Here is a 60,948-nt window from a genome sequence, read left to right as displayed (position 1 = left end):
TTTTGTTTTAGTTTTTGTTCTTAGAAACCTTCAGGAAGTTCCTTTTGGCTGTAGATCCTAAGAGGTTTTGCTGTATCTGGGGAACTGAAAGTCTGGGGCCAAGTTTAGGGTGGATGGGAGTGAGCACTGGGAGGCTGAGAGTGGGTTCTGACTTGCCTATGACCATGCTGAATGCCACCAGCCAAAGCCCACCTGTAGTTAAAGCAAGTTAAATTTGTTGGCACTTGTTACTGCTGTATAGATTCCGCACACCATAGGGGGTTGGGAGGTGGGGTGTGTTTCAGTGAGAGGGTGTGGGAGGAGCTTATTATAGGATACTGGCTTGTGTTGGGTGGTGCGGGGGAGGTTCAAAGAAGGAAGGGCTCACTCTGGATGAATGCTGTCAGAAACTGGAGGATTGTTGTATGATGGCTTATTCCAATAACTTTTATTAGAAAGTGGAGGAACGGAGTGGGCTAAAAGTGTAATTGGTAAAGAAGCAGCAGTTCCTTCAGTTAGCCAAGAGAGGGAGATGTATGGTCATTTTTATGGTTTGCACGGTATTCTTGGTTTTTTGTCTGAGCTCTGACAGGATTATAGCTGGATTTGTTTTTGTCTCATTCCATCACAATCACTGAACAGCCTTGTCTGTTGTTGGGGTTCTGTGAAATTGCTAAAGTAGAGAGCTCTCTAGCAGATGTCACGCCTGCTTTGTTTCTTTTTGAATCAGAGCCCACATTTTCCTTCAGATCTAAAGATATTTGGGGTTTTATAACCTTTAGAATCCCTTCCAATTTTGAAAAACCTAGAGTCATATTTCTAGATGACTTCTGACTGGAAGTCACCCTAAAGGGTATGGAATCTAAGCACATGTCTAAGGTTTCAATCCCACAAGGCACAAACACCCCTGACAAGTAGCCTGACAGAGTGTAACTTACCAGAAATCAAACTCATCTTTCTTCTCTCTGTCCACCCCTTCCCGCCATTTCATTTCCAAAATAAAAATATTGCTCAAATGGGAAGTCTGAGGCATGCTGCAACCACTGAGCAGAGAATCAGTCTTAGAGGTAAGGGAGCTGAAACAAAATGCCCCAGAAAAGTTTGATGATGGAAGGTAGCAGAATATGCCACCCCAAGATATGCCACTTTGGCATAAAAATTATTTTGAACTGAAAGCAACTAAGAACCAGCATTTCTTATCAGCCCAGGGAGGCACCAGAGGAATCTGCAAACAGTCTTTACTCCATTAGTTTCCTCCCACATGTTTACCTGCCCACAATTTGCTGCCCTTGGAAGACTAAAACTACTTTCCTTTGTCCTGTCATTTCTCTGCAAATCTATTGTTCTTTGTTGAAGATGCTACATAAGCTGCAGTTGTAAGCTGCTGCTTTGAGTTATTCTTCATTTAAAGTTTCTCCTGCATGATGTGCATTGCACCTCTTAGCAAACTTTGTTTTTCTCTTGTTAACCAGTCTTTTTGTTAGAGTCTCAGCTGAAAACCTAAAATGGGAAGAGGTAAAGTTTTGCCTCTCTTACAATGAGAAACTCATTGAGAAAGTGTTTTGTAAACTATTTTTTTAAAGTCACAAAAATTCATTTAAAAATTGCTCACCAGGGTTTGGCCCGGTGGCCTAACGGTTAAGTGTGCACGCACCGCTTTGGCAGCCTGGGGTTTGCAGGTTTGGATCCTGGGTGTGGACCTACACACTGCTTGTCCAGCCATGCTGTGGTGGCGTCCCACATACGAAAAGTGGAGGAAGACTGGCACTGATGTTAGCTCAGGGACAATCTTCCTCACACACACACACACAAAAATTGCTCACCAGAATGAAGTAACAACACGTGTAGGGGAGGAAAAATTCTCCTCTACTCTCTTTGGGTCTCTGGCTGACTCTAAGAATTAAACTGACATAAGACAGATTAACAGGAGAAAAGCATACAAATGTTATTGAACTTTTACATGTTCATGTGAGCTTTCACAAGAGAATGAAGAACTGAAGAAGTGACCAGAGCAGGCAGATTTATACCTTTTAGATAAAGAAACAATAAATTTATGAAGAATTGACAAGACAGAGGGGTTTGGGCTATGAGAAGTAAATGGTGAAGAATAACAAGGTTTGTTTATACAGCCTTCTGGACTCTAAATTCCCTATTTCTGGTGATAAGGATGTTCCCCTTCCTCCTGGTATAGGGAGTGTAACTTTCATATGGGAGATTTATCTCCTGCTTTCAGGGAAAACATGCAAGAGGAGGGAAGTTAGAGTGACGTTCTTGCTTCTGAAGTTTACTCAAACTCCTTCAGCTTAAGATATTCAATATGCCAAGGCGCCATATTTTGGGGTAACGTGTCCTGAACCCCATCACCAGCTTCTAGAGGCTACCTGTGTCCCTTGGCTTGTAACACATTTCTCTAACTTCAAGGCCAGTAGCATAGCATCTTCAAATCTTTCTACCTCTGACCTCTGCTTCTGTTATTATGTCTCCTTCTCTATCTCTGACCCTCCTGCTTCTCACCTATAAAGCACCTTGTGATTTCACTGGGTCTACCTGGATAATAGAGGATAATCTCTCCATCTCAGTGTCCTTAGCTAGATCACATCTACAAAGTCCTTTTTGCCATGTAAGATAACATATTCATAGGTTTAAGGAGTAAGGTTGTTGACTTTTTAGGGGAATTATTAGCCTGTCTACCACAGATGCCAAAACTCATATGTGAAAATTTGAGAAGTAACAGGATATTTACATAACTTCAAAGTATCTCCCCACAAGAAACTTACTAATTGCAAAGAGTAAAACAGTAAGTTTATGGTGAAGTATGGTAGATACCATCTTAACCAAGTGATCAAAGTCATAATGGCCAGTAGTGGGATTAATCAACAGCATGTAAGCATGTATCTCTTTATATGATGCACTGAGAAGAACATCATTTCTGAGGCATTCCTGCCAAAAATGAATAATCTGGAAGTAATCATGAGGAAACATCAGATAAACTCAAACTGAGGGACAATCAATAAAATAAGTGGCCTGTACCCTTCAAAAATGTCAATGTGAAATATAAAGAAAGATTTAGGAGTCTTTATATAATATAATAAAAGATACCAAACCCACTTTCAGATGAAAGATAACTAAAGAAAAATGATAGCTGAAACAATGCATGACCTTGGGTATTCTTTTGATATGAAGGATATTATTGGAACAATTCGCAGAATTTGAATAAGGTATATAGATTAGGTAATCATATAATCACATATTTCAAACTCTGTCCACTTCACCCCACCTCCATTAACATTACCATTAAGTCCAAACCTGTATTTTCACCTGAACTTCTGAAATAGTTTCCTAAGTGATCTCCCTTCTTCTACTCTTGCCCTTGTCAAGGCAAACAACCAATAACCATTCTATAGATAGAAGAGACAAGGTGAATTTTACTTGAGCCAGGCTGAGGACTAAAATCCAGGAAGGCGGTCTCCATAAAGGAAGAAAGGATTCTGGAGAAGCATGGGAGGCCCCAGATGGCCTGCTTTCTGCTGGAGTCTCCTGCCTGTCCCATTCTCAGTCTTTGCTCTGAGTGCAGGGGCCTCTTCCAGTCCCTTCAATTAGTTAGTTTATTTCTGCTTTGGGGCTCCTGTGTTCACTATTCCTACTGCTCAGCACCTCTTCCCCCAGCACTCACAGGGCTGTTTCTTTCTTAGTCCTCAAGTCTCAGAAAAACAATCACTTCCTCCAGGAGGCCCTCCCTAACTTTGCCAGCTAAAGTAGTCCCTGCCCACCCTCCCCATTTCTTTCTATAGTATCACCCTATTTATTTCCTATGGCACCACACATTGAACATGCTTGACAAATTAAAGGTGGTAAATTTATTGAGAGTGAATGAATAAGTAAAGATACGAATGCAAGACTGAATAAAAGAAGTAGGGGCCAAGTTTTACACTATTTTAATGCTCCCATAGTGGCTAACACAGGATTGGGTTCATGACTAGTTTCAATAAATACTTAAAATATTTGAATTTTGGAATATTGAGAAGGCACCTTAAAGGTGAGGCATGATTTACGAAAAAAGTATGAATGAAAACTCTATTTTCCTTGAACAAAAAATATCACTTTATCACTGTGATAGACCTCACAATATCATTGTGAAATAGGAGTAAGTATATTTGCTGTGAGAATGCAAGGATACAGCATAAGTGGAAGTGTTTTTTAAACTGTAATAAAAGATATCAAACTCATTGAAAGCTTTATCTTGCAGAATACTGAAACCTTGAGAATCTGTAATTTGCTTAAGATGAATAGAGCCCATTATCAGCAGCACCTGTTCCCAACCCACAGTCTGGTGCTTTTAGTTAAAACTGTTCAAATAATATTATAATAACAGCACCACAAATAAAAACAACACATACACATACACAGTAATAACCCAGTCTTTCACCTTAACAAATCAGCAATTTCAATGTTCCTGATTCTTTCCAGAATGTGTCCACTTTTAACTGCAGTAATAAAATTCGAACGCTTGAAATACTTTTTTCTTCATCCCAGTTTTACAATTGGGTACTGAATTATGTTAAGTCCAATATACTACCCTTTAAGGCATCACTTTAGATGCCTGACCCAGTTCCAGGATCCTCCATCCTGGCTCTCAGAATATGTTTTGCAGATTTCTGGGGGGCTGTATTACACTTTCAAGGAGTCCACATGTTAATACTATTTCCATTGTCATCCTCATCCTCCTCATCATCATAAAACATGATTTCTGGTGTTTGCTCTCATTATCCCACTAGTGCCCAGTGAAGTTTCCTAGAGCCTGCATGACCTGTGATATCCCAACACTAAATACAGAAGGAGATATGAGGATCTAGACATCTTCTACTAAGCCAGACATTAGATTTTTGCATTAAAGAATATCATACTTCTCAATAAAGCTTACTTGGCTTTGTAAACAATACTTATTTTTCATAAAATGTTTTTATATTAACCTATAATTGGTTTATTATTGCTATTATAATGTAAATTAATAAATATATTTTTTGATTTCTCAGTTTCAATCTTCAATGCCATAAGCATTGAGAGATATAACCCGAACAAACAAAAGCTCTTTGAGGTCCTCAATAATTTTCAGCATCTAAAGGCAGCCTGAGGCCAAAAAGCTGGAAACCGTTTCTCTCCCCACTGAACCCGAACCTTGTGGTCCATTTGGTCCAGTATCCACCTGCTCAGCAGGGACCTGAAACCTTAGTCCACACTCAATAACTGAGTACTGACTCCTCGTTTATTGCAGGAACACCCGAGCCAGGCCAGATCCAGATGTATCTTCATCCTTCATCCTTCTTCATCTCAGTTCTAGGCCTGGGGAGCTTTCTGCGTGGTCTGGAAATCTTGGGGGTTGGTTGGAAATGGACCATCAGCTCCTGGGGTCCCTCAGCTGTAACCGTGGGGCTTAACCCTGCCACAGCCTGGTCCCCCTCCCACCTCTCTGGTCCTGCTTCTTCTGTTTCTGACCTCCATTTGTGGTTTTCCCCTCCTCTCTTACATCCTAGTGTATCCTGTTGTCCTCACCCTGAGTCCACAGCGTCTGATGTCAACTCTAGTATCAGGCTGAAGGTGTCTCTCTGATGTTAAAGAGGCATGTTTTCTGCCTGTTACTTTCTCACATTTTCTTCTTGGTTGGGAGCCATGTGGTAGCAATAGTTTCCCTGAGACTCGACCATGCCCCAATGGTTACAAGCAAATGAGTTACTAAAGCAACAGCCTAATGAGGGAGAGATGGTACTGGGGCCTGAAGAGGGTGTCAAGGGGGCTCTGGAGGAGTTTTTCTTATGTGACCAGAGGGAAGGAGGGCCCATTTCTTTCCACGGGGTGCTGTGCTGTGGTAGTCGAGATGGCCACGGCTTCTCTACTCGGCTCTGAGACCAGGGAATTGGTCCTGGTAGGTGTGCTGGGTCGCTGTCCTGTGAAGGATCAGGCCACCCTCAGGCACTGTGACCCCCTGGGCCCCTGTGAATGCTGGGCAAAGGAAGAGGGGGCTGTCATCAGACCCCAGCCTGAAGAAGGGTCTCAGGGGCCCAGAGAAGGGCGAACGGGGACATGTGTAGATGTGCGATCTGTCCCTCATGTTATAGAAGGAAACATCTCCAGCTTCACAGTCCAGGAAGATGCCCACCCGGTAAAGGTTCTCTGTCAGGGGGAGAATCTTATCGGGAGAGGACAGAGCCCGGTACTGGTTTCCAAACATCTCCAAGGTCCAGAAGCCATTCTGAGGAATCAGTAGGGCCTCCCCTTTCCTCTCAACGCTGTCTCTACAAACCCCCACAGCCCACACCATCACGTTTTTGACCTCCACCTCCCAGTAATGTCTCCCTGAGAGGAAGCTCTCCAAGCCCAGGACACAAGGCCGACAGTCAAATCTCTCTGGGTTGTCAGGCACACTCTGCCTGTAGGGGCCCCGTCTCACGCTTCTCTGGTCCTCTGACAGGAAGAGCTCAGGATGAGCAGTGTCCGGGTCCAGGACCACGTCAGCTGCAGAGGAAGTCTCAGGTTAGGCCTGGGGTCTCAGGAGATTGTGCAATTCCTGCTCCCCAGAGAGGTCCCAGAAAGCTGATGGGAGATCCCCCACGTGGCAGCCTTTTCCATGAAGGCCCCTTGATCCCAGATCCCAGGCAGCTCAGAGACTGAGAATTACTGAGTCTGATCTTGTATCTCTTAAGTGACAGGCACTTTGCCTCAGGTAGAGGATAATTGGGGCTCTAAGAAATGCAGAAAGTTTAGCAAATGAGGTGAAATTAATGGCTCCCACTTTCCCTCAACATTCTCAGATCTGCCCCCTTTTCTATTCAAGACATATGATCTCTGAGATTCTCTGTAGTTAGAAACTTTCCCATTAGTCTTAAATGAGCAAAGAGGTCCTAGCCGTCTCCCAAGGAAGCAATTAAGTCTAATTTCTCCCTAAACAGGTTGCTGGGCAGTAAAGGGTCCCTTCATTGGTCCTCTGTGTTCCACCAGTTTAACCAGATGACAACTGATTTAAATGACTAACAAGGGCTCCCTTCACAGGGTAAAAAAGGAGGACAATGTCCCCCAACCTGCTGCCTGAGAGGTGTGTATGGCAAAGGGTAGGGGGAACTATTTCCATCCAGTTTTGCTTTAACAGCATGGGTCTGAAGTCTGCAGCTCTGACCTCTCTGGATGTAGGAAATGCTTCAGACCCTGACATTCTGCAGACTCTCCCATCTACAGTTATTGTTACTTAGTCAATCTACATTGCTATTGTGTAATAATGACTTTCTCCTTTCCCCAAGTTGATATATCTGACTGTGACAATTTTGAAATTCAAAAGAGGAAGGAGGAAAGGTCCGAATGCCATAATAACTAGTAAAGCCTGGATTCTTCAGTGCTTTTAAGCAGAAGGTGACAAATCATAAGATGCAAAGTGCTCATTAGGACCAGGCAAGTGGATTCCCTGCTCTCCCACTTGCCCATCTCCCCTCCCCTCAAAGGCTACACACAAAATATCAGTGTTCTCTTGGAGCAGGAAGGCATTTCTGGCACCAGTCTGTGCACCTCTGAGACAGGCTGGGAGAAGCTTATTGCCTTTCCCACACATAGCTCTTCAACTGTGCAGTCTACACCATCTCCCAGGTTATAAATAGCTAAGCCAGTACTGTCTTCTTTCAAATTAATCCAGGATCCACAGAACAATAGCTACTACAATGTATCCTTTGGGGAGGTCCACTATGAATGGGAGACCTCTATAATTATGGATTAAATTATTCTGAAAAACAAAGTTTGGTGGGAACTAAGCCATAGAATTGATTGAGAGCTGTGGGGATTCCCTGACAGAAGAGCTGGGATCCCGCATTGGGTGGGATACCGCTAGTGAACAAGCCCAGCCCCCTCCTATGCCCAACCAGTTGTGGGCTCCCTTGTTTATATCCTCTAATGTGTCTTGTTGGCTAGAAGTGCGGAGAAACCTCAGGATCTGGGGAAATGTCAGAGGTGCTCACCAGCATGTAAGAGGGTTCTTCTCCATCCTGCAAAGGGACAGAGAGAGAGGTGAGCTTCACGAGATAATGGCTAACCAAGCAGAAGACAAATTGTGCCTGGAGTAGTTCAGGAAATGCTAAACTTACGCAATTCCTCTTCAAGTTGCTCTGAAAAAAATAAACAGAAACAAATGAATGTCCACAATTGAGGAAGTAAGAGAATCTGAGTTTGTATTAAATGATGAAGGACTGGCCCTTTCTATGAACACCACCATCCCCTCTCCCCCCTGCCCAGGGAATTGTCAAGTTACCGGAAATGATATATGATCAGGTGGATGGAGATTATCAGTACTGACTTAGGTTTGCTTTTGTCCAACAATATAGTGCTCCACATAGCCAGGTGAATGGATGCAACATTTGCAGAGTGGAAGCAAGCAAGCTCTGAGGATTCATTCCTAGGATCTGAGAGTTCCAAGCCCTTCCTCTGCCTCTATTCATGTCCTCTCTCTGTTTCCAAGGCCTCTAGCTGTCAGAGCTGTGTCCTTTGTGTGACAGTGAACTCTCCTCCTACTCTTTTACCTTTTATGTGATGTTCTTTCTCTTTTTCACATGTTCTTTCCCCAGTTCCTTACGTGCAATTTCTTTCTCTTCATTTTCAACCTCTTTTTCCCCTGAGAGAATCTCTTTTTCCCTGTGGAGTTTCTTAGAAAGACAGATGATCCCAGCGATGAGGAGGAGCAGAGTAGGCATGATGACAGCCAGGACCACCATCCAGGGAGATGTGCTGGGAGTAAAGGATTCTGAAAAGGGAGCCAGAAAAGTCCCATTTAGTAAGAAAAAGGAGACCCAAAATGAGATCACCCCTCAGGACTCATATCTAAAGAGCTCCCTTAGGTCCCTGCTCTGTTGGCTTCTCTCTCAGAAACCCAGATAGAGAAAGAGTCACCCACAGTGATTGCCAGGGCTGGGGTCCCAGGAGACAAAAAAGCAGAAACACCTGGAGTCACCATGAGAAGGACTAGGGTGAATAAAATCTAACCAGCCGTGCTGGATGACCACGACCATCATCCTGGAACAAGCCACCATCACTTCTTGCCTGGAATATTGCAACGTCCTCCTCCTGCTTCTGCCCACACTCTCTACAGTCTATCCTCAGCACAGCAGCCTAAGTGAGATCGTGTTATTTCTTTTTCTTTTTCTTTTTTTTTTTGTGAGGAAGATCAGCCTTGAGCTAACATCCGTGCTAATCCTCCTCTTTTTGCTGAGGAAGACCCGCTCTGAGCTAACATCTATCGCCAATCCTCCTCCTTTTTTTCCCCAAAGCCCCAGTAGATAGTTGTATGTCATAGTTGCAAATCCTTCTAGTTGCTGTATGTTGGACACGGCCTCAGCATGGCCGGAGAAGCAGTGCGTCAGTGCGCGCCCGGGATCCGAACCCGGGCCGCCAGCAGCAGAGCGCGCGCACTTAACCTCTAAGCCACGGGGCCGGCCCTGTGGTGTTATTTCTTTGCTAAAAACCCTGCAATGTTTCCTATCCCATTCAAACTAAAAGCCAAAGTCCATTTGTGGCCTATATTGACCCATATGATCTGGACGTATTGCTTCTCTGAATTCATCTCCTTCAACACTCCCTGCACTCGATCCATTCAAGCCACACCTGCCTCTTGGGGTTCCTTGAAACTGCCAGACATACTCCTGCCTCAGGCCCTTGGCGTATGCTGTTCCTGCTACCTGGCTTCCTCGGTCCTCAAATATCTGCATGGTTCATTCCTCACTTGCCCAATTGCCATGTTTTACGTGAAGCCTTACCTGACCATCCTGTTTATAATTACAACTCCCCCATAGCACTCTCTATCCTCTCCCTGATTAATTTTTTCTACAGTACTTATCACCATCTGATATAATCCACAGTTTAATTAATGATTTCACTTCTTGTTTAATTACTTCATTTATTGCTTTCTGCCACTCTATAATGTGAGCCCCATGAGGGCAGGGATTATCGAGTATTTTGTCCCATGATTTATCTTCCATTTCCAGAACAGAGCCTTGAACATATATAATGCTTTGTTAAGTATTTGTTGAACGAATTGATGAATGTCTATAGATAGAGAACTTCCCTGCTCTGTCACTTGGGAAATCCCATGGGTAGGAAGGGAGGGATTCAGCAGGCAGCACCTCTGGGTGTAGATAGACACCCACCCACACCACTCTCTGTGGTTTATGATTCTTCTAAATGTTTAAAAATTGCTGCAGGATAAGGACCATAACACAGAAATAATGATCAGATTTACCCTCAGAAGAAAGGCTCTTACCCATGTGTTTTGAGACTATTTGATTTTCCTCTTGTGACAAGGGAAGAGGCCTCAACTCAGCTGCAGCCTCCAGCCCTTCAGAGCCTAGGACACTTCCACCCTATGCCCTTCCCTCCCCAACCCCACTCTAGGCTCCAATCTGTCTGCTGAGGATCCTGCCTCCACACAATGGGCTCCAGAGGGCAGGGAACTCACCTGGAATTAAAATCACAGTTTCCTTCTCCTGGCCAAGCAGGGTGTTGTTGATGGAGCAGGACACGTTCCTCACAGAGAGGTCCCTGATAATCACAGCCACGGTGACCATGAAGAGGCTGTCTGCGTCCACAGTGTAAGCCTCCTCCAGGGCAGGCAAGATCTCACCATAAGGGTCCCTCCAAAACACTTGGGGCTCTGGGTACCACCCTACAGATGTGCACTCCAGCCGGATGCCCCCGTTCTCATGGCCTTTCATTTCAATGAGGGGCTTAGAGCCCAGGCCTGAGGAGAGAGACCAGGGCTCAGATAACAATGCAATGGTGTCTTAGCCAAAGTGTCTTAGAAGAACAGCTCTTAATGGTGAAAGCCAAGGGAAGGGGGGAGAGAGCAAGGGTCCAGCACCCAGAGAAATTTATTACCCATATTCCATGCATTCCTGCAGTACCTCTTCTGTGAAGGGAGGAAGGAAGGAAAGAAAGGAGGGAGGGACAGAGGAAGGAAGGAAGAAGGGAAAGAAGAAAACCTTGATGTTGGAGAACACCAGGAGACCAATATGCCAAATAAATTATGAGATCTCTAAGGAGAAAGGATTACATTGCACTTTTCTTTGTGCTCCTCCTACAGACCACATCACAGTAGCAAGCACCTGCCTCCCAATAAATGTTTGTTGATTCATTCAGCTAGAGGTTTTAATGTTCTCACTTCTGTGAGGGTGTGTCCACTCTGACCTGAAAGAAGCAGGTTCAGGATCACTTTTGGCCCTGGGAGGACTTTTCAGAAGCCTTGGCTTCCTGAAGCTCTAGGTTAATATGGTAAGGACAGAAATCTGCAAGGCTCACAGAATCTTAAGAAACTTTTTCACCTCAAGACCATCACCTTAGGAAACTAACATGAGTGACGAATAGGCAGTGTCTTATTTGTTGATATGAGTAGTGGTTATATGGACTATAATTTGTAATAAGTCAGTAACCTGTACATCAATGTTTTATGAATTTTTCTGTATGTGTATTGTAGTTCACAATAAAATGTTTAATTCTAAAACATGTTACTGAGGACGACCCTCAGAGATCTCCAGGAAGTAAACATAAGAATAATCTGTAGGGATTCAACATTCTCCCCTGTTCAAGGCTACAACTGAGTTCTGTGTGTGCTTCTCAAGAGGGGATGCCCACAGCTAAGCAGGGCAAATCCACTCATTTGGCCTATGGGCAGGAGGAAGCCACCCTCCCTGTGTGAAGGGGACTTTAAGCAAATATCGGCTGGTCTGCCATGGGCCCGAGGTTAGGAGAGAATCTTTCCCAAGAGTCACACTGTGAAAAAGCAATGGAACAAAATGAAACGACACACCTGCCACCATCAGGCGCATGATGGCCTCATCGTAGGATTTGCCTTCTTGGAAATAGCAGTGGTAGATGCCATTTTCATGGGCTGTGATGTTGTGGATGATCAGCCCCATGCTCCCCTTGCTGATCTCTTCCTTCATAAAGGTTGTTCTTCCTCGGTACTCCTCCATCTGCTCCTCTGTCCTCTCTCGCCCGCCCTTATACACAAGCACCGCGGGGGAGAACTGAGACCTGAACCACCGCACCTCCATGTCCTCAGCACTTTTCTCAGGTGACAGGTGGCAGCGTAATGTGCTGTTTCCTCCCACCATGGCCAGGATTGGATCAGCTGGCCCCACGACAGTAAATTGGTCTGTTCCACAAAGGGGTAGAATCAGACAGGGGCACCAGCATCACATATCTAAGACAGGAAAGGAAGTGCACATTCCAGGGCACAGACAAATTCCTTCTCTATTTCTAATTATTCTCTCAAACATATTCTTTCTAAGGCCACAGAGACTCCCTGGACTGAAGATTCTGGGGGCCAGTAGCTGTGGCTGGTCAGCAGCAATAGGTACCTAGTAGGAGTATCTACTGAGGCTGCTGATGTTTCCTGAACAAAACACTGAGAAGCATACACTGAGCACCCCCTACTGACCCTGTGCTCAGAGAGGTGTCCTTCCATTCCCCAATCTAGCACAGTGCTTGGAGTGGAGGATAAATTTGAGCTGTCCCATATGGTGGCAACTAGCTAGTCCCAATGGCAATGTGCTGTAAATGGAAAATACACACAATTTTGAAAATTTATAATAAAAATATTAAATATCTTACTGTTAACATTTTACAATAATTAAAATTTAAATAATAATTTTTGGTTTTGGGAGTTAAACAAAATATATTAAAATTTGTTTCATCAGTTTCTTTTTTACCTTTTTAAATATAACTAAAAATTTTAAAATTGTGTACGCAGCTGGGCTTTGTGGCTCTCATTGCATTTCCATGGGACGCGCTGGTATAAATTCAACGAGCATGTGCAGAAGGAAAGGTTGAGTAAACACAACTGCAGTACTTCTTCAGATTGCAGTGTTTTGCAGACTGAAGTGTTGCTATACTTTCTGAGAAGCTGATAGGAGCTAGTGGCATGGACCCTACCTGAGACCAGTGCAAACAAGCTGAGGAGGAGGAAGATGAGAAGGGAGCCTGGCAGAGAGAAAGGCAGGGAAGCAGCTGGCTCCATAAGCACCAGAGATGAGTCACTCAGGAGGGGCAGGGACCAGACACCTAGGGGCACAGAATGGAGCAATCAGCCAAGGAGACTTGGTACCACAGTTCTGATCGAGGTCAAACTTTCCTGTAATCTGTGTTGGTATCGTCAGCACCCCACTTCGGTCTTAGGCAGCCCCCTTCCTCTCCCGGTTCAGGTGTCTCCCGATAGATTGATTCAGTGAACATTCCATGGAATAAGCCAACAATACAGGGATCAGGAAGGCAGTTTTCCGCCCTCCTCAGCTCACTTCTCTGGCCAGAGTTGAGTTTCTTCAGTTGTCACTTCATACTCTTCCATACCCTCCCTCCCTTCCCTTCCTCCTCCCCGCAAATCAGGCTTTGTGACCTGAGGTAAACCCAGTCATGGAGAGCCTCCCCAAGAGGAAGCTTCCCCTCTCCCGCCTTTCTCCCATCAGGTTCCCTTCCTCTACTTACCGCCCCACCTGCACCGCAGAGCTGTGGCGCTTCCCCTCCCTTTCCTACCGTCTAGAATTAACTTCTTGGGTTTCTTTTCTCCTCTGACGCTTAAATGATGATTTTCCACGATCCCTCTTCTCTTTAACCCGCTCCTGGGCACAGTCACAACCGGAGAATACACTATCTGGAAAGCAGAGAAGAAAACTTTCTTACTTTCCCATTAGTTGCAGTGCGAGGGGCTGTGGGACCTGAGACCCGGTCCACTCTGTGACCGCTAAGTCCGAATATTTCCAGAGTGGTTTAGAGCTCAGGATTGGTCGGCTGTGGGTCAGCCAGCCAATAGTATCCCTGAGACTGCTGTCTCATCAGTTACTAAGCAAAATACACAGAAAGTTTGAGAATTAAAATCCCACAGCTGCGAATAGGCTTTTGAGATGATTTAGCCTTTTTATTTACTTTTTCTGTCTTCAGAAGCAAGATATTTTTCTTTATTTTTGCAAAACCTTGAGATTCCCCGCGCGTTTTGGCCGTTGCGGCTAACCAGGAGAGGCCTCTGAGTGTAGAAGTGTGTATGTAATAGAGGATGGGGTTGGGGGTGGGGGTGGGGATTAGGTAAACATAAACAACCTGCTTTCCAAAGCCTGAGAGATCTTGTTCAAGTTTTTCTGATTGTGGGGGCAGTGGAAAGATAAGGGGGGACACAGGGAGGGGTTGGAGGGGTAGAGAACGAAGCAAGACAGCAGCCGCAGTGGTAGACTGTAGACCGTGTTATTCATTCAAAAACCATTGAGGGCGAGATGCTGAGGATACTGAGAGGAAAAACCCCTTTCTCTCTCAGGGAGGTGGCATTCTAGTGGGGACAGGAAGATGGCAGCAAACAAAGACTTTCTAGTTGGGCTTCATCCTCTGCCAGTAGATGGACTGGTTGAATCCAACACCCCCCTACACCCACACAATGCTCCCCTCCCATGCCCCACAGACCCCAATCAGACCATTGTAAAGATTTCTTCTAGAATAATCTTCCTGAGACACATTTCTTCACATTTCCCTCAAGAGCCTAAATGTTTCCCCTGGAGGCCCTCAATTCCTTTCTCTGTTTTTAAATGTTTGAATTTTTAAAAATTATTTTATTGAGGTCATATTGGTTTACATCGTTGTGTGATTTCAGGTGTACATGATTATATATCTGTTTCTGTATAGACTGCATCGTGCTCACCACCAATAGTTTAGTTTTTATCCATCACCATACATATTTGCCCTTTTACCCTTTTCACCTACACTCCCTACCCTCTTCCTCTCTGGTAACTATTAATCTGTTCTCCTTATCCATGTGTTTGTTTATCTTCCACATATGAGTGAAATCATATGGTGTTTGTCTTTCTCTGTCTGGCTAATTTCGCTTAACATGATAGCCTCGAGGTCCCTCTATGTTATTGCAAGTGGGACAATTTTGTCTTTTTTATGGCTGAGTAGTATTCCATTGTGTATATACACCACATCTTCTTCATCCATTCATCGGTTGATGGGCACTTGAGTTGCTTCCACATCTTGGCTATTGTGAATAATGCTGCAATGAACATAGGGGTGCATAGATCTCTTTGTATTGTTGATTTCAAGTTCTTTGGATAAATACCCAGTAGTGGGATAGCTGGATTGTATGGTATTTCTATTTTTAATTTTTTGAGACATCTCCATAATGTTTTCCATAGTGGCTGCATCAGTTTGCATTCCCACCAGCAGTGAATGAGGGTTCCCTTTTCTCCACATCCTCTCCAAAACTTATTTCTTGTCTTGTTAATTACAGCCATTCTGACGGGTGTGTGGTGATATCTCATTGTAGTTTTGATTTGCATTTCCCCGGTAATTAGTGGTGTTGAACATCTTTTCATGTGCCCGTTGGCTGTCTGTATATCTTCTTTGGAGAAATGTCTATTCATATTCTCTGCCCATTTTTTGATCTGGTTGTTTGTTTTTTGGCTGTTGAGTTGTATGAATTCTTTATATATTTTGGAATTAACCTCTTGTTGGATATAAGATTTGCAAATATTTTTTCCCAGTTGGTAGGTTTTTTCATTTTGCTCATGGCTTCCTTTGCCTTGCAGCAGATTTTTAGTCTAATGTAGTCCCACTTGTTTTTTTTTTTTCTTTTATTTCTCTTGCCTGAGTAGATATGGTATTTGAAAAGATGCTGCTAACACCAATGTCAAAGAGTGTACTGCCTATATTTTCTTCTAGGAGTTTTATGGTTTTGGGTCTTACATTCAAGTCTTTAATCCATTTTGAGTTAATTTTTGTGTGTGGTGTAAGATAATGGTCTACTTTCATTCTTTTGCATGTGGCTGTCCAGTTTTTCCAATACCATTTATTGAAGAGACTTTTCTTTCTCCATTGTATGTTCTTGGCCGCTTTGTCAAAGATTAGCTGCCCACATATGTGTGGTTTTATTTCCGGGATCTCAATTCTGTTCCATTGATCTATGTGTCTGTTTCTGTGCTAGTACCATGCTGTTATGATTACTATAACTTTGTAGTATATTTTGAAGTTAGGAATAGTGATGCCTCCAGCTTTGTTCTTTTTTCTCAAGGTTGCTTTGGCTCTTTGGGGTCTTTTGTTGTTCCATATAACTTTTAGGATTGTTTGTTCTATTTCCATGAAGAATGTCTTTGGGATTCTGATTGGGATCACATTGACTCTTACATTGCTTTAGGTAATATGGATGTTTTAACTATATTTATTCTTCCAATACACGAGCATGGACTATCTTTCCATTTCTTTATGTCATCTTCGATTTCTTTCAATAATGTCTTATGGTTTTCCATGTATAGGTCTTTCACTTCCTTGGTTAAAGTTTATTCGTAGATATTTTCTTCTTTTTGTTGCTGTCGTAAGTGGGGTTGTACTCTTGACTTCTCTTTCTACTAATTCATTATTAGTGTATAGAAATGCAACTGATTTTTGCAAGTCGAATTTGTACCCCGAAACTTTGCTGTAGTTGTTGATTATTTCTAATACTTTTCTGGTGGATTCTTTAGGATTTCTATATGTAGAATCTTGTTGATGGCAAACAGCAAGAGTTTCACTTCTTCCTTTCCAGTTTGGATATCTTTTTTTTCTGGATAATTGCTCTGACCAAACCCTCCAGTAGTATGTTGAATAGGAGTGGTGAGAGTGGGCAACCTTGTCTTTTTCCTGTTCTCAGAGGGATGGCTTTCAGTTTTTCACCATTTAGTATGCTGTTGGCTGTGGGTTTGTTATATATGGCTTTTATTATGTTGAGGTACTTTCTTTCTATACCCATTTATTGTGAGTTTTTTTCATAAATGGATGTTGGATCTTCTCAAATGCTTTCTCTGCACTATTGAGATGATCATGTGATTTTTGTTCCTCATTTTGTTAATATGGTGTACCACATTGATTGATTTGCAGATGTTGAACCATCTCTGTGTCCCTGGTATAAATCCCACTTGATCATGGTGTATGATCCTTTTAATGTCTTGCTGTATTCTATTTGCCAATATTTTGTTGAGGCATTTTGCATCTATGTTCATCAGTGATATTGGCCTGTAGTTTTCCTTCTTTGTGTTGTCCTTGTCTGGTTTTGGTATTAGGGTAATGTTACTCTCATAGAATGAGTTAGGAAGCGTTCCATATTCTTCAATTTTTTGGAATAGTTTGAGAAGGATAGGTATTAAATCTTCTTTGAATGTTTGGTAGAATTCTCCAGAGAAGCCATCTGTCCTGGACTTTTGTTTTTTTGGAGGTTTTTGATTACTCTTTCAATCTCTTTACTTGTGATTGGTCTATTCAGATTCTCTGTTTCTTCTTGATTCAGTTTTGGGAGGTTGTATGTGTCTAAGAGTTTATCCATTTCTTCTAGATTGTCCAATTTGGTGGCACATAGTTTTTCATAGTACTCTCTCATAATCCTTTGTATTTCTGTGGTATCTGTTGTAATTTCTCCTCTTTCATTTTTAACTTTATTTATTTGAGGCTTCTCTCTTTTTTTCTTAGTAAGTCTGGCTAAGGGTTTGCCAATTTTGTTTATCTTCTCAAAGAACCAGCACTTAGTTTCATTAATCCTTTATATTGTTTTTTTTAGTCTCTATTTCTGCTCTAATTTTTATTATTTATCTCCTTCTACTGACTTTGGACTTTGTTCTTCTTTTTCTAGTTCTGTTAGGTGTAGTTTAAGATTACTTATTAGAGATTTTTCTTGTTTGTTGAGGTAGGCCTATATTGCTATAAATTTTCTCTCTTAACTCCGCATTTGCTGCATCCCATGAGAGTTGGTATATTGTGTTTTCATTTTGATCTGTCTCCAGGTATTTTTTTATTTCTCCTTTTATTTCTTCAAAGGAGCATGCCTGTTCAGTAGCATGTTGTTTAGTCTTCACATTTTTGTGACTTTCTCAGCCTTTTTCTTGTCATTGATTTCTAATTTCATAACATTGTGCTTGGAAAAGATGCTTGATGTGATTTCAATCTTTCTAAATTTATTGAGGCTTGACTTGTTTCCCAACATATGGTCTATCTTTGAGAATGTTCCATGTGCACTTGATAAGAATGTGTATTCTTCTGGTTTTGGTTGGAACGTTCTATATATATCTATTAAGTCTGCCTGGTCTAATGTTTCATTTAAGGCCACTATTTCCTTGTTGACTTTCTGTCTGGATTATCCATTGATGTAAGTGTGGTGCTGTGGTCCCCTACTATTATTGTGTTGCTGTCAATTTCTCCCTTTAGATCTGTTAATAGTTGGTTTATATACTTTGGTGCTCCTGTGTTAGGTGTATATATGTTCATAAGTGTTATTTCCTCTTGGCAGAATATCCTTTTTATCATTATATACTGCCCCTCTTCATTTCTCATTGTATTTTTTATCTTGAAGTCTGCTTTGTCTGATATAAGTAGGCCAACATCTGATTTCTTTTGCTTGCTGTTTGCTTGGAGTATCATCTTCCATCACTTCACTCTAAGCCTATGTTTATCTTTAGATCTGAGATGTGTTTCCTGGAGGCAGCAAATTGTTTCTTTTCCCTTGTATTTCTGACTGCCATTTCAGTTTGGAGGTTTTCTGTGATGGTTTTCTCATTTTTCTCTTTATTTATGATTTGTAGCTCTGCTCTGATTTTTTGTTTAGTGGTTACCATGAGGTTTGTATAAAAGATCTCATAGAAGAGATAGTCCATTTTTTGATTGCCTCTTATCTCCATTAGCCTAAGCAAGCTCCCTCCCCTTCCTCTTCCCCTTCTGAGTTATTGATGTCACAAATTGTTCTTTTCTGTGTTGTAAGCTTGTGACTAAATTGAAGTATTTATAGGTATTTTTGATGCTTTCTTTCCCTTTGTTTTTTATGTTATAATGAAGTGTTTACTGACCTATTCTGATATAGAGCTGCAATTTTCTGATTCTATTTATTTATCTCCTTGCTGAAGGTATTGTAAACCTTTGCTTTTTAGTTTCAGATGAAAAGGCTCCTTTCAACATTTATTGTAAGGTAGGCCTAGTGGTGATTAACTCCCTCAGCTTTTGTCTATCTGGGAAAGCTTTTATTTCTCCATCATATCTGAAGGATAGTTTCACTGGATAGAGTATTCTTGTCTGAAAGTTTTTGTCTTTCAGTATTTTGAATATATTATCCTATTCTCTCCTAGCCTGTAAGGTTTCCTCTGAGAAATCTGCTGAAAGCCTCATAATGGTTCCTTTTTTAGTTTATTTTCTTCTGCTTTCTTCTCTTAATACTTTTTCTTTTTATTGACTTTTTCCAGTTTTAATATTATACGCCTCAGAGAAAGTCTTTTTGTATTGATGTAATTAGGAGTTCTATTGGCTTCATGTACTTGTAAGTCCAGTTCCTTCCCCAGGTAGTTCTCAGCTATTATTTCTTTGAACAAGCTCTCTGCCCCGTCTCTCCCTCTTCTCCCTCTGGAATGGAATATCTATAATCCTTATGTTGCTTTTCTTAATTGAGTGAAATATTTCAGAAGAATTTCTTCATTTCTTAAAAATCTTACTTCTCTCTCCTCCTCCACCTGAAGCTTTTCTATATTTCTATCCTCTAAATCACTAATTCTCCTGCCTAATGCCAGCTCTATTAGTTATGGATTCTAGATTATTTTTTATCTCATTAATTGTGTTCTTCATATCCAGAATTTCTGTTTGATTTTTTTTTTTTTTTTTTAGAGTTTGAGTCTCTTTGGTGAAGTATTCCTTCTGCTTATCAGTTTTATTCCTGAGCTCATTGAACCGTCTTTCTGAGTTTTCTTTTAACTCATTGAGTTTCTTTCTGATAACTATTTTGAATTCTCTGTCATTTAGATTGTAAATTTCTGTCACTTCAGGATTGGTTTCTGGAGACTTGTCATTTTCGTTCTACTTTGAAGTGTCAATTTAGTTCTTCATGGTATTTGATGAATTGATCCTTTGCTGGTGCATTTGTGGTAGTATCAGCTCACAGATTCCACCTGCTAATGCTGGGGGGTGCAGGAGCTGTGTTTTGTGATCCTGCCCCTTCTGCTGGATGTTGTGCTGGTAGAGCTTCTCTGCGTTTGTGTGCTGGCTGCAAGTGCTTGGCAGGTCATGAACTCATGTGCAGCCAGAGCCTTTGTGCTCTGTGGCAGGTGGCTCTCATGTGGGACTGCCATGCTTGGCAGGGGACCATCTGAGCTGCTGTGCTAGGCCGGACGGGAGGGATGCTTACTTTTGCACACAGGCCAGCTCTGCACTTGTGGGCAGTTTGGCTGAGCTACTGTGCTTGGTGGTCTTTCACGGGGGCTGAGCCACACCACTGGGTGGGGAGGGTTGCCATGGGTGGGGCTGCTGAAGCATGGTCAGTGCTCCATGGGTGGGCTACCACTCCAAAAGCATTCGTGCACAGGTTGGGCTGCCCCCACCTCCTCTTACGCTGGCCACTAGACCCATGACTTAGATCACTCCTGCCAGGGAGAGGGTGGGGTCCACTCACTTAGTTTCACCACTTCCCAGGGATCCAGGCTCTCCACTTCAGATGTATGGCTGAGTGGATCTCTCAGACATCCTACTGTGCTGTGTAGGGAATCCTCTGTAAGTTAATGAATGTCTGTTTACTTGTAACTTAGAGAGGAAAGACAAAGGGAACAACACATTCTGCCATGATGCTGACATCACTCCCTCCAATTCCTTTCTGATTCAATTCAAAACTGTGCAATTAATACACTAACAATGGTTCCACAGTTTCCTCTGAGGACTGGGTTGCTCTTGGGAAGGAACAGGAGAGAGGGTTGTGAGAGTCTAAGAGCCTGTCCTACAGCCTCTGTCTGAAGAAAATAAGACCCAGGGTTTCTGGAGGAGTTTGTGCCAGAAGTATCCAGTGAAACTAGGCCTCAACCCCTGTGGTAGCTAGCCAGAGCCAGAGGGAAACACATGTGTTCTGAGCATGAAGAGGACCCATTTCCCACCAGGTAGGTTACCTGGAGACGATTTCCAACTGGAATGTCCCACTTAGTATCATGACACCCTGACCCAATCATTCTCTGTCCTGAGAGGAATAAATATAGAGGGTGTGTTCCTTCTGTAACCACGGGCCCTCTAGTACCAGTTGAACTGACCCAATCTTATAATAGAGGAAGTAAGATGTTTTTCAGGAACTGAGACCCTTCATCCAGTTCAGGCCAGTTGAGACCGCCAACCTGTCAACTGGGCCTGCACAAATGCCCAATAAATGAGTTTTTGATGTCAAAGGGCCGAAAACTCCATCCTCAGATTATGCTAACACCACTATTTTGTGAACATGTGTCCTATGAAGAGCCATGAAGCTTGACTACGCTTGCACAGACCATCAATCACCTCAATTTTCCTTACCTCCAATCACCTATGTCCACATTTCAGAATGACCTCCCCTTCATCTTGTAAATTTTTCCCCAAGCCCTGGATTGGGCAGACAGATCTGAGAGCATATTCCCCTGTCCTCTGCAGATCGATCTGGCAATGAAGCTTTTTTCTTTCCTGAAAAGCTGATGTCATATTAATTGTTTTTTTTATGCACATGGGTGGGAGAACTACAATTTTGTGTGGTAATTCTTCCTTTGAGTCACCCCCAACAGTGGATTCCTTCCAGGAGAAGCCAAGACATCTCGGCACACAAAAGACATTCTTACTGTGTTTTGTTCAAATTCCAAATTACTGCCTCATGGAATCAACGAGCATAGTAAAATGGTGGTGTGAAGTTGCTAATTTTCAGGACTGCAGCAATAGTAGCCAGTACATTTACCTCATCACAAGAGAACAAAATTTCCCAGAGCACACAGCGTGAATAACACTGGGCCCCCAAAGGCACTGGAACCAAGGATGTGAAAGTTGCCCAAACTCTCTCAATCTTGAACCCTTCTCTCTGCACATCTGCTTTTGTCTAATCTCTCTGCAGATCACCTTCCTTTTGCTTCTCTAGACAACACTGTGCATAGAAAATGCCTTCCCACAGCTCCCATGCATATCTGCCACTAATCAGGTATAACTGGTTACATGTCGCCAAGCCACTCGATCAAAATGTGCAAGGTATTCCCTCTGGCCTAGTCTGGGTCAGATGTCCATCCCAGGTCCAGTCTATGTCAGGAGGCTGTGGTGCCACACTTATATGGACATGTATTTGAGGGATAGGAAGTCATCTCTGCTAAATGGATGTGAGTGGGATGAGGGCAGGCAGGTCTTAACAGGCATTCACTATATTCTCAGAGGCAAAGACATAAAAAAATGCTGTTGACGCCCAACCCCATAGCCCGTTGGTCCACTTCAGGTAGACAGTTTCCTGCAAGGTAACAATTTCCCAGGTGCCTGCCTTTCTTCTTCTCCACTGAGAGCTTTCTCTAACACCAATGATACTTGGTACTTTGCATACACACAGCCCAACTTGGAAGTGTAAGAGAGTTAACACCCCAGGGGTAACCTTCAACCAATAGAGGATGGGAGTTGTGGAAGAATGGCCCAGGCTCCCCATCCCTGGTAGGTGGATTCTGAGGTATAGCCTACAATTTCACGTGGTTTCTCAATGTCCTGTATGAGACAGAGCCCAGGTGCCCACATGATAACCAAAATCAACGTACCCTCTACGCCATTTTTCACTTAGTTGGCTTTTGTCCTTTTATTTATTTCCAAACTTGGGTTTTCTAGGATGACTTCCCAAATAAACTAACTGAACACAAGTCCTTCACTCAGAGTCAGCCTTTGGGGAACCCAAACTAAGAGATGGGATTAGGTAGAAATTTCATCAAACATTGTATCCAACAGTGAGAATTATCTTTTTTGGAGAAGTACACTCTAACATATATACCTGAGTGTAGTAGGTGAACAAAGGACTACAGATGAAATTTCCAAAATTTCACAGGCATCTCTAATCATGGAAGCCTCTAGTCTATACAGGGGCCTACCAGGATGGAGGTCTACTCCTCCTTCAGAGTGAGTGAGGCTGTGACTATGATAAGTGTAATAGACTAAATAGTCCACACCATCATTTCTGCAACCTGTGAATATGATACATTACTTGGCAAAACGAATCTTGTGGGTGGAATTTGGATTTTGAACCTTAAAGTAGGGAGATTATCCAAGAATCTTAAGAAAATTATCCTTTATTATCTGGGTGGACTCACTCTAATCACTTCTTAAAAGTGGAAGAAGGCAGAAGAGTCAAAGAGATTCAATGTAAGAAAAACCAAGAGAGGTCCAAAGATTTAAGGGACTCAAGCTGCCATTGCTGCTTTGAAGATGGAGGAAGGGGGCCACAGACAAGGAAGGTGGCAGCCTGTAGAAGCTGGTAATAGCCCTCAGCTGACATGGCAACCTCAGCAAGGAATGGCAACCTCAGTCCTACAACTGCAAGAAACTGAATTCTGCCAACAATAAGAATGAACAAGTAAACAGATTCTTCCCTAGGGCCTCCAGAAAGGAACACCACCTACAGACACCTGGATTTTAGTCCAGTGAGACCATGTTGGACTTCTGATCTACAGAAATATGAGATAATAAAGTTATGTATTTTTAGGTCCTGAAATTTGTGATAATGTGTTATGGCAGCAATAAAAAACTAATACAGTAAGGACTTTTGAAAATGTTGCAATGAGGTAAAATGTGAAACTGTGGGGAATAAAACTATGGGTGCTTAAAATCTAGAAAAAGCTTAGTTGAAGAGAAAAGATAATTAACAATTTTTTTTAACAAATGTAACTTGACAACCACCTGCTGGGTAGAGGGGATACAGTGGTGAATAATAATAGTGATGACAATGAAGAGTAGCCTTTTCCCAGTATCCATCAGTTGAAAGGAACATCCTTTAACATCAATGAATGCTCAGTGGTGGAAATATCACTTTCCTGGAGATAGATTCTACAGTGTGATAAAAATATCACTAAAGATCATCTAGCTTCGTTCCTCTCAAGTTCTTATTGTGCAGACAATGTTTAGGTGTTAAGTTAGGCTTCCTAGAGAGCTTCAAAGTAGGAGGATCAGTTCTGGCTCCATGATCACGCATCACATTGACAGAATGGGTACACATGTGCCCATTATTAGTGAAGACTTTGGCCTCTAGTCCCTTCACATCCTGTGTGATGTGGTCCCTATGAATTCATTCTCTGGACCACGTCCCCCTGCAGACTCAATCCGATGAAGTGCTGGACCTAAGGCTCTGACAATCGACCTTGAGGGAACCAAGTGGGATGTGGCCTCCATAGTCACCTATAGGGATCCTTTCCCTGGGGTGACCTGGGAAGGGAACCTCTGGGCTGCAGATGGTCCCTTCCCCACCGGAGCAATGGGGCTGGAAAAGAAAAACAGGCTAGGAGGTGAGGGTTGGACAGTGGTTGAACCTCTGCCAGAAGCACAACTTTATGTATGAATTATGTAAGTACTATACCTGGCCCTGCCTCAGTTTCCACATTCTGGAAATGAGACCACCTCACAGGGTTGTTGTGAGGATTTTTATGAGTGAAATTCACTTAAAGCGTTTAGCACAGCACCCCGTACATTTAAAGTTATCTATAAGTGTCAGTTATTTTTGTTCAAAGCCCAGCTGTCCTTCACTTGCTGAGGCACCATTGGAAAGTTAATACACTTTTCTGCACCCCTGTACCCTTATTTATAGAAAGGAGACAATAAAGTGGTACCAAACTCAACTGTCACATGGAATAATGGAATTAATATTAGTGAAGTGCTTCAGACAGTGTGTGCCTTTAGTAAGTATTTTATTGTTGTGATGTGTTGCTGCTAAGGAGGAGGCCCTCAGCTCCTAGCTAGGCAGGGGGAAACAAGAATGTAACTACAGCTTGAGGGTCCCCATACCCATCAGCAGAGCAAGAGGTCACTTAGATTTCCAGGGAAGGGCCAGACACCCGGCCAGTAACAAGGGAACTCTGCACTCAGGTCAGCACTGGGAAAATGGTCATAGCAGTGGGCTCCAACGTCAAAATTTGGAAAAAAGCCCCCAGAGGCTCAGAGAAGGGTGTGTGTGGGATGATGTATATATGAGATCCATCCATGGCATTGTAGTATAAGACCTCACTAACCTCATAGTCTAGGAAAGCCCCTACTCTTTGAGGAGGGTTGGTAATTGTCAGGTTGGTCTGGGTGTCAGTGAAAGCCCAAAGTCATTCTCCTCCGACATCCCCACAGTGCAGAATCCATTCTTGGGTGCCATTTTAACCCAATTTTTCCTCTCCATGTTCTCCCTACACATCCCGACATGCCAATCTTTCCTTTCTGCCACATCCATCTCCCAGAAATGTCTCCTTGATGTGAAGATCTTGCAGCCAAGCACACAGTAATGCCTTTCAAATCTCTCAGTGTTGTCAGGCAAATTCCGTCATCCATCTGCCTGCTGCAGGCTCCTCTGGTCCTCAGAAACAAGGAGGATGGGGTCCACTGTGTCCAGATCCAGAATCACATCCACTGCAACAAGTTTTTGGATGGGCTGTGAAGTCAGCCATTGTTCCCTGCCCTCAGAGCCTCAGCCTTCAAGACCTGGGTCTGGCTGAGGAGGTCCGAGTCCAGAGCCTGGTGTCCCCAGCCTGCCCTGAATGTGACCCTCTCAGTAACACTAAAAGAAAGGCCCATGGGTCTTATGTTCAGCACAGAAGTGTGCTAGGATCAGGGTTTACATAACTGGACATCTCAAGCTGGCTCCTTTCTTCCACCTTTTTCCTACTTCACTCCCCAAAATGACTCTGCCCACCTATGCTTTATAGTCACATAGATTTACATTTCAATCTTGGCTCTACCACTTCTGAGCTGAATGACTTTTGCTTTTCTATAGTCTCTTTTTCCATAGACCCAAGCTGTATAATATTTTGGAGCCTCAATATCCATATCTGAAAAATGGGGATAATGGTACTGATCACTAGAGTAGAAAAAGACAACACATGTTTTATATATAACTCAGGGCACAGCATGGAGGAAGTGCCTGATGTTATAATAGCTCCATGCCTTTTCTGTGCTAGAGGCCATGTTGGGGCTTTCTGTGCTCCCAGATCCACTCTCCACATTTCTCTACCCTTTTCTGGGCCTCAGGAATCTATCATTTATGGACTGCGTCACTGGACTCCCTTGCCTCTGGTTATCTGTTGGGTTTGGTGAATAGAAGGTACTAGCTGAAGACTGGAAGGAGAAAGAAAAGAGATGCACAGCATTTATTTTCCCCACTTCCTCCCTGCCAACATCAGATAGTGATGCTCTAACAAAGGCATGACTCCTCTCAGGCAGCCCTGTCCTTGAGCTACAGCTTCCTCTGGGCTCCAGTAACTGCTCCCTCTCCCTATTCCTTCAAGCCTAGGGGTGGTGACAGTTCCCCACTATTGTGAGCCATGGGACACTTCAAATTCCCTTATTGGTTTCCCTTAACCCCACTCCCACCTTTCTAAAGAGTTCCTTTTCTAAACCTTCTTCAATCATCCATTTTGAACATGCCATCTCTTTCTTGTTGGTTTTTGACCAACACACGTTCATTACCTCATTAAGTCTTTACTTCAACCCTGAAATAATAAGAATTATGATCATCATTTAAAAATGAGGAGACTAAAGTCCAGAAATAGTAAGTAACTTGGGTACACACAGCAGCAGGAGGTGGTATAAGAAGCTTGGGAAAAGCAAAGATCTTTGTGCGTTACCTTCTCTCCTTGGTCATTCCACATCGTCACTCTCCCTTCAGTATTAGTTCACTCTGCCTCTACTTTCCCTCAGCTCTGCCCTTTATGCCTCTTCCTCCCATGAAGACCTGTGGAAGCCTAGGAGAGCAATTCTCCATGGTTCTCTGGGCTCTCAGTAGGAAGGCCCTGGGGATGGGCACAGCTTTGAGACCAGGAACTCAAGCTACCCACCCAGAACTTTCCCAGTCATGGGGACTTTTCTTCCCAGAATATCAAGAGTCAGAGAAGAAAAAGGGAATATGTTCCCTCATGTTGTTGTCCTAGGGAACATACAGTGATTTACTCACCAGCTTGGAAAAGGGCCATCTTCCATTCTGAAAGGCAGGAGACACAGATAAGGAAAGGGCATTATTTTTGTTCTTGCCCCCACCCATTCTCCTCACTAAGCCTTTTCTCTCTCCCTTTGTTCAGTCTTTTCCAATGTCCAGCTTCCTTCATCTATAGCTCTGCTGGATCAGCCATACAACCTCTCCAAAATGGTGGACTTCCTTCTCTCCGTCATGCTGGGGCTGCAGGCAACATGGCCAGGCTTTGCTAGGGTGTGGGTGTGTGTGTCAGCAGGGTGCAGGTGGCTGAAAATGCTCAGACACTGTATCTGGAAGATCCTCTCTGAGGCTCCAGAAAATCAGGTGTGGTAGCCCCCACAGCAAATGAGCCTGTGGGCTAGATCTGATTATTCTTACCAAGATACGCCAATGGGTCACACAGCAGAGAAATAGTTTAAATTCTTAGTACACATTTGCCAGGAAACTCAAGGAACATCAGTCACTCACCATCATGGTCCTGAGACTTCTCTCTACCTACAATGGAAGAAAGTTAGAGATGTCACCTGAAACATGTCATTTCTGAATCGTTTCCTTTCTCTTCTTTTGCATCCATCTAATCTTTCTTTTTGACCCTCACCCCCACCCTTTCTACCTTCTCATTTGGATGTTCAATTTTCTCCTCCCCTCCCCTCCTTAATATCTAGTCTGAGAACATCAATTGCATGCTGATGATACCACAGGCACCACGTAAGTGCTTTCCCAGCTAAGATCTGGCAGATCTGTTTTGTATGTATCTACACTCCCATACCCAGGCGTAGGTGTCACTGTGTGTATACCTGTATGTGTGTGTGCACTAGAATCCATCTGTCTCAAGCTGTATTATGTCCTGCCTACTTCTGAAAAGAATTGGTCAACTTAATGAGGAAAAATCCATTACAATTTTTTTTTAAAAGCAGTTCTAATAAATCCATGACAACTGAGCCATTGTGGCCACTCTTTTTTTTAAATACATTTTTCTTTCTCCTTCTTCTCAGATTTCCTCATTCTTTTAAATCTTATATTTTTTGTTTTCTTCTCAGCAGCCTACAGATTATGTAAAGCAGCTAGTGAGGTTCCCAGCATAAGGAAGGCACTTCATCTAGGGAGTTCCATCCCCATCCTCCTCCTTTCCTTTTAGTGCACCTTGGATATTCCCTGGTGCCTTGCTGGGCTGAAGAGTCCATGGGCACCTCATGGAGAGAGATAGAAGGCTCTTTTCTCCATTAAAAAAACATGACTACCCAGTGCTTCCCCCCAATCAGCCACCCCTATTTCTTACCCTCGGTAAAGGGATCTTGGACTTTTCTCAGCCTTAGGCAGACTTAGGGGTTAGGAAAGGGGCTGGGAAATATCCCAGCAGAGAGTCTTAGATGCAAATTTAGAGAAAACGTCAGAGCCACTTAGACATGAGCTATGAACAGGTGGTCCATCTCTCTTAAGTCTGCAATGGAAGGAAAGTGAAGAGTCATTAAGAAGCTTAATGCAGCAATACTGAGACATGGGTGGGTCCCTGGGGGAATCAGAACCTATGGAGTACAGGGGGGAGGTTCTCTGGAAAATAAGCAGGAATAAAATTCACTGTTAGGGGATGCAGCAGGGAGGAGCTCTGGAACATAAACCATATTAATGACCCACTGCAGGGGTGAGTCCATGGGGGGGGCAGGGGTCAGGTCCTTGGGCTCTCTCCCCTCAGCCAGGGCCTTAGGTTCCCTCCCAGTCAGGTACCTCTTACACTTTGTTTCTGCTCATTTTGTGGCCACACTGATTCTTTTTCCACTTACTCTCTCTCTTTCTCCCTCTGCACTCACCTCAGGAAGTAACCAGACCCTCCGAGAAGCAGCAGCAAGACAAATAAGGTCCCAGCCAAAGTCGTGATCCAGCGCCAGGTCCTCCAGAAGAAGGGGTCTGCAATGGAATGGAGCTTTAGCCTCTCACCCCCAGAGTTGGGATCACAGAGTTGATCTCATGACCTTAAATGATCCCTCTCTTCCTAAAGTCTCAGGGAACTTTGGGTAAGACTTAGATAAACTCTTCATATAACATAATACTATTACTTGTCTTGAACTGTCTGCTTCTCACATGTGACTACGAGTTACCTGAGCATCAGAATCATGTGGTTTTTCTAATTTAATTTTTCAATACATTGTATTTACATGGTTCAAATACAAAAAAATTATAAAAACTCATCCAAGTCTCCCATCCACTCACTCCTCCCCCTCCCCATTTATTAGCCTCTCATTAGTCAGCTTAATATAGTGGTTAAGAATATGAACTTTGGAGCTGGAAGGCCTGCATTCAAATTCTGGCTCCCCCACTTGACTGCCAGTGTGATCTTGAATAATTGCTTAATTTTTCTGTTCCTGGTGTCCTAATCTGTAACATGGGGTAATAACAGTACCTCACTCATAAGGTTAAAGGATCCAATTAATGCTTCATAAGTGCTGGCCATATGGTAAGTGCTATGCAAGTGTGTATTAAATTTTAAAAATAAAAATATATTCTTATTTTTTCTTCTTTCACCAAAGATAGCATTCTATACAAATTGTTCTGCACATGGCTTTTTCTGTTCATCTTGGAGATCCTGCTGTATTAGTACCGAGAGAATGTCTGTGTTTTCTTTCCCAGCTGTGCAATATTCTATTGCATAAAAGTTCTCCATTGACAGATGTTTGCATAGTTTCTACCTTTTTGTTATTATAATTGCTGTTATAAGAAATAAACTTTTACATGTGTAACTTCATACAAATGCACATCTCTCTGTCAGATAAATTCCCAAAAGTGGGATTTTGGATCAATAAATAAGTAATTGGAGACATACTGCTATATTGTCCCCCAACTGAATTTGTCCCAATTTATACCCAAAATATACCTAATAAAACCAACAAACATCTAAGAGACACTGTCTCCCCATAATGCTGCTTTCAGAATGTGTGATCTGTCACCTCGGTTTTGTTCTGTTTTGTTTTATTGGCAATCTCACAAGTGGAAAATATTTTAATACATGTTCTTCTATTGACTGAGATGGGACATCATCTCATGTGTTATTTCCTTTTCTGTGAACTAATAATTCATGCCCTTTGCTTATTTTTCTACTGGGTTGTTTTATATTTTAAGGAGATTAGCTCTTTCTCTAAGATATGCATTATATGTATTTTTCCCCATTTTGTCATTTGTCTTTGTTTAAGGGTCTGATCTTTACCATCTTCCCCCAATTCCCATGGCATGTTACAGTTGCTGGCACATAGGAAATACTCAGTAATTATTTGTGACATAAACAGCTTTATGGGGAAAAGAAACATCCCTGGAGTAACAAGGAGGCTCCAGATCCCTGCTCTGTGCCTTATATTCACTGCAGAGACCCAAGGAGAATCACACATCCTCCTTTTAACAGCCACAGCTCAGCACAGTACATCTGAGGCCAAGCAGGGTACTGACCTGCAATGGAAACCCTCGTGGTCTTTTCCTGGCTTAGGAGGGGATTTCTAATGATACAGGTTACCCCTTCCCCAGAGCTGCTTTTCACAATCACAGATGCTGCGACTGCATACAGACCCGCTTCATCCGCAACCAAAGGTGCTGCCACAGCTGGCATGTCCTCTCCCTTGGCATCTCTCCACTGTATTTGGGGCTGGGGATACCAGCTGGTGGACATGCACTCCAGGTGGATCCCTCCATCCCCATAACCCTTCATTTCCAAGTGAGGATGAGAACCCAGCGCTGTAGAGGATAAATGACCCTGAATTATTTAGAGCCTCCTATATCCCTGAGAGTCTCGTCATGAATTGGTGGCACAGTCACATTAGACAATTCAAGGGGGCTTCATTAGGGAGCTGTTTACAAAAGCGTGGTGATGGTGAGGGTAAAACTACATGGGATGGAGCAATGCCTCAGGGCCAGGAACAGTGGAGCTGTTTCCACCCACCCCTAAACCCAAAGGGTGGTGGAGAAGAAGGCCTTTTGAAGACCTAAAAGAAGAGAGTCATGTAGAGAGAGCTTTCTTGAGTGGAGCTGTGATCTTCAGGAAAGGAATAAAGCCAGATAGAGGTGGTCCTGCAGGGAGCAAGCCATGGAGATAAGTACCTAGATCTCTCTCTCTCCTCTCCCTCATAACTACGGCCTCTCCCTCATAGCCTCATGCTATGGCTCCTCATTGACCAAACCCAGGCATAAGCCACAGGGTAAGAGAGTGCCCTGACAGGGGGCCGGCCCAGTGGCATAGCTGTTAAGTGCACGCTCTGCTCTGGCGGCCTGGAATTCACAGATTCGGATCCCGGTGCGCACCAACATACTGTTTGTCAAGCCATGCTGTGGTGGTGTCCCATATAAAGTAGAGGAAGATGGACACAGCTGTTAGCCCAGGGCCAATCTTCCTCAGAAAAAAGAGGAGGATTGGCATCGGATGTTAGCTCAGGGCTAATGTTCCTCACAAAAAAATAAATAAATAAATAAAGAGAGAGAGTGCCCTGAGAAAGAGAAATGCAACCCTTGACATCTGGACATCTGCCTGGTCTCGGAGTTCTCCTGTTGAACGTAAGCAATTCCACTGAACATCAACATCAGACAAGGGCACTTTGTCACTATGATGCGTCAAGACAAAAACAAGACTACTTGACAATTCTGTTTGAACACAGAAAAAAACATGAACACTATAGAAACCACAATCATGACCAAACATTTCCCTATGCTGGCTATGAGTGACTGCTGCTCCTTTTCCAATTACAGCTTTAGCCTCACTCTAGTCTTCCTCCTAGATAAGACTTATAAGACTTCTACCCACAAAATCACACCCCCCATCTTCCTGACAGAATCCAATCCAGAGCAAAGCTCCTCTTCCATGAACCCTCCCCCAACTCTCCTAACACAAGCCCAAATTCTATACAAGTCTTCTCTAACACCATCTTACAGAGACACCCAACGGCTCCCACATGGTGTGCCTTCTCCCTCCCGGCAACAAGTAATACACACAACTTGGTCAACTCCAAGTGTGTTCCTCGGGGGGAACATTGGCAGCACAGACGCTGTCCTACAGGCCAGCCTCCCAGGGCCACAGCAACTTGCACCTGGAGGCACCACAGAAACTGATGCCAGCCCTGATATCAGTGCCCCTATCTTAAACCCGACATATATGGGGTTAAAACCAAAAGCACTCATCCTCTTTCCTTGTTTCTCTAAGTTACATTCACATGTAGATATTGGTTGTTTTACAAACTATTAAAAGCCCAGATGGCCTCAAGCTGGGCTCACACTGATGTTTTGGCTAATTAGCAGTTCTTGAGGTTTGTTACAGGGAAACTGATATCAAGAAGCTAAAGCTTCTCAGACCTCAATTCCTTGGCTTCCTGGCACCGGAATCCACCATCCACCTGGGAGACGGGACAAATTTGAGAGCTCTCGTCTCCCGACTGACGTCACCCGAAATAAAAACTCTTTCCGTACCATAAGCCTGGCATTCTAGTTTTATTTGGCCCCTCTTGTGTGGCGGGTAAAGAACCTGGGTATGTATCCGGTAACAAAACTATCTGGAACACAATTGAACCCAAACAACTGTGTGCCATCACTCAGGAGATATTTTCTTATCCTTCCTATCCCTGACCTTCCACTTCCCTGCTTAGATACTGGTGTCTAAGCATAAGGGAGTTCTTTACTTGATATGTAGGGCAAGGAGGGATTTTTCCTGGAGGAAAACCTAGGTCTTTCCCAAGGGCCTCAGAGAAACAAAGCAGGAAGGCAGTGAAGGTAGATCCTAGTGAACAGCCAGGATGATCTGAGGGGGATTCGGGGCATGTACTCTCGATCTGCTCCTGGGTCCCACGGAAGAAAGACCTCCAAATAAAACCAGAGGCTCACCTGCAACATTCAGCTCCACTGTGGCTTTTTCAGACAAGCTGTCATCTTGGAAATAACACAGGTAGTTTCTGCTGTCAGAGCCTCTGACATTGTAAATTCAGAGAGTAGCCTTCCCTTCAGTGATGCCATCTCTTAAAAGCAAAGTTCTCCTACGAGAACTTTGTCTTTTACTGCCTCTCCATTTACATACATGTATACTACCTCTTTAAGGCTGGATCTCACCCACAGCAGATTCATAGACTCTGCACTCTTCTTCCAGGAAAGCTGGCAGCGCAGATCAGCGTCTTCACCCACTATGGCCAGGATGGGCACATGTGGCCCAGTCACAGCAAAGGAAGCTGGTCAGTAAAAGGAGACGCTCCATCAGAGGGTTGGGGTCATGACGTCAATAGAGGGCTCTCAGGCGGGGAGGGTGAGGTGTGAAAAACCTAGGGAGGAACATGATCCTAATAGAAGTACAGTTTGTCTTAATGGCACATGAACCTTCAGCTTGGGATGGGACTTCCAGGTATAAGAAGTTGTCAGAGATTCTGACTGGGCACGAGCAGAATGTTCCCTACCCAAGCAAGGGGTGAGCAGCTGGACCAAGATCACGCAGACAAGGAAGTCTAGCAGAAGGAAGTCTAGGGAACCTCTCATTTTCATCTGTGGTACAGACAGATGCCAGAAATAGCCAGACAGAAACTTTGAATTGGACCTGGAAGAAGATGGCGAATTCCACATCAAATCTCCGCCTCCCCTGGGCCAATTCAGTGTGAAACACACAGTCACTAGTGTGGTGACTCAAGACCTTCTTTTGCCAAAATGTATGTTTGGGAGTCTCTTAATTTTGAATTGCAGCATGGAAAATCAATCGTAAAAATATATAATGTTAAATGTACATATATTAACCCCAACTCTTCAGGAAATTTTCGGCTCTACTGTCCAAATATGTTCAGAATCCTTCCACTTTCCCACACTTGCCCTCCTACAGCCCAGCCTAAGTCTCCACCACACTCTGATTAATGCAGGATCCTCCTCTCTGGGTCCCACGATTCCACCTGTGTCCGCTACAGTCTATGTTCAACACAATAGCCAGAACATTTCTTGAGTCACATCCTGTCACTCTGCTCAGCACCTTCCAGTGGCTCTCATTTCACTCAGAGTAGATGCTGAAGTCCTCACAATGGCCAACATGGCCCTCCAGGACCTGCACCTCTCACTTCATCTCCCCTGCTCTCCTCGTCTGCTCCAGCCACACTGCCCTTATTGTTGGTCTTTGAACAGGCCAGGACAGAGGACCTCAGCCCTTCCACCTGGAACCCTCTTCCTCAGATATCCACAAGGCTCATTCCCTCACTTCATTCAAGTCTTTCCTCTAAAGTCAGTTCCTCCATGAGAACTTCTTTGACCACAGGATTGTGACAAAGAGCTCCCATCCTCCTGAGCCTGCTCTCTTTTCCCCATCTAACATAGCCTGTGTTTACTCTCTGTCTCCACCTGCTCAAATGGAAGCTCCACAAACAAGGATATTGGTCTATTTTGTTCCCTGATGTGCAACAAGACTATACAATATGGAATCCTCAGTAAATATTTGTTGAATGAGTGAATGGATGACGGGTAACATATTAACCCATCAATACTCACCAGCATTTTAAATCTATTTAGATGATCAGATTAAGTGGTTGTCATCCGACAAGAATGGAGAAGGAAAGTTGTGAAGACAAGCATCTACCTCGTACTGCCTCTCAGTACGTCCTCTCCTCTTCAAACTTCTCTACATTGTGGAGAGAGGACAGTATTATTATTATACTTATAATAGATGATTTCCCCCACTTACCCCTTGTCATTCCCGTCTGAAAACCACAGCTCACAGAAGGAAGGTAATCAATAGTTCTCCATTACAGTTAACAGTCTGCTCTGGAAGAAAAGGAAAAGAGAGAAAGGCTGCTCACTGTGAGAAACAGGAAGAGAATTCCTCTCTGGAAGAATTAGTTTTTTGGCTGGCCCAGAGGGGAGTTTCTCATCAGTTGTTGGGCAAAAACCAGTGGAGGTTAGAATGAAACTGAAACTGTACTGGATTTTGTACAATGAAGAAGGATTACAGCCCTAATTCCACTCTGCGTCTCTCTGTGTTTACCCACTTGAATCATTCATGTGTATGTTCGTGTATAATCAGTATTTCATCATGTACGCCTATTTTATATCTTTTATATCGTAATAGATTTATCAGCAGAGCTAAGCAGAAACATTACAAGATTATAACATGTGAAGAGAGGAAGATGTGCGTTAATTAAAATGTTTCTGTGGCTGTTTGCTAACATCCGTGTGCATGTAGGTGGGCACACGGAGAAGGACATCTTTTATAGCAGAGCCAAATGGAAGTGAGAACAGAAAGAAAACCAGATCCACTCCCCTTTTCAGCACCTCTGAAACTCAGGTCTCAGATCCACGACCACATCATATAATTTTCAGGTTTCCAGAAGCTGTGCTGCCAGTGACTGATGGACACATCTTAAATTTTTCAGAACCTTCTTATTTGGAGGGTTCCTGGGCAGGTTCATCCACCCTCTGTGCCTTATTTGTGCTACATTTGTATTTTAATGTGTATTTGTTTCTATTCTGCCTGCAGGATTCTGTATTCTCTGAGGTTAGACTCTGGATAGGCTGTGAATGCTGTTTCTATAAGGTGTCTTTGGGAAAAACTTGTCCTACCTGTGGCCCAGCGCTTCCCAAGACACTTCATTTGCATCTCGAGACAGCGATTAACGCTCTTAGGGCTTTGTTATGACCTTGGCTGATGAAATTTGATTATATTCCAACAGTTTGAATTCAGCCTCTGTGGTAGACATGGCTGGTTGCTTGTGCAATATCAATTCCCTGCTTCCTCTTAGTAATCAAATCTAGTTTCTTGTGGGGAGTACTGCAACGTGCCCATTCCCTTTAGAGATAGGAGAGACCAAAGGACTAAGTTTGAGCTGATGATTTGTAGGTGGAAGTTGTTGGGTTGTACTTCTCAAGAGAGGTCCCTGCTCTTCCTAATTCCTCCTCCTTTTGCCTAGACCATGGTCCTCGGAGCTGGAGCGCAGTGACCATCCCATGACCATGAGGCAACCTTAAGAATGGAAGCCACATGCTGAGATGGCAGAGAACAAAGACAGAAGGAGGCTGGGGCATGGATGCTTCTCTGAGCTGCCAGACCAGCTCTGGACTGCTGCCCTCTAAATTCATTTTATGTGAGAGAAAAACAAATTCTTATTCTGTTGAAGCCAGTGGTACCTCTGGTCTCTGATATCAGCAGCAAAATACAGTTCTTTTCTCCCCACCCACCACTATCAGTAGCTTATCATGAAACTTTTCAAACATAGAGCAAAGTTGAAAGACTCTTTCAATGAATGCCAAATATACCTATTATCTAGATTCTATAGTGAACTTTTTACTGTACTTGCTTTATTGTAATCGATCCTTCTGTTCATCTCCCATCCATCTGTATTTATTTCAATCCATCCTTCTTTACTTATTTATGTGATGCCTTTTAAATTAAGTTGCAAACATCAATGCACTTTCCCCTGGATACTTCAGCACACCTATCACATAGAAGATCACAGTTCTGAAATGCTTGACGCACCAATGCTGTGTTTGAAATATAAACATTGGAGTACCTTACAGTTGTATGTTCTAAAATGATCAGTGGGGTATATTTATTTGGGAATCTCTAGCTCCTAAATGCCTAGCCATCCCCAATGATACTGACTGTCTGGCCGCAGGTACCTGGCCACTCCTAGTAAGAGTCAGCTTACCTCCAGGAGGCTGTGTCAGCAGGAGGCTCCAGGACAGCCTCTCAGGAACAGCTTGAGACAGGGACAAGCACTGCCTTAGGGCCCCTCTGTCCATTCCCTGGCATCTGCTGAGAGAGGTGATCTCTTCTCTGCTGATACCACAAGAACAGAATCGGTGTTGTGGAGGACCTGTAGGGTGTAGGGCCCACAAATCACTTGAAGAAGAGCAGGCATAAAATCACTTGTGAAGGAAGCTGCAGAAAGGCATGGGGTAAGTTCAGAGACAAAATAAAATAGGAGAGTGGGCGTTACGTTACACCACAGTGAGAAAGTAAAAATTAGCTCCGAATGTAACAATCTGCCTTGAGGGTCCTCAGGCTGGTGTAATAGACATATTTGATGAAGCCAACTACACAGTTAACAGAAATAATATTTCCCGCAAGGTCATGATGCAGGGTCAAAGGGGCAAAACAACTCCTTCTCTGAGAGCTTCCTACTTTCTTACTCGCTGAGAAACTTCCTTTTAAAAATTCACAGTCTACGTTCATTCTTTTGCACGTGGCTGTTTAGTTCTCCCAATACCATTTATTGAAGAGACTTTCCTTTCTCCATTGCATGTTCTTGGCTTGTTTGTTGAAGATTGCCTGTCCTTTATCTTACAACATGCACAAAAATTAACTCAAAATGGATTAAAAATTTGAATGTAAGCCCTGAAACTGTAAAATTCCTAGAAGAAATCATAGGCAGTATTCTCTTTGACATCAGTCTTAGCAGTATCTTTTCAAATATCATGTCTGTTCAGGCAAGGGAAACAAAAGAAAAAATAAACAAGTGGGACTACATCAGACTAAAAAGTTTCTGCAGGGCAAAGGACACCATCAATAAAATGAAAAGACAACCCACCATCTGGGAGAAAATATTTTCAAATCATATATCTGACAAGAAGTTAATTTCCAAAATATATAAAGAACTCAACAACAAAAAAATGTACAAGCTGGTCAAAAAATGGGCAGAGGATATGAACGGACATTTTTCTGAAGAAGATATACGGATGGCCAGCAGGCACATGAAAAGATGTTCAACATCACTAATTATTAGGGAAATGCAAATCAAAACTATGATGAGACATCACCTCACACCCTTCAGGATGACTATAATTAATAAGATGAGAAATAATAAGTGTTGGAGAGGATGTGGAGAAAAGGGAACCCTCATACACTGCTGGTGGGAATGCAAACTGGTGCAGCCATTATGGAAAACAGTATGGAGATTCCTCAAAATTTAAAAACAGAAATACTACATGATCCAGCTATTCTACTACTGGGTATTTATCCAAAGAACATGAAATCAATAATATAAAAAGATTTATGTACTCCTACGTCCATTGCAGCATTATTCACAATAGCCGAGATGTAGAAGCAACCCAAGTGCTCATCAACTGGTGGATGCATAAAGAAGGTGTGGTGTAAAGATACAATGGAACACCACTCAGCTAAAAAAAAAAGACAAAGTCATACCATTTGCAACAACATGGATGGACCTTGAGGGTATTAGGCTAAATGAAATAAGTCAGTCTGAGAATGACAAACATCATATGATTTCAATCATATGTGGAAGATACACAAACAAACACATTGAGAAAGATAACAGATTAGTGGTTACCAGAGGGGAAGGTGGTGGGAAAAGGGTGAAAGGGGTAAAGAGGCACATGTGCACGATGACAGATAAAAACTAGACTATTAGTGCTGAATATGATGTGTTCTATACAAAAACTAAAATATAATAATGTACACCTGAAATCACATGATGTTATAAGCCAATATGACCTCAATAAAATAATTAAAAAATAAAAATATGGGCCGGCCTGGTGGCGCAAGTGGGTAAGTGCGCGTGCTCCGCTGTGGCGGCCCGGGGTTCACTGGTTCAGATCCCGGGCGTGCAATGACGCACTGCTTGGCAAGCCATGCTGTGGCGGCATCCCATATAAAGTGGAGGAGGATGGGCATGGATGTTGGCTCAGGGCTAGTCTTCCTCAGCAAAAAAAAGAGGAGGATTGGCAGATGTTAGCAAGGAGCAGATCTCTTCACACACACACAATATAATAATAATAATAAATAAAAATAAAAAACCCCAAAACTCGCAGTCTATCAAAGTCTTTGCTGCTGGAAATCATATCAATAAGAATGAACCTTTCCATTCTTGTCTGGAGGATCCAAGTTACTTTGACACAGAAAAGCAGCCTTGATTTCCAACCTAGATGATGAACATCAGATAAGACATTTCTGGGCACATTTTGTTTTCTCTTTTATTTATAGTTTCCAAGGAAATAGGATCCCAGGTCAACTTCTCATCCAGACCTTTGCATGAATTCCTGAGGGAGAAATGTATGTGAAATGGGGCACGAAAAAATTCATTAATTCAACAAATTTTTATTAAGAACCTACCATCTAGTAGGAATCAGACACTGAAGTTAAAATTGGTGGATGGGTGGCATAATGAAGTATAGACTCTGAAGCCAGGTTGCCTGGGTGAGCTTTAGCAGCTTTATCACCTTGGGCCAGTTACCTAAGCTGTCCGTGCCTTAGTTTTCCTATCTGTAAAATAAGGAAAATAGCATCTGCTTTTGTGGGTTGCTGTTGTGAGGGTGAAATGAGATAATTCAAGCAATTTTTTTTTGTGAGGAAGATCAGCCATGAGCTAACATCTGCTGCCAATCCTCCACTTTTTGCTGAGGAAGACTGGCCCCTGAGATCCATGCCCATCTTCCTCTACTTTATATGAGAGGCCACCACAGCATGGCTTGACAAGCAGTGGTCGGTGCACGCGCAGGATCCGAACCCTGGACTGCCGCTGCGGAGGGTGTGCACTTAACCGTTACAGCACCAGGCTGGCCCCCAGGAACCATTTTTATGGTTTGGTAGAGGAGAGGTTAGGCATCACGGCAGACAAGAGAGTGGAGGCCATGCATGTGTTCTCTTTGCTGAGACCTTGCTTGTGTAGAAGTAGAGCCCTAGAGAGAAGTGAGGAGGAGCATATTGCCCAGGGAAGCGGGGAGGAAGGAGATGGGGAAGATGGCAGAAACTTATGCTTGTTCTAGCTTGTTGTGTGGCTGAGGACTCCAGTTTGGCCCCCCAAGGTCACCCCTCTTGTAGTTCACACCGCTGTGTAATCTTTTCTGCTTGACTGTGGGCTGACCGGGTGACTTGTTTCTACTCAATAAAATATGCAAAGGTGATGGGCAGTCACTTCCATGATGACATTGGTGTATAAGAATCTGTCTTGCCAGCTGGCCCACTCTAGAGGCTCTCTCTCTCTTCCTGAATTTGAAGAAGAAAGCAGTCATGGTGGAGGCCCACATTGCAAGGAGCTGAAGGTGGCCTCTGGGAGCTGAGAGCAGCATCCAGCCAACAGCCAGCAAGAAGTTCGGGCCCTCAGTCCTACAGCTATAAGGAAATTAATTCTGTCAACAACCTGAGTGAGCTTGGAAGTGGATTCTTCCCCAGTGGAGACTCTAGGTGAGCAGATGACAGCCTGGCTGACACCTTGATTGCAGGCTGTGAAACCCTGAGCAGAGGCCTAAGCTCAGCAGTGCCTGGACTTCTGACCCACAGAAACTGTGAAATAATCAATGTGTGCTGCTTTAAACTACTAAGTTGGTGGTAATTTGTTATGCAGCCATAGATAACTAATACATAAGGAAGGAAAACGAGACAGTGGGGTCAATGATGAAGACACAGAGGAGCAAAAAGAATAATTTGTATCTCTAGCCCTGACCACTTGCCTGGCCTGCACACTTGGTTATCCAACTGCCTACTCTGCCTCCCCACTTGGATGCCTAATAGGCTCCTCAACCCTGACAGAGCCAAAATGGAACTTCCCATTCTGTGCACCTCCTCCCCTTGCCCCCACAACCTGCTTCTCTCTCAGTTTCCCCATCTCAGCAAATGGCAACTCCATCTTTAATGTTTCTTAGGCTTAAGACCTTGGAGTCTTCCTTGATCCACTCCTTTTTTCACACCCCACATCTAAGTGCATCAATGAAGACTTTCTACTTTATTTAAAAATAAACCAGTCCTGACCTCTTCCACTGCTATCCTTGGTATAAGCCATTTTCGCTGGGTCCCTGCAGTAGCTCCCAGCTGGCTTTCAGGTTTCTATCCTGCCACCCCTCCCCACAGCCCAGTCTCAGTTTAGTATCTGAAGTAACTTCTTAAAACATAAGTCAGATCCAGTCCCTCCTCTGCTCAAAACCTGTCAGTGGCTCCCCTCTCAGAGAGAAAGCCAAGGCCAGAAGATGGTGTTCAACGCCAAACACCTCTGATACCGTCTTCTCCAATTCTCCTGGTCACTCTCTGCCCTCCTGCCACACCAGCCTCTTTCTACTCTTCAAACACACCACATGTGCTTCTGCCTATGGGCTTTGGCATTGCTGTTCTCTCTACTTAAAATGTTTTTCCCCTGGATAGTCCTGTGACTTGCTCCCCTTCATCATCACCACCCTATTTTAAATTGCAACTTCTGATGCGATGTTCCTTACTCTAATTGATTTATCTCCTGAGCACTTATCATCATGTTCCACACCATATATTTTACTATTTATTTAGTTTTCTGTCTGTCTCCCTCCACCAGAAGGTAGGTTCTTGGAAAATGGGGAATTTCTGTTTTGTTCACTTTTGTGCCCCCGGCACCTAGAATACTAACTGGCACATAGTTAGTGCTCATGGATCTTAGTTAATGCTCATGAGTTAATGAACGAATGAATGGACTGAATAGAGAAGCTTTGAGGGAAGCTGGAGAGTGAGGGGTCCAGGATGAGGGTGAAGAAATAGCCTCAAACAGGAGAAAGGACATGTGCTCCATTGAAATCAGAGGAAACAGATCAGGAGGGGCAGGTGCAGGTGGTGGGGCAGGAAGTTTAGGCCCTCCCTCTTCTATCTTCTCTCTGGGGTGGGGGGTTGCATCACCATCAGAGATGTGGGGAAAGAATGTGGTGACGAGGATAACGGCTAATATTCACTGATCACAGCTATGTGCTACGTTCTGTACTGGGTGCTCTCCACACCTTATCTCATTCCCTAACATCTGCTCAGAGAAGTGGGTATAATTAACTCAATTTCTAGGTGAGGAATACAGAGTTTCAGAGAGGTTAAGGAATCTGTCTCCATTTGTCTGAGTAAGTAGGATAAACAGGGGCCAACCAGGTGTGCTGAACAGGCAGAGGAAATGGGCACAGATGTGTGAATCTGAGTGATGGGTTTGGGGCACTGCAGGAGGTGTGGTCAGGCCAGTGCAGGGCAGGGAGTGTCCAAGGATGGAGCAGAAATAGGAAGACTGGACCACTGAGTGCCTGCAATGCAAGGATGAAATGTCCAGGGACTGGACTTTATCTTTTAGGGTAGTGTTTCTTCAAATGAGTTATGTAAAAAACTTGCTTAGACAAAAACTGATGTCTAGATACATCTGAAAATATATCTTCAATCTCCTGAGGGAACCAATTTGAAAATGCAGCATTAAAAGTCAAAATCTGCCAGTGGGGAGTTCATTTGTCACTGATGGGATTATAAACATAGCAGCTTGGAAACAGGAACCACTCAGTGATAATTGATTACAAGGATATTAACCAGGTGATACAGAGTCTGCTTAGGTTGTGTTTGTTTAGATTAAAATTTGACATTAAGACAGTTTTTCAAAAAAAATTTGAAAATTCTTTTAGACTCTGTGAATCTGCATAGCATCACCCTCTCCAGTAAGACTGCAGAAGGCAGTGGGAAGCCACAGGAGGTTTGGGAACTCAGAGCAATGTAATCAGATGTCTGTTTTAGCAAGTTTACTCTGAGACTCTAGGCAACTCAATAGTGTAACAACTTTTAAAAAGCAATGTGCTGTTTATGCTTGTTGTTTTCCAGATTTCTTGACTGTTTCCTGATATTTATTTGGTCTTAAGTCTAAAAGTCTTAAGAGGGAAAGGACAGCAGTAGCTCTTGGGGGAAGGGAAGCAGAAACCAGAGAGGTAGAGTGGTGTATTGGTGAAGCTGTGAAGAGAAGAGCTGTGGTAAACTGAGTCCCAGGGATCTGTGATAAAAGAGAAAAATTGGCAGAGGTGATCCATGCTGAGAAGGAGCCCTGGGCTAAGCAGTAGAAAGGACTTGCCCTGAGGGGCAGGAGGGAAAGGAGCCCACCTGGGTGGGTGGTGGCAGCTTTGAGGAGTCAAGGGTGCACAGGAGGAGGAGCAGGCTAATGGGAAAGGATATGGAGTTCAGTTTTGGACACAGGTCTTAAAAATCTTTGGGGCCTCCACAAGGTGCAAGCCAGAGTTATTGGTATTATATGGATAAATCCAGATTGTGTAGGAGTGAGCAAGGCCTCAGGGAAAAGAATCAGGTTAAAGGCACCTATTAAATGAAGCAGATTGAAGTCTTAGATTAAAATAAAAAATTCTAGTTTACTCATCATCTACTTTATGGACTATTCTCCAACCTGAAGCAAAATAAAGAAACCTCATGAGATACCTGGCACATGAGAGTGTCTTAAATCGTATGCAGAGGTGAAGGAAACACAGAACCTACTGAGCTCTCTTTAGAGTTTCTCTTCAAAAGGACAAGAAGTTAATCAGTACCACCCATAGCAGAGGAGTCAGGTCTACTGGGCAAAGGGGCCTCTGGGAGACCCCTTCCTGGGCTGTGTGTGCAGTGAGTCCTGGGAGCTGTCCCAGAACTAGGAACACTGGGGCACAGTCAGGGTCACAGATAGGGAAGGAAATGGAGCAGGGTTGGTGGTAGTGAGTGAGGAAGGGCTGCATTAAACCCCCCATTAAAACATCCCCTGATCCTGTTCATCTTTGTCCTCTCCCTATCCTTCTGTCCAAACCCTGTTCCACAGTCTTCTTTGGACCTCACTACCTCAGTCTTCTGATTGCTTTACCTTTGGTCCTACCCTCTTACTCTTTCTCCTGTCGAAGTTTCGAGATGAAACTCACTGCTCCCACCAGAAGAAGTCCCAGAAGAAGTAAGAGTGAAGTCTGTGCTGCCACCCAAGGAAAGTCCTTCAGGAAGAGGGTGCCTGTGTTGGAATTGCTGAGCATTATTCCTGAAGAGAAAAGCAGGAAAGGGCCAAAGACAGCAGATTGCTGGGGCACACAGAGACGCCTCAAGGACTCTCCAAGAATCCTGGGCCAGCCCCGTGGCAGGGAGGGACCTGGCTGGGATAGTGACTCCAGCCTTGCCCTATTCTCTCCCACCGGGTGGTTGGGAAACCAAGAAACCTTGACAGTTGCTGTGAAAAAACAAACAAAAAGCCCCTGAGACTTAAATCTGGGAGGCATAAATCATCCCTCAAATATAGAAATGAAACTGAGATCTGGAAGAACAGGTGGAAGTTGTTCCCTTTTCCTCAAATCATGGGAAAAGAAACCTTCCACTGAGAATTACCTTGAATCACCCAAGAATTTCACTTCTTTGGCTAAGATGCTTTAATGGACTTGTCCAAGCTCAGAGCTAGTTGGTTTTCTGATTTCTGGACTACTGATCTTTCCCTGGCCCCAAGCTGCTCCTGCTTAATTCTGAGAGTCAGATCTGGAGGCTTCCTAGAGGTAAAGAGGCCCTGGTCCCAGGGACTGAAAAACTGAACTGGCAGTTTTGCCTTTGTATTCAGGCAGAGAGCTTCCCCTCCAAAGGATGGTTCCATGCATAGCAGATGAAGGCGTCTACAGGACAGGGCAAGACCAGGGTATACGAAAGGACAGGGGACCCCTGGGCACCAAAATGAATTGGAGAGGCAGGGTCTAAAGAGGAGGAGGAGGAGGAGGAGAAGGTGGAAGGCAGGATTGCATTCTCACTTCTGGGTGCGACTTCTTGCTGTGGGCAGCACTCCTTAAGTTCCATCACCAGTCTCCTTCCAAACTGCATCCAGTCTCAACTCTTTCTCTTCTCCTCTATCCTCTCCTCCCACTTCTTTCTTGCTACTAAAACTTTGAAGTGAGAACCACCATTCCTTAAAATTTCTTCTGCAGCTGGAACAACTGCCACTCTAACAATGGGATGAACATTCCCACAATTGGCTGCAGACTGTTCTTCCTAGAACGGTGTGTGTCTCCAGGATATTCTCATTCAACCCTGCTGCTACTATGGGTCTGTGAATGCTAAGACTCTGGGATCTTTGTTGGTCTCCATCCAATCCCTGCCCTGTCAACTTACATAAACCAAGCAAACACCCAGATCCAGGGGGGCTTAATGACTCTTAATGACAGTGACAGCTCTGGACTCTCTGACTAAACTTGTGTCTGTTATTCCAACTCACTGCCAGTGTTCTTCACTCTCAACATTGCCTTCCCTATCATTATAATGTGAAAACATATGTAACAAAGTTGGGGACTACGGAGGACATCATGCCTCCCAAATCTTCATCAGCTCCCATCCTTTACCCTGTTGACATTTTATTTATTTATTTTTAAAAACTTCTTTTTGTGTGTGTGTGTGTGTGTGTGTGAGGAAGATCAGCCCTGAGCTAACATCTATGCCAATCCTCCTCTTTTAGCTGAGGAAGTCTGGCCCTGAGCTAACATCTATTGCCAAGCCTCCTCTTTTTTTTTCACTTTTTCTCCCCAAAGTCCCAGTAGATAGTTGTATGTCATAGTTTCACATCCTTCTAGTTGCTGTATGTGGGACACCGCCTCAGCATGGCCTGACAAGTGGTGCGTCGGTGTGCGCCCGGGATCCGAACCTGGGCCGCCAGTAGCAGAGCGCGCACACTTAACCGCTAAGCTACGGGGCCAGTCCTGTTGACATTTTCTTCAACTGCATGAGAAGTGCTTTGTATATGCAGCTCTGGACCCTCTAGAAATGCACACATACACCTGCCCCCCTCAAGAGAATTTATGAGCCTTCCCATTGTCTTCTCACATGAAAACTAGAGAGTTATCTGAAGTGAGGAAGATCACAGAGGAGGAGTGGAAGAATCTCTCCTTCAGTCCTCCACACTTTGATTTTTCCTGGGAAAAGATCACACTCCAGAATCCTCATTGTGTCCTCTCTCTAAGACCTCAATAACAACACCCAGTAGTCATTCAGTGCTCCCCCTGCTCTAGGGGCTCTGTGCATCCCCATGGCTCAAGCAAGCCCCGGGAGGTGAGTTTTTGTTTATCCTTCTCATTGTACCAAACCTGCCAGGGAGGTATTAGGATCCCAATTTTTGCAGGAAACTGAGGCTGAGAGAAGCTGAATGACTGGATCAGAGTCACTCGGCTAGTGAGCAGCAATGCCAGGGTTGAACCCAGCTCTGTCTGCATGTGAAGCCTGACCTCTGAACAGTTTCTGCTGTGCAGCAGGCCCTGCCCTCTTTGCTTTGGCCTCCCCTGACCGCCCACACTGACCCTGGGGAAGCAGGACGTCAGCTCAGACTGGCCAGTTATGGGGTGAATCTGCTTCTGCACAAGCCCCTGATGACCACAGCCAGCCAATGAGAACAGGAGAGTCAGCGATGGCCAGTTGAGAACCATCACAGAACACTGACAAGTTCCACGGCCAAAGCACAAGAGGTCTTTGTCCTGCCTCCAGAGTTTATTTGCCCCAAGAGAGTAACATGAAAGGGGTAATACGGTTTTCTTGTTCCCTCTAAGGCTTTCCCCCATATTTAGCTCACAAAGAATGTTCCTTGTCCTTCTACTTCCCCTGTCTTCTAGAACTTCTGGTTGAGTGATATGAAACGTTTATTCTCTGGAGTTTGTCAGACTTGGGTCACAGGAGCAGAAGAGCCTGGCTAGGGGCTAGACCAGGAGATGCCAGGCAAGGGGGTGAACAGTAGCCCCCCCCCCTCTCTGCAGAGATGGGTCAGCTGCAGATCCACCACTGTTGCTGAGATGGGAGAAGGGAAAAGCCTGGGAGGCCACGAGACCTAGAAATAGGCAGGAGTGAGGACATAGCAAAGGCCAGGGTGGAGAGCTGCCCCAGGAAGGACACGCAGGGGGCCTGGGAAAGATAGAGCCCTGTCAACAGCAGCCTTCTTGACCCTGGATAAGGCCATAAGCCAGGTAAGGTTTTATAATCTTCCTTCTCAAGGCTCTAGTTTAGACTTTAAAGCAGACAAGTTCATTCAATAAGCATGCCTCATAGTGTACCAGGGATTGTATGAGGAGCCAGGAGAGCAACAAATGCAACACAGTTCCTGCTGGCCAGGAATTCACAGCCAACTCATTCAAACAGCAAATAATTACCATTTGCTATGTGCTGGAAAACACTGTATGTGGTTTATACATGTGTGAACTCCTGAGTCCCCACAACAACCCTCGGAGGTAGGCACTGTTCCCCTCATCACCACCATCCTCATCACGTTCATTTTACAGACACAGGAAGTGACGCAGAAAGAGATCAAGTAACTTGTCACAATTAGAGAAGAGTGTCTCTTTCTAGACTTTGAAGTCAGGCTGTTGGATCCCAAGTCTGTTGGGGGACAAACAGCACCGACTATACTAACAGGGAAAAATGTGCTGGGGCTGTGATAAGGGGAGTGATGGGAGAGGCTGTGGAGACTTCCAGGAGGGGGCGGCCTCTGAGGTGTGACTTGGAGGAAAGGAGAGAGAGATAGGCTAATACAGATAACGCCCAAGACAAAATTTGATTTTCAGATAAATAAATAATTTTTTTAAGTATGTGACAAATATTGCATGGGACAAATTTAAATGGGCATCCTGTATTTTTATTTGCTAAATATGACAACACTAACCATTAGTCAGGTGTTTCCTTGTACAAAGACTGCCTGTCAGGGGTTGAGGGAGTGGAGAAGATGAGACTGTAGAGCCAGATGGGGACAGGTCACAGATCGCCTTGGACGCCATGCTTAGCATTTTATACTTTATTCTCATGGAAGGATTTAAAAGGAGAGGGCATTAGAGGCCCAGATTAAATGTGTGCTTTATGAAGGTCTCCCAGGACAACGTGTAGGAAGGATAGCAAAGGAAAGAAGAACTAGGGAAACTATTGTAACAGTTCTGGGGAGAAATTACAGTGACGTGGACAGAGGCCAGGGGGCTGAAGAGGAGGGGCAGTTCCAAGAGGCAGTAAAGAGAAAGAAACAGGGGTGGCTTCATAGGGTGTCACCTGTGCAGTTGCACAGGACCCTGCACTCAGAAAGGCCCCGCACTTGCTTTAATGCTCTGCTGTTGCCATCTTGAAATTCTTAATAATTTTATCTTAGAACTTGTGGGTTTTTTAAATTACAATATAATTGACATATAACATTATATTAGTTCCAGGTGTAACACATAATGGTTAGATATTTGTATATATTGCAAAATGATCACCACAATAAGTCTAGTTAACATCCATCACCACACATAGTTACAAATTTTCTTTTTCTTGTGATGAAAAATTTTAGGATCTTCTTGCTTAGCGACTTTCAAATATACAATACAGTGATGTTACATTACAGCCCCATGACTTATTTGTTTTATGACTGGAAGTTTGTACCTTTTGGTTCCCTTCATCCATTTCATCCACTCCTCACTCCCTCTGATGGCAACCACCAATCTGTTCTCTGTGTTTATGAGTTCAAGTTTTTGGTTTCTTTTTTAGATTCCACATACAAGTGAGGTCATATGGTGTTTGTGTTTCTCTGTCTGACTTATTTCACTTAGCATAATGAGGTCCATCCATGTTGTTACAAATGGCAAGATTCTCTTCTTTCTCATGGCTAAATAATATTCCATCATATATATATATATATATATATATATATATATATATATATATATATATACACACACACACACACACACCACACTTCCTTTATTCATTCATCCATTGATGGGCACTTTGGTTGTTTCCATATCTTGTCCATTAAAAATACTATTTCAGTGATCATGGGGGTGCATATACCTTTTCAAGTTAGTGTTATTGTTTTCTTTGGATAAATACCTAGAAGTGATATTGCTAAATCATATGATATTTCTCTTTTTAATTTATTGAGGAACCTCCACACTATTTTCCATAGTAGCTGCACCAATTTATGTTCCCACCAACAGTCACAAGGCTTCCCTTTCTACACATCCTGGCCAACATTTGTTATCTGTAATCATTTTGGTGATGGTCTTTCTAAGAGGCGTGAGGTGATATCTCCTTGTGGTTTTGATTTGCGTTTCCCTGATGATTAGTGATGTTGAGCACCTTTTCATGCACCTGTGGCCATCTGTATGTCTTCTTTGGAAAAATGTCTATTTAATTCCTCCGCCCGTTTTTAAATTGGATTGTTTGTTTTTTTGCTATTGAATTGTATGAGTTCTTTATACATTTTGGATATGAACCCATTTCAAATATATGATTTGCAAATATTTTCTCCCATTCAGTAGGTTGCCTTTTCATTTTGTTGGTGGTTTTCTTTGCTGTGCAAAAGCTTTTTAGTTTGATGTAGTCCCACTTGATTATGTTTGCTTTTGTTTCCTTTGCTTTTGTGTCAAGTCAAAGAAATTATCCCCAAGATCTACGTCAAGGAGCTTACTGCCTACATTTTCTTCTAAGAGTTTTATTGTTTCAGGTCTTACGTTTAGGTCTTTAATCTATTTTGAGTTAATTTTTGTGTATCGTGTAAGATAGTGGTCCATTTCATTCTTTTGCATGTGGCTGTCCAGTGAACTTGTGTTTTTTAAGTGAAATCCAGTGGCCCAACAGAATATGTTCATGAGGAAAGGATACATGCACAATATGTGTGTCCACCGTTCCTTGCCACTCCATTAACATATAGCATTCGTGATGCCCCATAAGCACAGATTTCCAGTGGATCCACACGCCTGGGAGTTCAGCAAAACTCCGGGTGTGTACAGGGTAAGCCAGTTACACCTACAACTGAGTAAATGTAATATCTACATAAAATGCTGATAGCCCCTAGAAGTCATTCTTCCCTTTTGAACCAAACCTTGCTTCAAATGCAAAAAGAAGTCAGTGGAGTTCTAAGAAACATAATTCTATCAAATCCGTTCATGTGTTACTTCCCTGTATTTGCCAAAAATTTGTGCTAACCATAATGATGTAGATGGTAAGGAAAAGATAGGGAAACCCACAATTCCTTTTCCTTCCACTCCTTCCTTGCTCTTCAATACCAAAGAAAGTGTTGGTAGAATGTACACATACCAAGAAGAGAAAAACAGTTGAGTTAGTTTTGTGTAGGGTTTCCACTGTTCTGGTAAGAATGGGATACGTGTACAAGCTGTGAAATACAATAGATGCAAGTTTAGTTATTGCACACAGGCATCAAATGCTCTTATATTTGCATTTAAAACTAAGATTGCACATTATAAAGATGAACAGTAAATTCACGCTAATAATTCAAAATTATAATGTTTCTTTGCTTAGAACAGTAATAACTAGCAAATAAAAGCCACTATGATGAGAGAGAGAGAAAGACTGTAGAGAAAAAAGAAAAGCTTTATATTTTAGTAGTTTTGAAGGTACTTGTTCCTGCTTTGTGAACAAGGGGCCCCACATTGTCATTGTGCACTGAGCCCTGTAACTTACATAGCCAGCCCTGGATAGACATGGCACCTGCTAGAGGTGGAGTAGAGAGAATGAGTTTTCTGGCATGATTCCAAGGTCTTGGTTTGGTGACTGGGGATGACAGTGCCACTGCTGGGTCAGGGGAGCCAGGAGGAGGAGCAGGAGAGACAATGATGACAGCTCAGTGTATGTTGTGTTTGAGGTGCCTGTGGGACATTTAGACAGACACATAAGACAGATCAGGAGTCAGGCCTGGACCAGCTGCTGCAACAAATATCTTCTGAAATGTCAGGGGCTGAACCCAACAGTAATTGAGTTGTTGCTCACATAATCGTCAGTGCAGTTGCTCCTGGCTGGCAGGCAGGTTTCAGGGGTGTAACTCCTTTCATCTGACTCCCCAGCCCCAGAGCACAGAGTCCTCTGCATGTAGCCAGAAAAAGAAAGTGGCCACCTACTAAAGGCTTTGGCCCAGAGGGACACACCTCACTTCCACCCATATTCCATTGGTGAGAAACAGTCCAGGGATCCACCTAGATGCAAGGGGTGCTGGGAAATGTATTCCCTGGCTGGACCACTATCTACTAGTGATAACTCTGTATTATGGAAGGACAAAACATGAACTTTGGTGGACAGTTAGGTTTCTCAGCCTCAGTGGGGAAAGCTGCTATTCAGACCACACATCAAGAGCAAATCCCACTTTCCAGTTACAGTGGGAAGAGCAAATAAATGCTGCAGACTATCTCTTCTGCTTCTTTTTTTTATTTCCTGTGGGGCTATTGTTAGCCAAAAGAGAGGTGCTCTCCAGAAATATTAGTCTCAGCTCCAGGGATGGTAATTTCTAACTGACCGAGTCAGAGCACTTGTAAAGGCTGCTCCAGACTCTGAATGAAGCACATATCTTCAAACCCTACTTGTGTTTGTTTCAAAAACAGACTGTAGATGAGGCCAATTTGTGGAATTTGAGAATATTGACTTCAGGGTATCCAGTATCCTCTTGGTACTCAGTTTCAGATGCCCAGGGCCTGCTGACTTTCTAACCCTATCCCTTATCAGACAAGCTTCTGCGTGGCAAGGCCCTCATCTATTTCACATTTGCATACTTGAAGGAATGGAGTCAGTGCCTGAGAGACAGGGGTAGGTGCTCAATCCATTGGTTGAACAAAACCACAAAAAGAGAAAGAGATAGAGAGAGAGAAATTGTCATCATTATCAACCATAAAAACTCACGTGCTCTGCTTATTTTCCATTGCATTTGAAGTCTTCTGTTTCTCATTCTGGAATAAAAGGCTCTCTCCTTCATTAAATAGACCTCTCGCAATAGGAAGCAGGTTGGAGGTCTGGTGCAAGGGAGTCTTCTCACCCTCTGGATGATCCTTTATCCAAATCCTACCCTGTAGTTAATCCTGTTTTCAACACTTTTCTTTAGGAGGGAGAGAGCAAGAGCCCATCTTTCTCATGTTTCTTCCCCACTTTCATGCTTAGCAAGATGATTAAGCTGCTTTGATCTACAAAACGGGACACCTCAGACCTAGTCAAATTAGTCCTCCAAATAATCAGTAGCAAGGAGTCATCATTATTATTTAAAAATATGAATGGTAATAACATTTACTCTGTACTGGGTGTATGGGTATTAGACAGGCTTCTATTGCAATCATGCCTCAGAACAAACACCAAACATCTCAGGAGATTATATCAACATTTACTTTTCTCCTTCATGGGTCTTCAGGGTGACTGGATTGCAGCTGGTCTGGGGTGGGCTCACCTGGGCTTGGCTGACTAGGTCGGATTACCAGCTGGAGGTTGGGATCTGGTCAACCTCAGAGGTCTCTTTATTCTGAGACCAGGAGCTACAAGACATATGCTTCTCCCAGTCCTGGCAGACGGCAGAAGCAAAGGAGCCAAGCCAAACCATGCAAGCATATTTGGAGCCTCTATTTCACTGACATTCCATTGGCCAAACAAGTCACATGGCCAAGCCCAAAGTCCATGAGGAGTGGCTCTGCAAAGACTCATGGCTGACAACAGGAGAACTGGGGGCAGTGAGCCTATCCACAACAGGAGAGAGCTCTGACCACAAAGGAACATGTGCCTAACATACAAAACCAGAAATACACACAAGCACACAGAGAGCATACATAATCCCACCACTAGAGCAAACACAATTGAAATACTTTTCTCCTAGTCTCCCACCATCCACCCAGATGCTCAAGCCAAAACCTAAAAGTCATCCTTGCTTCTATCTTCCTCTCACCCCCAGCATCTAATCCATCAGCAAGTCCTATCTCCAAATCAGTCCCGGATCCATTACATTTTGTAACTGCATGGTTACCATTATGATCCAAACCTGCATCATCTTCTCTTGCATAGACAACTGCAAATGATTCCTAATTGGTCTCCCTCCTTCACAGGTGCTCTTGCACCAGGCATCCACCACACAACAGACACAGCTTGTACCCACCACGCAACATGTACCCACCACACAACAGACACAACATCTACCCACCACACAGCATGTACCCACCACACAACACACACAGCGTGTACCCACCACTCAGCAGACACAACATGTACCCACCACACCACAGATAGAGTGATCTTTACCATGTCAGGCTCCTACCGATACCCTCCAATGGTCCTTATAGGTGAAATAACATCCAAATTCCTTACCATACTCCAGATCAGTGCTTCTCTAACTGTAATGGGGATATCAGTCACCCGGGGAGGGATCTTATTAAAACGTAGACTGACTCAGTGAGCCTGGGGTGAGGGCTGAGATTTGGCATTTCTAGCGAGCTTGGTCCTTCTGGTTCACAGACTCTAGTGGAAGACCCTGTACGATCTGGCCCATCCCTTCCTTTCAGCCACATCCTGTCTCAGGCCTTCTCTCTATTCCTCTCCCACAGGATCTCTTCCTGCTCCAAGGACTCTGCTTCCTCTGCCTGGTGCTCCCCTCTCAGCTCTGCGCCTGGCTTAATCCTTGTCATTTATGTTCAACTCAACCATCACCTCCTCAAACAGGCTCTTCCTGACCACACAAGCTCCCAGCCCCATCTTGCTTGGGAGTTTCTCAACCTCAGCACTGTTGACAGTGGGGAGCTGTTCTGTACACTGTAGGATATTTAGTAGCATCCCTGGACTCTCCCCTCTAGATGCCATAGCATAACCTCCCCTCCCCATTTGTAATAACCAAAAATGTCTCGAGATGTTGCCAAATGTTCCCTGGGGGGCCAGTCATCGCCAATCCCCTGCTGAGAACCCCTGCTCTATCTTGTCACTCTTTTATGTCCTTCATACCTCTGGTTTATCTCTCTCTGTCATTATCTTGTTTACTTGTTTACTGTCATTCTAGAGTGTGAACCTGTGTATGTCTTGGTCACCTCTGTCCCTAGCACTTTGAACAGTACCTGACACATAGTAGGTGTTTTGTAAATATTTGTGGAATGGATCAGTGAATGAATGTGTTTTTCTTCCAAATGAATTCTTAATGTTTTGTGGCCTGCCATTTATATTTAGCAATGTTCTAGGAAGATTTTCAGTATATTTTAAAACTTTTTATTATGAACATTTTCAAACATACACAGAAGTAGAGGAATAGTATAACGAATCCCTCGTGTGTCCATCCTCAGCTTCAGCAACTTGAACATTTTGCCAGATGGAAAGTATTTTCTCTCTCCACCCTCACTTTCCTCCCCACACAGCATACAATTTCATCCATAAAGATAAATCTGTAATAGATAAGGATGTTTTTACATAACCACAATGTCTTTATTATGAATGGTAAAGATTAATCATACTGTAGTTGAGTCATCCAATCCTAGTCATATGCAAATTTCCCCAGTTTTCTCAAAAATGTATTTTACAATTGGTTTGTTCAAATCAGGGTCCAAACAAGGTCAGGTCATTGCCATTTAGTGTGTGTCATAGTCAGTGGTGTGTGGGGGGTGGGGATGAAACTAGTTTTATTAACTGCTGATTACTGGCTTATTCTTTTACAGGCACGCTGCTAGTGTTTTTCACAGGCATTATCACATGTGATCCTGGAAACATCATTTTCAACGGCAAATGGTGAGCTCATTCTACAGATGAGACGCCTGAGGCTCAGAGACACTGAGTAACCTGCCCCAGGTCACTGAGAGAGGAACGAGTTGCTGAGATTTAAAGCCAGATGTCTTATCCCAAAGTTTCTGCTCCTAACCTTTATGCTGTTCTGAATCTGCATGATAACAGAGAAAACAGTGGACAATTATTCAGGTTATAGATATTATAACACAAATAAACCACGAAGGAAAACATTTTGGCTTTATGAAAGTGATGCAGCAGTGTGTTATGCCACCTCCTGACTGTGAGCATGATGTGACGTAACAGTTGTATTTCCACCAGACTGTAAACTCTATGCTTTTTTTTTTTTACTTTTTCTTTTTTTAAATTATTTTTATTGTAGTAACATTGGTTTGTAACATTATATAAGTTTCGGGTGTACATCATTATATTTCAGTTTCTATGTAGATGACGTCATGTTCACCACCCAAAAACTAATTACATCCATCCGGGTACACAGGAGCCCTGTCAACCTGTTCGCCCTGCCCCCCTCCCCGCTTCCCACTCTGGTAACCACCAATCTAATCTCTGTCTCTATGTGTTTGTTTGTTGTTGTTGTTAAACTCTAAGCTTAATCTCCAAAAAATGACCAACATTAGAGTTCAACAAGAATTTGAACTCTTCGATACATGTCAGATTAATTTATGGGTAAATTTTAGTTGACGCAGAAAGTATGAGATTTGGAAAGCATTATAAAACTCAGCTAAGTTAGTTGCCCACAAAGTGCAGAATCCCTCTCAACTACATGCTTCACTGGCAGCCATCAGATTTCTGCTTAAACATTCCCCACATGGGGAGCTCACTACCTCACAAAATAATTATGAGAAAGTTTTTTCTCCCACAGAGCAAAATCTGCCTCTCTGTGCCTTTCACCTTTTGTTTGTAGTAGTTCTGCTCTGTGGAGCTAAACAAAATTAATTCAATCTCTCAAACATTACAGCTCCAGATGTTTTGATTATAGTAATAAACTCTCTCAATTTCTCTTTGTTCACTTTTATGGAGCACTTGCTAAGGCCTACAATAACTCCTTTGTTCTTCACCTGAACCCTATGAGATGGGGGCTGTTGTCCCCATGTCACAGATGGGGAGACTGCTCACAACCCTCCCTGACCGCCACCCCCCCCTTATCTCTCTTCATGATTAATTTTTCTCCATAACATTTGGGTCACCACCTGACATGCTGTATATGTTACTGATTTATTTTCTTTCGCCCTCTAACCAGCATGCCAACTCCCTGAGGGCAGACTTCTGTTAACTTTTGAGACCTGCTCTATCCTGTTGCCTCTGTGTCTGAGCTCTGACATGAGGATTGCACCCTCTGGTGACATGTAATTCAGAATTCTCATAGAAATGGATTAAGAAAACCGTAGGGGCCGGCCCCGGTGGCAGAGCGGTTAAGTGCAAGTGCGCGCGCTCCGCTTCAGCGGCCCAGGTTGGCAGGTTCGGATCCCAGGCGTGCACCAAGGCACCGCTTGTCAAGCCATGCTGTGGTGGCGTCCCATATAAAGTGGAGGAAGATGGGCACAGATGTTAGCCCAGGGCCAGTCTTCCTCAGCAAAAAGAGGAGGATTGGCATCAGATGTTAGCTCAGGGCTGATCTTCCTCACAAAAAAAAAAAAAAAAGAAGAAGAAAACTGTAAAATATAGTAGACGCCCATTCATCTTGACATCCACCCAAATGTTTCTCTTCATTTCGTCATGTATAAAGTAAATATATATTTTTTAGCCCACAATATTTCACGCAGAAAATAAAATAAAATGCAGGTAGGAATCATTATCCAACTGGGTTGTTATTGCCAGGAGAATGTGAAACAGTATCTGTAACACTCTGTAACATGTAAAGTACCCTACAGATGTCACTCACTGCTGTCCAGAAAGTCATCTTTTCCCTTCGCTAACTTGCTTTCCCTCCCCCACTCTTTCCACCTCATTCCTCCTCCAGCCCTCCTCCTCCTCCCCCTTTCTCCTTCTTCCCTTCCTTCCTCTCCTCGCTCCACTTCCCCTTTCCGCCCACTTGTCCCCCCTCCTCTCCTCCTCCTTCCTCCTCTCTCCTCTTCCCTCCCCTTTCCTTCCTGCTCCTGTCCCTTCTCTCCTCCCCCTCTCCCTCTCCTACCCCCACCCCCTTCTCCTCCCCCTCCCCTCCCTCCCCCTCCCCTCCCCGTCCCCCCCCAAGATAATCTTTAGGCTTCCCTGTCCCCTAGTGGCCACTGCGCGTCACTGCGGGCGCTGTGTGCTAGGGAAACAGTCTCCTCCTCTGAACAAATGTAAAAGCAGAGGCCTATAAACAGGAAGTGAAGGGCTGTGCGCAGACGCGAGTTTTCCCCGCAAAAACCTTGTAAGAGAATTGGAAGGTCCGGTGAATAGGTTGGAATTCTGTAGGCCGCAAACTCAAATTTGGTACTTTTGTTTGTATATAACCTAAAGTTTATTTCAGTCCTCAGCCCCTTTTCTGTTTAATGGCAGACATTGGTCTTAGTCAATCAGGCTACACCTGAGTCAGTGGGCGTTGTCTTAGTTCAGGACTTCATCAATTAATTTTGGGGGTTCCCGTTTCCTCAATTGTATCTCAGTGTGGGGTGAAGAGGAGAGCTCTGTCTGGTCCAGGTTCGGGAAGGGTCACAGGCTCTCCATTGTCATCTGTCCCCTCGGGCATCTGCCTCCACATCCATCCTTGTGCCCTGGTTTCTCAGCCTGGAACCGCGCACATCCCCGCTTCTTTCCTCCGCATCCTGGAGAGGTGTCCTCGGGCCTCTGTGCCCCTCAGCCACGTCCACACCCGGCGAGCGAACCGGGAAACCTGCGGAGCTTCCCTTCCAGCCTGTGGTTCCACCTCAGGCCCTTCCTCACACAGCTGAGCCCGCTAAGTTCCTACATCTCTGTTCTAAGGTCATCGCAAACCTTCTTCTTTTCTTTTCTTTTTTTTACTGTGACACACAGTAAGAAATACATTTTATAACACACATTCAAATTTATATATACTATATGCTCTTATAGTTCCATTCTGTTTTATTTGATTTTTTAAAAATGTTGGTCGCTACTCAACATACAGATTTCACAATCCGTTAACGGACCAGGACCTGCAGGTGGAAAAGCACTGTTCTGTGATTATCTTACCACGTAAACATTATGCCCCAAGTCCTGTAGGGCTCTGCTTTTGTTACCCAAAAGACAGAGTTTTGACACTGTGAAGTTTACTTTCAAATTATAGTTTTTGACCTGGGTTTTTAAAAATAATTTTGAAAGTTAAAAATGCACTTATTTCTTTTCACATTACTGCTGTAAGAACCCTTTCATTTGGGCATGAGGCAGAGCACAGAGTTTTGTGATGCAAAAGGATAAACACACGGGTTAACATTTCTTGGTATTTTCTTGCCTACCCTCCACCCTCGTATATACAAAATACTACACACCTCACATCTATGTCAAATCATTGCATAGGCGTGTAGTAGATTCCCAGGGCTGCACAAAGTGCCACAAACTGGGTGGCTTAGACAACAGAAATTTATCATCCCGCAGTTCTGGAGGCTAGAAGTCTGAGATCAACGTGTCAGCAGTGTTGGTTCCTTCCAAGGGCAGTGAGGGAGAATCTGTTCCAGGCATCTTCCCTGGCTTCTGGTGGTTTGTCTGCAGTCTTTCACATTTTTTGGCTTGTAGAGGCATCACCGCAAGGACCGCCTTCATTTTCACATGGTGTTCTCCTTGAGAATCTTGTCTTTCTACCACCTCCCATGGAGAAAGAAGCTGGGTCAGTTCTGTTTCCTGCTAAAGGCAGTAGATCTCAGAAATTCCATGTCAGTTGTCTGTTAGAAGGACCTCTCTTGATTTAACTCAATTGTGATCCCATCTCCTCTGGAGAGTCTCATCTCTGAGCTCTTTTATTTAATATTGTTGTTATCACACAAAAATGGGGTTCTCCTACCTGATGTGCATAAATGAGCCAATTAATTATGGCATCAGCTTTTGGGAGAGAAATCAGCTTTATTCTGTGAGATCAATCTGCAGGGAGACACGGGGCGTGTGCCCTCAGATCTCTCTCTCTGATTCAGGATTTAGGGAGAAATCTAACAGGTTAGGGAGAACAGGCTGGCACGTGGAAATCCTGGTGGGACAGGTTTTGATTGGTGGGCTTCAAGCATTTATGGTAAAGTTCTAAACATTTATGATGATGTTCTAAAGATTTATGATGAGGTTCTAAATATTTATGATGAGGTTTTAAACATTTATGATGAGGTTTTAAACATTTATGATAGGGTGGGGAAGGAATTTTAACACTAGATCTTCCTGAATGACCAACTCCTTGCTTTTGATAAGAGTCTGACTTTTTAAGTTCTGGTCATGTCCTGTTCCTTTGGTTCCATAGTGAGGAGAATCTTTGCTTCCCCAGTCATTTCAGGTCAAAATTTCTTCTTCTGTGCATGCTCTGGCTATGTGACTTGGCAAATTTTCTGACAGGCACTTCATAATCACTCTGTTAATGAGATGTGGTCTGTTGAACTGGTCCTGGAGGGCCCGTGGTTACATTGTAACCATACATGAGTGAAGGAAGAGATATAAAGACCAAGGTTAAAGAGGGTGGTAGGTGTGGGAGAATAGAGTTGAGGCTCAGAAGACCTAAGCTCCCGCACTCCAACCACCACTAACTGATTCCACACCATTGGGTATCAGATTGCTTATCGTCTTAAATAATAAAGAAGATTTTCTCATTTAACAAGAAGTTCTGAGGTGGGACATGGAGAGGATATGGTGAGGCGGCACTCCACAGCCGTCCTCCCTCCCTCTAGTGGTCTTTTCTGTACTGGAGAAGCAGGAAACTACCAACTACATTTCTCAGGTTCCATGAAGCTATGATTCGGGACAGATTTAGTTTTGGCAAATCAGACCCACTCACGTGGGATTTGGAGGGTGGAAGTGAGGCAGGGGCTGCATTTCTGCAGTTTTGTGTATTGTCTGGTTTTCCTGTGTAGTGTTAGCAGAGTCCTCAATGACCCACCATTGATTTTGTAGGAGTTGAGAGGCGAGCCGGAAGGCATCTGTTTTGCTGGTGCAGATGGCAGCAGATGCTGCACAGTTCTGGAGCTGGCAGCAAGCAGGGCTTCCTGATGGTGATGGTTTTCTTGGTTGTGGCAGTGGCATTGTAGTCCTGATTGTAGAAAAGCCAGCAGCTCCCTTCATGGCTCAATTCTGCGGCATAGCTTTGGGAGTCAGTTCTGAATGGTCAGTGTGGTCAACCTTGTAATAAATCCTTTCCTACTTAGATAAGCTAAAGTCATTCTATTCTCTGTAAGTGAACCCTGTCCAACACAGGGGACAACTCCAGGGCATGTCATCAAGGATCCCAGTTCTTTCGATCTTTGTACTTTTCAGGCTTAGCAAGTCAGATTAGCTTTCCTCATGTTCACAAGATGGCTGCAGTTTCCCCTATGATCATATCCAGGCCTAGTAACATCCAACAAAAGAACTTTTTTGTTTTAAATGTTTTGTTTACTGAAACATCCCCTGAGTCTAGAAAAGTGCCTGTCACATAGTAGGCCAATAATAAATATTTGTTGAATGAATGAATGGGTCACTAGAACCACAAAAGGGCCTGCTTACCTTTCTGCTAAGAGGATATAATAGCCTTCACTCCCCCCAAAATAGAAATAATGTTTCTTCTAAAGTAACACACACACAACACAGGTTGAGTTTTCATATTCTAATACTTCTGCTTCTAACAATGCAACTCAAATTCAGTTAAGGAGGAAAAAAAAGAATGCATTATACTATTATAGGAAAAGACTGGTAACTTGTGGAACACGAGAACAGAGCTCCAGCTGGGTCTCCAGCCAGGGCTGGGGACCCCACAGAGGCAGAGAGGCAGGCAGGCCATTGGGTCTGGCAGTTGTTGCTGGAGGCTACCAGGTACTCACATCACCACTAGGCACTCATGTCTGCAGGCTGCAGAGGCTTGGGCCTTCGGCAGCAGTGCACGTGAGACAGCCAGGTCCTCTGTCTGCCTGGACCTGTGCTGCCCCATGACACTCTGGAGATGGTTCCAACACCCAGAGAGGAGCAGCTGCCTCTGTCTCCAAGAGAACGCTTTCCACCAGCCCAGGGATCTAGAACCTTTCTTCTGTAAAGGACTAGATATTGTATATTTTCAGCTTTGCAGGCCACGTGGTCTCTGTCATAACTACTCTTGTAGCACAGCCACAGATGAATGGATATCTCCGTGTCCCAATAAAACCTGATTTATGGGCGCTGAGTCACAAAAATAAGTAAACGTCCCCTCTTCCTCCTTAGCAGAGGGACTGTGGTTTTTGACCAAACACATCTCCAGCCCCACTTTACTTCTCCTTCCTCCTGGTAAAAATTACTGAGATATCCAGTCACTGAATCGCCCCGCTTCCTGACAACACCCAGTCCAGAACTGATGTCTGATTTCCTTGCACCTTCCAAGAATATTAAGTTTCTCCAAACTGCCTCTCAGCTGAGTGCCCCACGGTGCCTCTAGTGGGCGCTCTCCCTGCCACAGCGAGTTAAGTAAACCTAACTGTTTGACCACAGGGGTTTTCCTAGAGGTCTCTGGTCAGTGGTCTTCAACAGTGTCAGTAGCCTCACTTTACAGCAGAGAAAATTAAAGATTAAACTGAAGAGTCCTCAGGGAGTCTGTCATCTGAGGTAGGATTTCGTACAAGAGACTGCCTTACCGACCTACAGGGAGCAGATGGTCTGGGCTCAATTTAAAAGACACTGTCCGAGAGAGCAAAATGAACTGGCTGCCGTGACAAGAACTCACATAGAAAATCCTAGAAGGAATTGGTCCAGAGGGTAAACTCTAATGAGAAGTTTCATTTAC

General features: G+C 43.7%; 1 protein-coding gene and 2 pseudogenes across 1 annotated transcript; all 3 read right to left on the bottom strand.

Moving 5' to 3' along the window:
* Positions 1-4,908: 4,908 nt before the first annotated feature.
* On the bottom strand, positions 4,909-13,102 carry LOC101404616 (butyrophilin subfamily 2 member A2). The gene is given in 8 exon segments (XM_087437852.1): positions 4,909-6,489; positions 7,974-8,000; positions 8,100-8,120; positions 8,430-8,442; positions 8,532-8,752; positions 10,460-10,741; positions 11,807-12,154; positions 12,934-13,102. Coding segments are annotated over 8 exon segments (1,620 nt in total). The 5' UTR covers positions 13,019-13,102; the 3' UTR covers positions 4,909-5,866.
* Positions 13,103-24,671: 11,569 nt separating this feature from the next.
* LOC147915427 (butyrophilin subfamily 3 member A3-like) lies at positions 24,672-28,584 on the bottom strand (annotated as a pseudogene).
* Positions 28,585-28,621: 37 nt separating this feature from the next.
* On the bottom strand, positions 28,622-33,424 carry LOC101404874 (butyrophilin subfamily 3 member A2-like; annotated as a pseudogene).
* Between the last annotated feature and the right edge of the window lie 27,524 nt (positions 33,425-60,948).

This window comes from Ceratotherium simum, chromosome 13 (genome assembly GCF_057802395.1).
Source record: "Ceratotherium simum simum isolate JZ-2026a chromosome 13, ASM5780239v1, whole genome shotgun sequence".
Classification (NCBI taxonomy): Eukaryota; Metazoa; Chordata; class Mammalia; order Perissodactyla; family Rhinocerotidae; genus Ceratotherium; species Ceratotherium simum.
The sequence above is the reverse complement of the archived record's forward strand: the minus strand, read 5'-3'. Positions and strand labels throughout refer to the sequence as shown.